This window comes from Beta vulgaris, chromosome 1, assembly GCF_026745355.1.
Source record: "Beta vulgaris subsp. vulgaris cultivar EL10 chromosome 1, EL10.2, whole genome shotgun sequence".
NCBI classification, from domain to species: Eukaryota; Viridiplantae; Streptophyta; class Magnoliopsida; order Caryophyllales; family Amaranthaceae; genus Beta; species Beta vulgaris.
Window position 1 is genome coordinate 2247798 of NC_079202.1, and position 62907 is coordinate 2310704.

Consider the following 62907-nt stretch of genomic DNA (forward strand, 5'->3'; position numbering starts at 1 on the left):
TATTGTCAAACTCCCACCTTCATCACTTTGAAAAATTTAATTTTGCAATTAAATAGATTTTCTACCATCTTTTGAAAAATAAGAAATTGAGAGTGAGCTTCGGATTTGCGACGTAAAGGATAAATCCATGAATATCGCGAAAAATCATCAACAAACACAACATAATAACGATAAAACTAATTGGACAAAATAGGAGATTGCCAAAGATCACTGTGAATTTTATATAATTGATAAGGAGAACAATGTTCAACAGATTCAAAAGGTAATCTATGTATTTTTCCTAACTTACAACCAACCAATCATCATGAAATTTGGAAGTACATGAGATAGACTTATTTAAACATAAATATCCTAAAACTCTAGATGAAGTGTGACCAAGAAGAGCATGCCAAACATCTCCCGACTCCTTAGTAGCTAGCAAAGCAGGAACATAAGACGTAGTGGTGACAAGTTTGGGTTGAATAGGATAGACACCATGCTTACTGGATTCCCGAAGCAGAACCTCTCCCGTTGTCTTGTCCTTAATAGAAACATAGTTTTTATCAAAAAAAAACACACAAAACAATCATTTTCTTGACTCAGCTTGTTGACAGATAATAAAATATGTTTTAGTTTAGGCACATGACAGACTAAAAAAAAATGGGAGGACGACTTGAGTTTTTTAAAGTCAACCATATCCAAGTACAACATAACTTGACCTAGTGTAACGAAGAATAGCAGAAAGCTTACCATCCTGAGGAGTATGTGCGATGCAACTCCCAAATTTGGGTACCAAACTGAGCCATTTGCTTCACCACCAACAAATAGTGCAGCTAAGGCTCGAGTGAAACTATCTGGGGCAGAAGGAACAAAGTTGGAATTGAAACGTTGTGGACAATAAGTAGCTTGATGACCTGGAAACTAACAAAGACCACAAGTATTTGAAGAAGGGGTGGAGCTTAAATTGCCACTTGGCGAAAACCAATCCCTGTCGAGGAAAGATTATAGTAATAGAAATACAATCCAGGAAACGACAAGTCACAATAAGTACTTATGCCATTATGACGTCCCCGATTAGCATTATTTTTGTTATTACCAGAACCTCGTGCATTGGATTGACGACCTTGGCCACGATTTTGATTATTGCGGCCACACTTTTTACCACATTTGTTTTTAGTATTCTTGCCTTTATTGCGACCATCGGAGTTATTCTTAGTAGAGGAAGTACTAGCACTAGATGATTGAACGGTAACGAAGGCATGATGAGAGGAAGAGTCAAACCCCTCCTTAGAGCTTTTGATACGTTGCTCATGAAGCAAAAGCTTGGGACGCAAATCATCAAAACTCAAAGCAAACGGATAATGCAACAAAGCAGTGCCAATATGATCATAATCAGAATCACGATCCAAACCAAACAACGTATACTGTACCAAATCTTGATTGGAGACATGACACTGAACAGCAGCTAAACAATTAGTTATAACCTTATTCTCATGCAAATAATCATCCATAGTATCAGAATCACCCTTTTAATATGTGAAAGACGAACTTTAAGTTCCACATAACGCGCCATACTAGCATGCATAAAGCGAGTTTGCAAACGATTCCAAATTTCCATAGAAGTACATAAGTCACGAACATCAACAAATACATCACGAGATAACGTTGCAACAATCCAAGATTTGATTTGTTGATCAACACGCAAATATTCATAGAATTGAGGATTAGGAACCAAAACACCACTTTCATCAAAAATATGGGAGGGGGAATTGAAGCAGTGTCTTCAACCATACCAAGTAATTAATGGAAAAGAAGCAAACAAGTAATTTGAGTTTCCACAACAAGTAATCCTCAGGAGAAGAAAGAGTAATAGTTACCAAGTTATTGAGGCAGTCGAGACAGCAGAAGACGTGGTGACGGTCATGGTGGACGTGGATGAGAGATCATCCATGGCGTATGACAGTCCAAACGTGGCAGGCGAAGGAATCATGAAGGAAAAAAAAAAGTTTTTTTTAGACCTAAGAAAAAAACCTAAGGATGTGATACCATGTACAGGTGTGGAAAATGATTGTGTTAACCTGAATAGGTTAACCTTAGCATAAATATATATAGGGAGTTTTACAGACCTAATACTAATAGAATTCCTTTCTATCTTGTGTACATACAATATTACTCTAATATTAACGTGTAATATTTGAAATCAAATTCCATGATAAGAAGAGTATGTTCAATTGCTGCCTACCCAGAAAACCATATCCAAACCATACAAGTTATAGAGGTTAATAATAACAAGCTAGATTTCTGAATACAAGGAGATAAAAGCATTCAATTGCACCCATCATATTTAAGCATGGTGTAACCCTTTCCTTCACTTCCAGACAATAACGTTTTCAAGGGGACCATATAGTAGTATTTTTTATATTAATTGTTAGCTAGGGTACTTCATTAATGTTATGACAAAAATGAAAAGGAAATAAAGAGAGAATAATTCTGAAACAAAAACCATGAGAATTAAGGGAATAAATCATGGAAGTCATCAAACACTTTTGCATAAAGCCAACATCCCAAACATTACCTGCAAAAGTTTAAATATCAACTCCATATAAAACCTGCATACTATCTTAAACTTCCTCTATTTTTCTCTCTCAACAATCTTCTGTATGTATTTCTTGGAGTCAAGTCTCTAACTGACAGATATACTTTGGCTACCCTCAATCAATGCACTGTGTTGCATATCATCATCATCATCATCACTGGTATTCTCTCCCAACCAGATAAGCTAATTCAAAAAAAAGAACTCTTGTTGTTCTTCTTCTGTACATCATTATAATTTTCTCCCTAGGTTTCCCTATTATTTACTTTCTCATGGCTTCAACCTTGAGTAAACAAGGCTCTGCAAGGCGACTAGCCGAGCTTCTTGACGAGCAGCAAGAGCCTTTTGTGCTAGAAATGTACCTTCTTGAAAGAGGGTACCGTGTAAGAAAAAGCTTGGAATTAGAAGGCAGCAAAATAATTGGGTGTTGCTCTAATAGTAATCATAATCATAAGAACAAGTCAAACAAGTACTTGCAGAAGACTTGGAGTTTTCATCTTGGAATGAATCCCTTACCAAAGAGAAGTTCTGAACAACTTTCAAACATGGCTAGAGGTTTGCTTAACAAACTCGTTTCGAGGAAGGGAAGGAGGAGGGGGAAAGAGAAAGATAAAGAAGGTGTTAAAGCAGGTAGATGCTCCTCTGTTAGTTGCTCGACGACACTGTCGAATAATACTTGGTCCGAGAGTGATACAGATGTAGAGATGATCAGCATGACATCCCCTGCTAAAAGTGAGACTACCCATTATGATCAGGTAAACACTTTTTCTTTTTGTGTATGATTCAAGTCAGTATTACCTAATTTACGGTACAAGAATGGGGACCAGAAAGCGAATTTCTATTCTTACATCATCCCAAAACTGTATCAATTCGAGCTAATCGAATTACAGTTTGTGGGTGGTTTAGCAAATTGGGTGATTCTGGTTTGAACTGTCCATATTTTGCATATACTTCTTAAGTGTAAAAAGTTATGTAAGCTGAATAGTTCAATGACAGTCAGCTTCAGATAGAGTAAGGACTCAATGGAGATTTGTTGAAGAAAACAAGCAATGCAGCCCAGTTTCTGTCCTTGATGAAATTGATCTTCTTCAGGCAATACCCATCTATAATGGTCAGTTTTTATATCACTGAAAATCTGCTCAATGTTTAATACTTTGTTTAAGTATCTGAACTGAGCAAAACTAGTGTATTAAAAATTATTTCGGGGATGAAACAGTGAAACACCCTTCTGAAGACACAGCTACAGAATCAAGAATAAGATTTCAGAAAAAAGTGTCAGAGAATGCAATTCTGTCAGCCTCATTATGGGGATTGCTCGTGCAGTTTAGGAGTGGAAAACTGAAGCAGAAACCAGGGAGAAAACCGTTTCCTGAGTACATGAATTCAAAGAAAGCATTGCAGCAGAATCGCCAACTGATGTTCGACTGTGTAAGAGATGCAGTCGAAAATGGGAACAGACAGAAGAGCAGCAGCAACAGCAACTGTGAAAAGGGTCTGAAAATGGGCACTGAAGAAATTGGGAAGATCATCTGTAAAAACTTAAAAACATGGGGGAAATTGTCAACTAATGAAACAAATATCAAACAAGTGCTTAAAATGGACTTATTTGCAGCTGATGAATGGGGTGGTTTTGAAGTATGGAGAAGAGATATTGCTGCTGAGGTTGGGAATTATATCATTGATGACATTACAGAAGAGATCATCAAAGACATGATTGATCAGTAACCAAGATAGGAGGCTAGAGCAGTTGGGAAGGCCGGTGGTCGAATGATCGAATCTCGCCAAGCTCATCTTGAGAAGGATTTCATAAACCTTATTCCCCCTTCTGAGAGTCCTGGTTAATCACTAATTCAGTACTTGCAGAAAGGCTAATACAGTTTGATGAGAATACACTTATTGTTAACAAGACTTTCAAAATTTCTCAAGGCATATGAAATTCGATTTTGAAACTTTTGTTCTGTTTTGATTTGGTTGTATACTTGTATAAAATTATTAGTATTTGACAGCACTTTAAAAAGGATAGAATTATTTAAATTTGGAATGTTGAAAAAAGAAGATTACTTTGTGGATGTTGATGCCATTAACTCAACTACCAATAATTAAAGTGATGCAGACGTATTAGATATTGAGAACATTCTTGTCGTTTGCTCATTTACATACTTCTATAAATAATTTTGCAAATTAAGAATCACACGAACAAGAAGATTGTGATTTATGCTACAGCAGATGACATTAGTGAGGCCAAATTTGTATCAGTTAGTTAGAATTAAGGTCTCGTATAGGTGGATATAATGGACATAGCTCATGGAAGGATCCAAATGAATACATCACTATGTTGGAGTTGCTGGTGACTAATTACCTACTTCTATAGCAGAAGCAAGAAAGACATGTATATGTTGTTTATGCCAAATTTCGTCTCAGGATATCATTTGGTTGGGACGTCAACAACAAGATGTAAACCAATGAATATGGTAATGAGTAATGATGCAATATAAATCTGACAATAGTAAATTTTTTTCGTTTGGTAGAGTAGAAGTATATCCTCTAACTGTAAGGTATGATGGTTGAAGATCGACTCGTGTAGTTTGGTGTGTGTGTGTGTTTGCGGTGTGTTGGTGATGCAAGGAGCATAGCAGCCCGCGGGGTTTGGATACGACACTGCTGGTTGAACAGCCAGCACACCTTCCTGCCAGGCCACAGGTCCTGCTCCGCGCCCACAGAATTTGGCGCGCCGAGCCAGCAGGAGTACCTGCCAGCCCGCAGGTTGAGGCCTGCGCCCGCAGGTTTTGCCGCCTGGAGTGTTTCTCCTACTCTTACTTGGTTTTCTTAGGTCCTCTGGGATCATATTTGTTACCCTAGTATAAATATGTTGTCGCCGTTAATTGTGTATTTGGTGTCATGCCAAGCATAAGAGAGACATATTCTTCAATCTAGAAAGACTAGAGAACCTAGAGAATTCTCCTTGTATCACATCTCATATTCCTAGCACAGTGTTCATGGTTTTCTATGTATTCAAGGATTTCCACGTTAAATCTTCGTGTGTTCTTTATTGCTTTATTTCTTAATTCCTTCGTATATTATACTTTATTGTTCGATTTGTTAGCGCCTACGATACATATTCCTAACACTAGTCACCCAAAGATTCACTTGGACAAACCTTCTTGAAAGGACCTTACAAAAGAAACTGATTATATCACAAGTCAATACCCAGACAATAGAAACAACCTAAACTTTACAATTGATCAACCAATGTTTATCCTCTCTACTTACATCCCATACTATAACCTGTACAATTCAACTTCTAATTAGAGTCAATGTCTTCGATCTGATTGTCTTATTACAACTAATTAAATTATGTTCCAAGTGAGCAATGTTCCTAATCTGCTAGACTTTATACGTGAGGGATATCATAGGCTCATAGCAATATTAACAACTCTTTTTCATCCCTCACCAAAAAAAGACCACTCTTTTTTCCAAATTTAGGCTCTTTTTTTCCTGCTCTATAGCATAGTACTAGTATATTGCAAGGTTGAACCTTTTCTCTGTGACTGAACCGAATGAATGCACAGGATCATCTACTGCAGTTTCTGAAACTCTTCCAGTCCTGTTGTTTATGCCAAATTCTGACCAGGCAGAACTTAGCCGAGGATCTACAGCTAATGAAGATGCAGCTATAAACAATAATGGATGCTAGCTACGAAAATGAACAAATGCAGAAAAGAGATAAGGCACCAAGAAATGGTGACGCGGAAAACCCCAAGAAGAAGGGTAAAAACCGCGGGCGGAATTGAGTCCACCAATCCACTATGTATGAGAATTACAACTTATAGCTTGCAGCTTACAGCTTGTACTAAGTACACTTCTGAATATTGTAAAAGTAAAGGAAAGTGTTTTAAATGTAAATGATGTCAAGAACTGCCCTTCCTCAGATACTCCTACTTCTATATATATACTCGTACATTATTTGAACGTTGCTTTTCATTCTACTGTTGTACAACTAACTCCTAATATGGTGTCATGACCTCCTAAAATCGAGGGATATCTCCTCATTCTGCTCAACTACGGCTTTCGCCCTATTTCTTAGGCATAACAATGTTCTTTGACTTGGCCTTAATTAGTATCCAATGCTTTTTTCTGAACTATCTTCTGAGTTTCATAAGTGCTTGTTGTAGCTGCTACCTGATGTTTCCTAGCTGCGTTCCAGATGACAATGGCAATCAACCTACCTGCATTTTCCAGCTTAGGCAAAAATTAGGACATAACACCTGTGAGAACTTTAATCCAAGCCAATTCAAACCCCTTTAAGGCATTGCATCACGGTCCGAGTGTCAAGGTGAATTCTACTCCCTCCGTCCCAATTTAGTTGCTACATTTTGACCGTAGGCACTATTCACGTCATAACTTTGACTATCTTTTACTCCATATACATAAGAAAAAACATAGTCATGTTGGATCTTGTTTGATTCGTCCCAATTTGTATTTTCCAAATATATAATTTTTATAATTTTTTCATATATGTAACTCAAAATATTGGTGTTTGAAGTTGCATCTCGTAAACTGTGAAAAAGCACATGTAGTAACTAAATTGGGACGGAGAGAGTAACACATTGGCTCCTGTATTCGCAACTGCCATACAGCCAAACAGATGTTGATCTTGAATATATGAATATTTGTGCAACCTTTCTTCATAACCTGTCCAGTAATGCTAACCACGAGACAAATCTGTGTTTGTGTCTTTGTTAAGCTCAAGTGCTTTTTTTTCTTCTGAAATAAGTATTCAGATGTGTTTAGGCCCATTTCTTGGACCAGCCCACCTATGGCAAAGTTACTAAAATACCCCTACATCTAGGGAATCAAATCCTCCACCAGCTGGAGCTGACTAAAATATCATCATTCATTGGGGCTCCTCTCCTCTATAAATAGGGTTGTCTCATCAGACAAAGGTACGCAATTCTAAGCTACAAAAACGAGAGCATCTCTCTCTACATTGATCCCTTTCTCTCTCTACCTCAATCATCAACTGACTTGAGCGTCGGAGGGCGATCCCGGGACCACCCCGGGGTAGGCTAACCTTGTTTTGCAAGATTCCGATGTACGGACAACGGAGCTCAGACATACCTTCTTGGGGCCTACATCAAGTCTCTTAGCACACATCAGCATTTATGATCACCCTCAATTTCTTAGCAGAAACAGTTTGGCGCCGTCTGTGGGGAAAGTACAAGAAGTTACTTCGCCACCACTCAGCAAGATTCACCTTGTTGCTACTCAGCAAAACTCACCCTCATTGCTGCTCAGCAATGGCCCCAACCATGAAGACATGCTCCCAAGCCAACCGTTCCTGGAGAGCTCAAGCATCCCTATGCACCTATGGTGCTATCCCTCTATTCGAATGATGAGGATTCCACCCCGATGGAGAATCCACTACGGAGTCGGTCACCCCTCAGCATCAGGTCAGATATGAGTAGCTGACCCAATGCCCATGACGACTGCAACAAACGTCACCTTGATTGCATCTCATCTTCAACAAACTCTCAGCAAAGTCGGATGGGTGTGGTCTCCACTCGTCGTGAGGAGATCATTCGTCCTTCCTGAGATGGTCAGCCTAACCGGCTAGGGCCTAAATAGAGGGAAGGATCGCGTCAACCCTCAAAAGGATAAAACATGTTATCACTCGGAACAAGTTGTATGAAAGAACAGAACCCATGAAGACTAACCTGAGCAAGGGGTGTGGTGACTCAGAACCATAAAACCTCTCCAGAATAAGAAGTGGCACCCTCGAGTTTATGATGTAGTCCAGCCAGAGGGGACTATTCATCAAAGGCACCAACTCATCAACGCTTCAAAGGCACACTATCAAAAGCCTTACATCACCCAGATCAGCCCAGCAAAACTAAGACTATCAAGTCAACAAAGGCGAACAAAAGGAGACTCAAAAGGCGAAAATTTCGCCATGACACCTCCTCAGTCAGGAGGGGGAAATCTCACTAGCATAGCCGAAAATGGCTAAGTACAGCACACCGGAACATTCATGATGTCAAAGTGGCGAGGCTCAAATCGACCCATATCCTCCATATCCGGACCCGCTCGGCCAGTAGGAGACCCCTCCTCCTTTGCCGAGTCACTCATACTTAGCCAAATTCAAGCTAAGTACTTAATTGACGCCCACTCGGACGACATGTGGCTGATAGAAGACTCTCTCCTTTATCGAGGCGCTCAGCTGATAAGAGACCCTCTCTCCTTCGTCGAGCCGCCCTTACACTTAAGCCAAATTTAGGCTAAGTAATTCACTGATACCCGGTCGGCCACTCAGTCCTACACATAACTTGAAGCGAGGCACAATCTCGGCCAAGGGAGCTGCTCGGGCAAACATATACTTTGTAAAAGTTCGAGGATCCCCCAGGAACATGGATCTCTTGTTTTTCGCTGGACGATCGCCTTGGGAAGGAATGATGCTACCCTATCCGATCATCCAGCGTGGGGCTAATTGCTTGAACGCCTCAGCTGGTCAAATGAAATACACTTGATGGAGGTGCGATGATGTTCGTCATCTCCCGAACAAAAACTTCTCCAACGGCACTCAAATATGGAGAAGCCTCCCCCCACTAACTTAGTCGAAAACGGCTAAGTATCAATAATTGGACCTACTCGAGATCTGAGTAGCGTCAGAAGACCTCCTCGGGAAGCATGGATCTCCCTAGCTAGCTTCCCCAAGTCGAGAATCTCCATCATGGGCACCTCCTTAGTCAAAAAAGGAGCGTCCTACTAACTTAGCCGAGAAACGGCTAAGTATTAACAATTGAACCTACTCGGGATCTGAGTAGCGTTAGAAGACCTCCTCGGAAAACATGGAGCTAACAAAGCCCTCCCGGGTCGGGAAGCTCACTCATTGGCACCTCGTCAGTCATAAGAGGAGCGTCCTAACCAACTTAGCCGAAATATAGCCAAGTATCAACGACTGGACCTACTCGGGAGTCGAGTAGCGTCGCAAGACCTCCTCGGCCAAACATGGGGCTCATTAGCCTCCCGAGTCGAGCATATCTCGCGGTACTTCCTCGGATAGACCAGGAGTACCCTACCACTTAGCGAAAATAGCTAAGTAGCTCATGCCGGCAAACAAATTCACCTCCTCGGCAACAATACAGTGGGCTCATTAGCCTCCCGAGTCGAGCGTGCAAACAAATTCACCTCCTCGGACAAACATGGGGCTCATTAGCCTCCCGAGTCGAGCGTGCAAACAAATTCACCTCCTCGGACAAACATGGGGCTCATAAGCCTCCCGAGTCGAGCGTGCAAACAAAATTCACCTCCTCGGCAAACATGGGCTCATTAGCCTCCCGAGTCGAGCGTGCAAACAAATTCACCTCCTCGGCAAACATGGGGCTCATTAGCCTCCCGAGTCAGCGTGCAAACAAATTCCCTCCTCGGCAAACATGGGCTCATAAGCCTCCCGAGTCGAGCGTGCAAACAAATTCACCTCCTCGGCAAACATGGGGCTCATTAGCCTCCCGAGTCGACCGTGCAAACAAATTCACCTCCTCGGCCAAACATGGGGCTCATTAGCCTCCCGAGTCGAGCATATCTCGCGGTACCTCCTCGGCTAGACCAGGAGTACCCTACCACTTAGCGAAAATAGCTAAGTGCAAACAAATTCACCTCCTCGGACAAACATAGGGCTCATTAGCCTCCCGAGTCGAACGTGTATCTCGCAGTACCTCCTCGGCTAGGCCAGGAGTACCCTATCACTTAGCGAAAATAACTAAGTGCAAACAAATCGAGTCCCTCGGCCACTAGGAGACCCTCTCTCCTTTGACGAGTCGCTCTCATACTTAGCCAAATTAAAGCTAAGTACTTCATGGCACCCACTCGGACAACATAGGGCTCATTAGCTCCTCATTCGAGCAGCGTCCGACCCGCTCGGCTTATTGGAGACTCGCTCGGCCACTAGGAGACTCTCTCTCTCCTTTGACGAGTCGCTCTCATACTTAGCCAAATTAAAGCTAAGTACTTCATGGCACCCACTCGGACAGCATGGGGCTCATTAGCTCCTCATTCGAGTAGCGTCCGACTCGCTTAGCACAAGGAGCCGCTCGGCGCAAGGAAGCCCAAAAGGACAAGGAACCAGTCGGCTCAAGGACCTACTCGGCTTGGGCATCCTCCCGACCACTTACATGGGTCCCGGTCAGCCATCCTTACGTACTCGGTCAGCCAGCCACGCGCACCAGCTCCCTCAAGCACTAGCTCGGCCAGCCTCAAGGACCCCCCACCTTGGCTCGACCACGACCTTGAACACCCGATCGGCCAAGGGAGTCGCTCATCAGGGCACCTGGTCGGCCAGGAGAGTCACTTAGTCGGCCAGGAGACTCGCTCGGCCATAGAGCTGGTCGGCCAAGGAGTGGGTCGGTCGGTCATGACGCTCTATCGACCACAACAGCTGGTCGGCCAAGGAGTGGGTCGGTCGGTCGGTCACAAGGCTCCCAAGGAGTGGGTGGGTCGGTCGGTCACAAGGCTCTATCGGCCACGGCAGCTGGTCGGACAAGGAGTGGGTCGATCGGCCAGCAAGGCTCGAGGCACCTGATCGGCCATAAGCATATCTCCTCAGCTCAACCCACTCGGCCTCGGCTATGCCAAAGTACCCAGGTCGGCCCTTCACCAAGGCACCTGGTCGGCCCTTCACCAAGGCACCCAGGTCGGCCCTTCACCAAGGCACCCAGGTCGGCCCTTCACCAAGGCACTTGCTCGGCCCTTCACCAAGGCACCTGGTCGGCCATAAGAGTCACTCCGCTCGGCTCGGCCTACCATCAGTTTCGGCCAGCGAAGCCCGAGGGGGCTGCTCGGCCACTCAGCCAGCTTAGGCTTCGAGATAGTTTCGGGGGCTAATCCTAGCGCCAGAAGATTTCCTCCACTACGATCCGGCATGAAAATTCTTGGATCCCGTTCAACATCGGCAAAAATGCAATCACCTTATTCCGCCAATCAACCGAACTAAAATGGCGATTTCTACTTCGATTACTTGGCGTGGGGCTAATTTTTTGGGCCCATTTCTTGGACCAGCCCACCTATGGCAAAGTTACTAAAATACCCCTACATCTAGGGAATCAAATCCTCCACCAGCTGGAGCTGACTAAAATACCATCATTCATTGGGGCTCCTCTCCTTTATAAATAGGGGTTGTCTCATCAGACAAAGGTACGCAATTCTAAGCTACAAAAAACGAGAGCCTCTCTCTCTACATTGATCCCTTTCTCTCTCTACCTCAATCATCAACTGACTTGAGCGTCGGAGGGGCGATCCCGGGACCACCCCCGGGTAGGCTAACCTTGTTTTGCAGGATTCCGACGTACGGACAACGGAGCTCAGACATACCTTCTTGGGGCCTACATCAAGTCTCTTAGCACACATCAGCATTTATGATCACCCTCAATTTCTTAGCAGAAACAAGATGCTTATAGACCACCTCCTTTCTATATTAAGGTTTGTTGGTAGTTGGTACTGTGAGTTACAACTTATAAATGCCAGTCCACAAAAGGCCCTGCAGATGGAATTAATGTTCTTTACCACCACTTAAGGAGGATTGTTAAACCTCGCCCCAAAATTACTTAAAATCGCCCAGAAACTATTTTATTGGACTGTTTTACCCTTCTCCTTTTTTCACCACCCACCACCCCCACCACCACCACCTCCCACCACCCGCCATCACCTACGTCCTCCTGCCACCCGCCGCCACCACCACCATCCTACTAACAAAATCGAAATTTTTTTGGACCGGGGGTGAACGATTCGCCTGGACGTCCGCCCCATGGCCCGAACGTCGGGCCTGGACGTTCGGGCCATGGGAGGAACGTCCAGGCCGGACGTTCGCCCCATGGCCCGAACGTCCATGCCCGACGTTCGGGCCATGGGGGCGGACGTCCAGGCGAAACATTCGCCCCCGGTCCAAAAAAAATCGAGATTTATCTGGCCATGGTGTTCGAAATATTTGGCCATGGTGCTTGATTGATGTGCGCAAGCCATGGTTAGCGATGGTGGTGAGAGAAAGACTCAGATCTGAATAATCTTGGCAGGAGGTGAGAGAAAGACTCGGCCTTCACTCGCATCTGAATGGTCTTGGCAGGCGAGAGAAAGACTCGACCTTCACTCGCATCTGAATAGTCTTGGCAGGAGGTGAGAGAAGACTCTACTACTTTATACTTTCTCAATTTGATGGTTGTCCATTTTGAGATGGGTTGTTGGGAACGAAGACAAAATTTTGGGGTTGTAAATTGTTTGTGAGATGGGTTTGTTGGGGTGAAGACACAGACTTGGGATGATAAGCATGGATGGAATATTTTGGAAATTTGTGATTGTGTGTTTGGTGGTGGGTGGTGGGTGGTTGTGGCAATGGGAGTGGTGGTGGTAGGATGGTGGTGGAGTGAGGTGGAGGGTGGTGGTTTAAGGAAAAGGAAAGAAAAGGTTATAAAGGTAAATTTTAATTTTTTGGGGCGATTTAAGTAATTGTGGGACGACAAAAAGAAGTTCAATCTCACCCCAGTATGTATGAAGCTCAAGCAACACTGCATTTATCAACTGAACTATTCTTAAGTAAAGGAAATTTTCCTAGACTGCCACAATAAGTTCTAGTAAAGGCCAGACACTTAGCAAGTGATTGTATGTGATAATCAACATGGTGCAAAGTTGTTTTTCCTCAATAAATGATTATTGAAGTTTTATAAGGGCAGACAGCACAAACTTGCTTTGTTTAAAAATAGTTGCACCATTTGTATGGTGTTTACCATTTACATTTTACACTTTGATTGTCTTTGGTGATTTATATTTTAGTAAAAACATAGTCATATCGGATCTTGTTAGATTCATCTCAATATTTATTTCTTTAATATCAATTTTTTATAATTTTGACTTATTGATAATTAAAGATATTAATATTTGAAATCAGACATTGGCAAACATGAAAACATGTTTTGTTTGAGTAGCGGCTCGTTAAGGGCTCATTCTCAACAACATATCTCAATATAGTGTTGGTCTCTATTTGGTGGCCGGAGGTCACTTTGGTATCTATCATAATTCATATATCATAAAATCTATACTAATATATTAAAAGGCGTGCGAAAGAACGTTTATGTGCCACGTGGCACTCTCCTCAAATTTCTAATGCAAATGCTTTATGTTCATGTATACTCCTCACTCTTAAAAAATGTGTAAGCGAAAGGAATCGAACACGTGACTTTTGAAATGAAAAGTAAGCGCTTAACCATCAGTACACTATGACTTTGTTGTTTAATGTTTGAAATAAAATATGATAAAGTCTTGTAATAATTGTAGTTAACTAAAAAGACTTAACAAGTATATACTCCCTCCGTTTTTTTATTGCTACATTTATGCCATGTCACTTTCAAATTGGAGTGTATTTATTGATTCATTTAATGTATAATAATGAGAAAACGTGAAAAGTTGTATTTTGGGTCGAAAAAGAGAAAAACAAATATAAACGTATCAATTATGGTGGCCAAATAAGAAAAATGTCGAAATTTAAAAAAAACAACCATTTAAGGAAAATGTACGAATTAAAAAAAACGAAGAGAGTACATCTTTAACAATCTTATTACGTAACTTCCAAGAGAATTTGATGTCATATTCTCTTACCACAAGTCTTTTTAAGGTATTGTTTTCAAACTCAAAGCTTTTTTTTTTTTTTACTTATCACGTCGTGACATGAATTTTTCAATTTCTTAATGGATAAATTAAAAATTACAAAAAGTAGCAGAATAAAGTATGAAATATAAAATAATAACATATTAGTTTATTGTAACTGACCCGAGGCATCGCCCGGGCAAAAAAACTAGTTATATTTTTATATACATACAGTCATTGGGATGAAGGGAGAGGTGGTAGCTCAGTGGAGAACTACCCTGAATTTTAGGATATTGCCTAGGGTTCGAATTCTCATCTTAACAATATTACCAGCAAGTTTTTTACATCCACAAGTTTTAGATGGAAACTAGTTTTTAGACCCGGGCTATTCTCCGAATAATCATAATTTTCATTTATTAGTATTTTACATGGAAATTATAACAGCAAACATTTATTGGTTTAGTGGTTAAGACTTTAGAATACGAGCTTGAGGTCAAGGATCAAATCTTATTCCATACAGTTTCTAATTTTTTTTATTATATATGAATCATGGGGTACATGAAGTCGCCACTTTAAGGGATAACGCCATATGATATAGTTCCAACAAAAGCCATAAAAATTGCAAAAATTAGGTAAAAGTTAAATATTTGTACAAATTTCTCAAGAAGTGAAATAGTTATAAAAAAAATCAAGAAAAAAAGAAGATTAATATATAAGACAAAAGTCGAGTGGGCTAAATAATATTTGGTCAAACAATATCATTATTACACGTATAATTCTCATTATTCCTCCATCCGTTTTCTTTTGTTCAACCTGTATTTTTTATTGGAAAATTCCAAAAAATTCTTCTTACATTGAATATTTCCATTTGAATAGTTCTTTTTGGACGAAATTACCGTTATTAAAATTAGATGACAACTTTATTCCTCTTTTATACCCTAGTTATTGCCCATACCTCAAAATCCAATCACATTTTTTCCTGTCATTTACCCCATTTACTCTTCACTTCCCTCGGTACCATATAATCCTTTCACCATTATTAAGAAGGAAAATATCCCATCAAAAATAAGAAAAAATTGAGAGAAAAAGCCAAAGGTATATCAGACAAAGAACATGGTGGAGAAGACAAAGCTTACACTCCGATAGTGGGGGTCGACACCCAACCATTCGCTTTACTTTTGGTCAATAACCGCGACTAGTCCAGAGTACATTTTTCGTTGATTTCATCAGCCATCCACAGGTTTCGCGTTACTTGATATATCGCCCGATTATTGCCCCGCAAAACAATGGGCATGTTTTCCTATGGGGCCCCCAAGGTTCACAGTCCATGGGGCATTGTTTGGGTCACCTCATCCGTCGACTCAGACGAGGCTACTTTCCCCTTTAGATCACTTTATCATTCATAACACAATTAATCATTCTTGGAACTCATCCAATAATACTCTTGATTCTTAACATCTTTTGAACATCCAACCACACTAGAAGACTTCACTTTAGAGAACTATACTCATTTATCATAGTACCTTCATACGTATTTCGAGTTCAATATATTTATAAATTTATGTTCAATCCAATTCCAATCATAGAAATTATAACTATAATTATATTCAACAGCATATTCATCACAATGACAAAAGTCACTCAGTTAGGATTAACTAATGAGAGTTACTAAAGCACTTACACTTAACTCATAGTCTTGCATATGGATAGTTTATATTCTTTTACAAACTTTATGATGATCAATCTACATTTACCTCAAGAATGACAATAATCGTTACCAACCACTAATAACCATTACAATTACAATAGGTCTCTCTTATAGAATTAACCAAAGAGAGTTAACTTCCACAACTCCATGTTCATTAATCAAATATTGATTAATGAAAACAACTAATTAAGGTTCATATTATACCATCAGTTGAATTCCAATCAGCATAATAAAAAACTAACCATTAAAGAATCAAGATTATTATTACATAGAACGAGTTGAACCCATATCTACTAGAACACTGCTCCAATAATTGCTCGAGGTATCTTTAAGGCAATGCACAAGCTCATGTTTACTTACGTATTTAAACTCAAGTACTAACTTACTTTTGTGGCATTAATCAACTAATCTAATTTTATTATATTACTTCATTTACAGATGTTAAACTGAAATATCTTTTTAACACGGCTCAATGAGTTAGTCCCTGGTCCATATTGTTGACAATGATTAGTCAATCCTTTTTAAAACAACTTCCAGATCCAACAAACTCACATCCTGTATTTAAGCGTTCAAACCAACTTCATCCTCCAAACTTCATCCTCCAAAAGTAAGCTTTGATTAATTCAACTCCTAATCATTTAATAAAGAAGTGGATAATATCTTACCTTATAACCAAAGTAGGAGTGGTTTACTGAACTACTGGCTTTATTTAGTAAGTATTACTAAAAGAAATAAGCATCTTAATTCTCTTTTAGTAAACTATAGATAATGTTCTAACTTTACTATATTAAGCCGTTTATAGGGTATTTTTTTTATCACGTTAACTCATATATGTTCATAGATGAACCTTGCTAATGGACTTTATGAGTTGTTAACTACTTCTAACAATTCTCATATTATGGACACTTGACTAATTCCTCTCCCTTACTTTAGTTAAGTAAACTGACAAAATCAATTCATTATATATTAGGGTGCAGATAAATATTCCCCCACTAGCAAACTTATATCATATAACTACTTAATTGCAATACTACTTAGCTTGCTTATAATTAACAATGAACTCAAACTACTAATTAATATAATTGATAATGTAAATACTATTTAAGGATTAACAACTTCCTATTAACATTAGAATCAAGAAAGATATATTGTCTCATATTAACTCATAGCATTTCAATTCTTTAATTGTTAACTAATACCAAAGTATTTCTCATCTAGCTTAATTTGTACCCCGAAAATTCTGTCTTTTCCAAAATACCTTTCAATATTAAACTTAGATAATCATCAAAACATTATCGCCCGTGTGATAACATATCGGCTTATTCAGAATTTTGCAGCGATAAACATATAACTAAACTTTTGAATTGGAATATAAAAAATAACGAAATAACTTTAAAACCAAACAACGCTGTTAACTTTAATTTCAAACCAAACTTAAATGTAAAACTATCTACTATAAAACAATAAATAGATCAATCTGTTACACAAGCTCTCAATCCCAAATTTCCATGATGCAACATTTGCACACCTGTAGATGTCAATTCACTAAAGAACCTGCTCACCAAGAATGGGTCATCACATGATCAATACATACAAACAAAACACGTAATCAGCAAAACTAATTACTACATAATAATAAATAAACATTCCTGACATGTGTAATATCCCAAAATTTTAAACATGTTTAATTAAATAATTAAGAAGGTTAAATCGTTCACTTAATAATTGTTTTAGTTAAGTAAGTCTAACTACGAATTATTTTATTTTTGAGTTTTTTTTTAAATAAACTAACTAATTCTATAAAATATTGTAATTTAAGGGTAAGATTACTAATAACACCTAAGTTAGTCACTTTTATTACAACAAAGGAAACCAATCAAGTTTAAGCAAAATAAAAATAAAAATAAAAAAGAAAAAGAAAAAGAGAAAGCATGGTCAAATCCCCCATTAATGGTATCTTCTTCCTCACTCTACCATGTCCATTTGGCACTCATGCAATTACACTTTCTTCTTCTTCTTCAAATCTGTCACCAATCCTCACCATTGCTTCTTCAAGTTAACAAATTCAGATTATTTACTCCAACCTCTCCCTCCCAACCACTGATTTTAGACCCCCAATATCCCTATAAATAGCCATGGATTCAACACCAAGAAACCACCATCAACAACCTTCATCCTCTTTTCTCTCACTAACCTGAATTTTTTGTCATCAAACTTGCCGGAAATTGAATTTGTGACTAAAGGAAACCCACAAGAAAAACCCCATTTTCTTGTTGAAGATTAATCTAGAAAATTCTAGGTGAGTGATGTAAATTCTAAGAAAATATCTAATGTATTCTAGAAAAGTCTTGTTAAAATTCTAAGTTAGATTAAGATGGAAGAATGATGTGGAAAAGTCTAGAGATATCAAATTGTAGAAATATCTAGAGATGTTTGTAGGTAGAAGTATCTAGCATTAGATTCTTATAGAAAATTCTAGAGTTAAGTATGTAACTAGTATAAATATGTAATAGTTGTATGAGATGAAAGATGAGCTCAAATGAGAGTGAGCAAGATGAGCTCAAATGAGGGAGAGCCAAACAAATGAGCTCCACACAAAATATTAGGAAAGGTAGAAACAAAGGGTTCTACCAAGGTTAATGAGAGACATGAGCTCTCACAAACACACTTGTATCATTAATTATCAATGAAAATGCAATTTTTATGATACTATTCGGGTTCATCAAAACTTCCGTGTGCGCCACATATTCTATCATGGTATCAGAGCCGCAACGTGATAACGCCAACATTATTCGAGTAGCAAGAAGAAGATAGAAGATGCAAATTATCAAGTTGAAGGTTGAAGTAAGATAAAAGAAGTTGAGGTAAGTATCAAGTTTCAATCTTTAAGGATGTTTAAAGAATTATGAATAAAAAACTGGTGAAGGGAAAAGTTGAAGATAAAGTGAAAAAAGATTAAAATGGGTTGATGACATGAGCATCAACAAAATGAAGTTAAAATGGTGGGGAAAAAGCTAGAACAAAGAGGAAGCTAATGACAAAGGCATTAGCAGAGTATGTTGGTGACAAGAGCACCAACAGTTGGGAAGAAGTAAATAAATTAAAAAAAAAAAAAAGAAAAAAAGGAGAAAGAGAATATTGGAATTTGCTAATGACATCAGCATTAGCAGTGGTGGGTGGTGACATGAGCACCAAGAAAAAAAAAAAAAAAAAAAAAAAAAAAAAAAAGATTGAAGATTGAAAACATAGGTATCAACATAATGATCAACAAAAAATCAATGAAAAAATGAGTTGTTGGTAACATGAGTACCAATAAAGAAAAGGAGAAAAAGTGATAATTAGGGGGAGCAAGTTGGTAACAAGGGTACCAACACAAAATGTTGAATGTCAACAATATGTGAGGAAAATGAAAGTGAACTTGAAGATGGTTGGTGACATGGACGCCAACGAGACTTGGAAAAATTTCAAGGAACAAAATCGGAATCTTGATTGGGATCGTTGATGACAAGTGCGTCAACAAAAGAATATTGAATAACAAGAATTTTCAAGATTAAGGGGGAGTGTTGAAGATTAATCTAGAAAATTCTAGGTGAGTGATGTAAATTCTAAGAAAATATCTAATGTATTCTAGAAAAGTCTTGTTAAAATTCTAAGTTAGATTAAGATGGAAGAATGATGTGGAAAAGTCTAGAGATATCAAATTGTAGAAATATCTAGAGATGTTTGTAGGTAGAAGTATCTAGCATTAGATTCTTATAGAAAATTCTAGAGTTAAGTATGTAACTAGTATAAATATGTAATAGTTGTATGAGATGAAAGATGAGCTCAAATGAGAGTGAGCAAGATGAGCTCAAATGAGGGAGAGCCAAACAAATGAGCTCCACACAAAATATTAGGAAAGGTAGAAACAAAGGGTTCTACCAAGGTTAATGAGAGACATGAGCTCTCACAAACACACTTGTATCATTAATTATCAATGAAAATGCAATTTTTATGATACTATTCGGGTTCATCAAAACTTCCGTGTGCGCCACATATTCTATCATTTCTCTCTCTCTCTCCTCTGTTTCACCCCTCAACAACCGACCGCCGGTCGTGCGACGCTTGTCTCGCGCCGCCCTCAGTCACGTCTTCACCTCGCTGTCGTTCGCCGACCCCCTCGCAACTCGCCGGAGATCCGCGCCAGCCAGCACGCACGTTCGTTCTCTCTCTCTCCTCCTCGCGCAGCTCGTTCTTGCTCTCTCCTTCGTCGCGACAGCAGCACTTGCACAGCATCGCGCGCCACCACCTCGCCGCCTCACTGTCGCCGTTCGCCGGAGACGATGTTCGCCGGAGCTCGCAGCTCCCTCAGCCCACTCGTGGTCTCCCTGCTCCTAGTAGCAGAGGTGATACTCTCCTCCTTTTAATTTTCTGATTTCCTTAGTTTACTAATGCAAGCCCAAGTTATAACCTTTAACCTTACTAATTTGTTTGGGCCTAGGACCTTAAACTCATAAGTAAGCTTAAGTTTTCAATCTGAATTTTATAATGTTGGGCTATAAACTTGTTGCATATACATAAATTGGGCTCAAATCTGACTTTTTATAGTATTAGCTAAGCTACTTAACATTAGATTGGCTAATTGAGTTAAACTAAAGCTGATTTAGTATTTTATTAAGTTATATTAGTTAAATCATAATGTTGGGCTTATAATCTGATTTACTTAGTTAAGTCATTAAGTTTAGTAACTACTAATTAGGAGGTTAATGCTAATATTTTAGATAACTAGAATAATGTTGATAACTAACCTAGTGTAGTAATCATGCGAAAATTTATGGTTGTTCATGGATGAGTAATTTGATGAGCTTTTATAATTGGTTTTAGTTCTAAAGCATATTAGGAGTTAGAATTATGTTATATTAGTGTTCATCAGAGTAATGATATTAATAATTATAGTTTAGAAACAACCATACCTAAGCTTATAAATTAGTAACTCGAAGGTCCAAAAATATTATGGGTAATCTCACGCCTAATGAAAGAATGTTTAAGAAAAACGCAACGCCTAATTAAATAGTAATAAATTTCATTATTCAATTCTTTATTAGATTAAAGGAAGGAATATTACAAGCCTCCCCCGGCTCTCAAGAAAACGTAACTACGGTTAGGGGTGTAAGTTCGGTTTTTGGTTTGTTTTGGTTTGGATTTTGAAAGATAAAAAAAATCCGGTTTGGTTTGGTTTGGTTTGGTTTTTGATTTCATATTTTGGTTTGGTTTGGTTTGGATTGAGTCGAATTTCGGTTTGGATTTGGTTTGGAAATTTCAAAACCGAATTTATTTTGGTTTGGTTTGGTTTTGACCTTAAACCAAACCAAAATAAATTCGGTTTTGAAATTTCCAAACCAAATCCAAACCGAAATTCGACTCAATCCAAACCAAACCAAACCAAAATATGAAATCAAAAACCAAACCAAACCAAACCAAACCGGATTTTTTTTATCTTTCAAAATCCAAACCAAAACAAACCAATTTTTTTCATATTCCAAAATCCAAACCAAACCGAAATGAAATTAAATCAAACCAAGATAAATACCAAACTGAATTTAAACCAAATTTTTTGATAATTTGTATTTCAAGTGACAATATTTTTGTATTTTCGTAATTAATATTAAAAAAAAGAAACACAAAAAAATATTAGACAAAATTCGTATGTTAAGTGACAATAATTCGCTTTTTTCGGTTTTTTCGGTTTTCCAAAACCAAAACCAATCCAAACCGAAAAACCGAAAAAATAATTTTTTTGAATCCAAACCAAACCGAATTTCAAAAAAAACCAAACCAAATTACTAATTCGGTTTGGTTTGGTTTGGTTTGGTTTTCGGTTTTTAACCAAATAACTTACACCCCTAACTACGGTACCAAGTAACGTCTACTGCTAACACCCACAATCCTTTTCGAATGATGTTTTATGGTATTTCGCACTATGTTGTTGATTTATGGATTGTGGGATATGAAAGGTTTTACGAATATGATGATTTTCGATGAAATGAAATGACTTCGATGTTTATGAAAATATGAGTATGATAACGCTATGGTTTTAATTTCATGATTATGATTATAATGATGTAATGTAATTATGATATTTGAAACATGATAAAGTAAAGTGAAATATGGTTCTTGGCAAGTATGTGGGCATAGAAAATGTCACCTATGATGTGACCGCCTTTCTGGCAATATTTGGACACCGAGAGTGTCATCCATTTGTGGCCGCCTTTCTGGCAATATTTGGACACCGAGAGTGTCATCCATTTGTGGCCGCCTTTCTGGCAATATGTGTTTAGGGATACGTCCCTATATGTGATATGTGATATGTGATATGCGATATTTGCCAAGTTACCAATGTAATAAAGTAAGATGAAAAGATAATGGTGAAGATTATGATATATTTATGAAATGGTTTTATTATTTTCTCTCCTCCCTGTTTGCTAACAAAATGAGTTGAAATGTTTTACGATGTTAGAGTAGTATGTTACTGAGTCTCGGCTCACGACGTTTTGTTTTATGTTTTAGGTACCGATGGTGACAATGGGATGGCGTAGCAGTGAGGATTTATTTAATATCTAGATTATATAGACTCTCATGGTTTTAATTTAGGTTTATGTCAAAACTCTAACCAGTAACTAAGTTTCTATTAATCAAGACTAATGTTGGATCTATGTTATGCTTCATGTTATAAAATGTTTAAGTTTATGTTTTTATGTCGCCTTGTATTTTCCTTATGGAAAGTACGGCGGTAACGCGCCGACTATCTAGGTTCCGCTGCTAATAATCGATTAATTAACTTAACAACGATGATTAGAGGTCGGGGCGTTACAACATGATACCAATAAATATAAGCATGGATAAATAATAACATAACAATCTGCAGATAACTTTTACTGAACTAAACTTTAACAATTTTTTTATTACTTTAATGGAATAGTTATTGGATCGAGTTGTCTCATCTAAAACCAGTTTTCCCTTTAGAAGACGAAATACGGGCGCGACTCCATATTCCTTAATAACCTACGATATCAAGGAACCTTTTAATAAAAATAGGAACGGTGATCAATCCAATTCCTAGAAAAAGCCATGGCACGACCACCACCATGAACCCCAACTCCTGATTGTCCGACTTCAGACTTGCACCAGTCTAAAATTTATTAGTATTCAAGTTTCACTTTACATGATTTACCAATTATTACTTGTTATGACACACAAGCAATACAATTAACATATAATCAAACATTCACAACTTTATTCCTTTTTATCTTAGGATTAAATAAGTGATCATACAACTTACAACCCAAGATTAATTCCTTCTTCATTTCAATCCTTCTTATTTGTTGAACCTGGCCAACAACCAACTTATCTTTCAAAGGTAGAAATTGTCAACTTACCAAATAAGGCCCACAGTCTCATAGAGTAGTGAAAATAATAATATAACGGAACACATGATTCGATCATGATCCAACTAATAAATATATTAATTTTCCCATGTGAATTAATAAATAAAGTTCTCAACCAACATGCTTGCATCAATATTCCATACAAACATGATATGAATCTCATAATTAAATTTCATACTTAACATGTTCGCACACAGGCATAAAACATGTACAAGTCAATCATAATAGAAATCATATATGAACTCACAAAGTTCCTATACATGATACTCCCTCCGTTTCCTAAAGATCTTCGCTCTTTCCATTTAAGTGTGTTTCCAAAAGATCTTTCTTCTTTTACTTTATTCCTTATTTGGATTTTTCCCCCTTTTACCTTCTCATGTCCCTATCATATGGTCCACCATTGCATTATTAATTCAATTTTACTCCATTTCTCTCTCCTACTTTAACCTCTTTTTATTTGTTTATTTATCTTAACCCCTTTCTCTCTCCTACTTTACCCACCCCACACCGCACACAAATTAATTCTCATTGGTATATGTAGTAACAGTAACAAAGAAGATCTTTAGGAAACGAAAGTAGTACTACATAACTTTTCCTTCCTAAAATCATGATACTACATCAAACAACATATAGGTATGCACGTATCTTGTGTAGACAAATTGATAGGCCACTTTTAACACTTTAGAAGTTGCCTACAGAGTAATCTCCATCTAAAACAACTAATAGAATTTATAATCAATACTCCAAATAAATTCCAGCAACTTTAGAATGCTTTAAATTCCCTTTAAAAATATTTAAAAGTTGGTTTTATCATTAAAACTTCAATTACTCATATTCACTAGCATAGTACTATTATATTAGTCATGAAAACCCATGAAACTCCATTAATAACAACCTTTCTAAAATTTCAACAACTTATAATTTATTAAACTTCCCTTTAAACATACTTAAACATGCTTAAATTCATAAGTTAAATCAATTTCATAGTTTATAACATGCTACTATGATTTTCCAATCTTTTACACCCTAAACATTCATGCTTTGATAATTAAAAATCTAATTTAAACATAATAATCAAATCTGAATTTTTATTCTTTCAATACATAATTGATATAATCATATATTCATCATTAAAATAGAAATTAAAGCTTCTAATCATAAGTAATACTAAAACACAACAATAAACATAATCTTTAAGTCCTTCTAAACAGTTAGGATTGGTGTCTTGGCCTCTTAAAGAGCGAGAACTGAAAAATGCACAGTCGTGCTCAAATGAACAAATTAAAGAGTCGGTCATTTCTTTCGATAGTTCAAACTCGGATTTCAAGAATCAACTTGAACATTGATACGGTTAACATTGGATGTTACCATATTTTCAAGTTGGACATTATGTGACTTAAGAACTTTGAAGATTACACACTTGTTCTCAAATAAGTGGGAGATTGTCTTTGATCAAGTATAAGAATCTAGGTATATTTGGACAAGTTTTTAGAGATAATATATTCAATAATATTAGGTGACCGTAACGTTTTGCTAGAAGTAAATTACGGTTTGTTGGATTAATAAGATTGGTCCGACTACTAATATTGATTGGGTCATATAAGGTCACACATTGTAACAAAGATTAGATAATTACCCAAATCCATTTTGAAAATGGTTTTATGGTCATGTGGATGGTAGGAGAAGAGTTATAACTTTTGTTGTTAAATGATTTATAATGGGTGGCTTTATATGCCTAATTAAGCCTGTTAAGGCATGACATCATGTGGCCAATTAAGCTTTATGAAACCACCAGTGTAACAACTCTATATATTGATATAGAGGTTACAAATGAATTTAATAATCATCTTTTTGCTAAAAATTCTGATTTTCGGTGAACATTTAAACTCCTCTTCTTCCTCCCTTTTGGCCTAACACCATACAAAGTAAGGAGTGAAAATTTTCCTCTTTCAACGGTAGCATATGTGGTGATCTAACCCTTGTTCGTGGACCAACATTAGAGGAATGACACTTGACATTCTCATAAGATCTCACTTGAAAGTAAGTACCTTTGAGGATTCAAGCATTAAAGGTATATAATATTTTATATTATTTGATTCATGTTAGTCTATGCAATTTGTTCTTGGGTTAGATGTTTGGATATATGAGACTTTTTTTCCGCATGAAGCATCTACAATCCTACAGATGATTGATGAAGCAGTTGGGGTTGCTTTGGGGTATGAGGCTTCGAGTTTTTTCAGATGACTACGACCCATTGAGATTCGTGGTTTCTCTCTCTAGAAAACTTCTCTCTCATCTTTTTTAATAGGGATTGCTTTTAACGCCATTAGTCATTAAGGGTATTTCAATAATTTTTTCAAACCACAGGAACACGTGGTGAATTTTGGAAAACAAGAGGGTATCAGGTGAATATTGAGAAATCTGAGGGTGTTTGGGCCCATTAAACCTAGGTAAGAGTCGCTGGCCCACTAAACCCAGTTAAGAGTCCCACACCAGCTAGCGCCGCCGCGCAAGCATTGCGGGTCCCACTCGCCATGACATGGCCAGCAGCCTCTTGACTCCCAAGGGGCCCACAGGAATCATTTCCAGAAAAAGCAACTTCACCAATCCCTAAGAGGCCCATCCTCTTAGAAAGGTCCCTTCATAGGAATTCCCACTGTTATAAATACCCCTTGCCTCATCAATGAAAATGTATTGAATTCTCACCTAACTAACCAGAGCTTCTCACTCTAGACTCTCTCTCTCTCTACCTCAATCATCAACTGACTTGAGTATCGGAGGGGCGATCCCGGAACAACCCCGGGTTAGTCTAACGTGTTTTGCAGGATTCCGGTGAACAGATAACCAGCTCAGGAATCACCTTCTTGGATTAGGGACCTGCTCAGCACCGATCATTAACCTTAATTTCTAGACAGAAACAGAGGGTACTTGGTGAAAAAAAAATTACAAATGACATTAAACAAATTTATAAAAAAATGATACAAGTATATTCGTCAATAATGACAGAAAAATAAGTAATAATGATATGAAAACTCATATTAAGTTATGTAAAATACAATAAATTATGGTATAATATGTTACACCTAAATTTTAATATTGCTCTCGAAAACTCATCAAGGTTAGTGGTTTCATGAAAGGAAAAGTCAGAGTTAGAGCCTGGAGGTCGGCATAAACTGCTAGGAGGTTTTGAATATTAAGAAATCTCAGGGCCCGTAATAACAAAAATACATACGGATAAGAGGTTTTGACTGTCCGAAACAACTCTTATTCCCTTCTAACTTCTTTTGATTGGTGATCAACGTATTGAGAGTGACCTACTAATTCTAGATATCAAAGCTGTGTAATATATTCAGCCGTACAAATCCCTCAAAAATTTAAGTCTTGTTTGTTAGAGTAAAAACAAAAATAACCTAATATTCAAAAAATGAGTACGAGGAGAAAATAATTATGTGGCTGGTAAAATTGGCAATATAATGTCAATATGGAATCTCAAATACCCCTTCAAGAAAAATCTAGAGTCTGAAGTATGTGCCAGATTTACCAAGTCAGCATCTACTCAGCAATTCTAGATTTTTAGAGGAGGTAGTTTTCATGCTCATCTGCCTCTTTAATGTCCACAAAATGAAGTATTAAGATAAAACAAGCAAGTGATTTAAAGGTTGCTAATCGAACTAGCCTAGTAACTTGCAACTATTGTTAGAATTTCAGTAAATGCAAAATAATTGTGGATAGTATATATGCTGTGGACATATATTATTTTTTTGACCATATTAATTTAATTTGTCTTACTTTATTTTTTTTTTATTGATTGCAACATATATTATATATTTTAGTTAGTTTCATATTCATAACAACAGTGAGGGAGAGCGGTGGTAACTCAGTTGTGTATCACCTCAAATTTCAACGCATTGCCAACGGTTCAAATCCTCATCCCAACAATATGTTGGGGGCATTTACTTTTGGGTTGTTTAGCCTTTATACCCATTCTCTGAACTGGTGTGCTTTGCACGCTAGTAGCCTAGTAAAGGTTGATATTTTGACCAATTATCTCTCCTAATAAAAAAAAAGGGAAAATTCCTCAGGTACCCCGAGGTTTAGCGTAATTTCTAAATTACCCCTCACATTTGGGGAATTCCTCATATACCCCTGAGGTTTGTGTTTGGGCTCAAGATACCCTTATTATGGATGGAACCCTAACGCTGTTAGGTTTTCCCTCTCTCTCTCCTCAATTTTTTCTCTCCTCCCATTCCCCCACCCACTGCCAACCCCCCTCCCCCAGCCGGCGGCAACAGCCGGCGACCACCACCCACTTCGGCGTCGGCGACCCTACCCTCTTCCCTTCGCCGGCCAGAACAGCAGCACCCCAAGCGACCCCACCCTCTTCCCTTCGCCGACCAGAACAGCAGCACCCCCCAACGACCCCACCCTCTCCCTTTCCCCCACGCTCGACACCCCACCCTAGCCCTCCCTTTCCCCATTCTCGATTCCCCCACCCCGACACCACCCCCTCCCCCCTTTCCCCTATCGAAAATGGCCCCCCTTTCGTGTCTCCCATCGTGAGTCAACCCCCTCCCCTTCCCCACCACAGACACGCCGCCGCAAACCCTTTAACCCGCCCTCAAAACCACCCTAGGCACCAGCCTAGGTTGTTGTTCTGCTATTCTGACCGGCGCCAACGTCGAGGATAAGGGAATCGGGAATGGGGAAGGGAGGGAGTAGGGTCGCCGGCGCCAGAGTGAGGGAGGGGGTTTGCAGTAGGTGGCGGAATGGGAGGAGAGAGAAAATTGGGGGGAGAAAGAGGGAAAACCTAACGGCGTTAGGGTTCCGTCTATAATAAGGGTATCTTGAGCCCAAACACAAACCTCAGGGGTATCTGAGGAATTCCCCAAATGTTGGGGTAATTTGGGAATTACGCCAAACCTCAGGGATATCTGAGGAATTTTTCCAAAAAAAAATCATAACAATAGTTTTCTGTTCCCTTTTTGGCAATAAAAATTACTTAAATAGACCGAATAACCCTTCCTAAATCTAACTAAAAGTTTTAACAATTATTCATCCACATGGGTACTTTTGTCTCTCCTTATGTTGTCAATTACAATTAATAAAGACCGGAAAAATATAATACTTTAATTTCATATTAATTATAACCATTCCTAAATTTGACTAGCTTTTATACTAACAATCAACTTTCTTGAGTTAATATCAATATAAAAGGAAAATCGCCAAAATAAGCTAACATTTGACCGACAACTAAGCCAACATTTTGAAAATTCAGAAATAAGTCAACCTTACCATCATTTAAGCTGAATTTAAGTTCGATAACCTGTAACTTGTTTTACAGAGTGCAAAATTTTACTACCCAGAATTGAAACCATTTGCAATCGGGTCCTCGGATTTGGACCCAGACCCGATTCCAGCATGACCAGTTTCAGTTTTGGACCCAGTTATGGGTTATTTGGAGCCGGGTACCCTGTTTTTCTGCTCACCCCTACCAGTAATACTAGCTGATTGAAGCTGACGATGTAGAATTTATGCACACAGGATAAAAAATATATGGAGGAACTGGATCTCCTTGACGAATATTCATAATAGGAAGAAAAACATCTCCAGGTATACCATTTAATACTGAAAAAGAAACCGTTGTAATGCATTATTTTAACCGATTAATCCATTTTTTTACAAAAACCTAATTTTTCAAAGGTAGCAAATATAAAGTTCTATTACAATCTATCACAAGTTTTTCCCATATCTAACTTGATGTCAAACTAACCTTGACGACCCTTTTTATTTTTAGGGCCATAGTCTTATTGTTACTTCCTTCATTTTTTTATATGTTACACTTTGACATTTTACATTATTTACAAACTGTACTTTGATCATCGTTTGTGATTCATACGTGAATAAAAATATAGTCATGTGAGATTTTGTTGGATTTGTCTTAATATGTATTTTTAAAGATTTTTTTTGTCCTAAACTACCTTTAATTTTCAAGTTTTTGTGAGAAACTAACTTATAAAAAAATTATTGTCCCAAACTACCTTACTTTTACCATTTTGTTGTTGACAACTACCTTATGTCAATTTTTATCGTTGACTTTTGTTTTTTCAGTTCAACATTGTGGGAAAAACAAGATTACCCTTGTGGAAATTGATTGAGATTCGAGGATACTGAGAAGGTGATTGAAAAGGATGATTGTTTTAATTTTAGTTTAAGTAAAATAGGAATTTAGTGGTGGATGGGTGGTACAAAGTGTCACATAGATATGTGTGTGTGTGAGAGAGTGAGAAAGAGAGAGAGAGAGCGTACACACAAGGAAATGAGGAAATTAGGGTGGAGAAAATGAGAAAAGAGTTTGAGGAAGTCATGTGATATAACGTGACATTAGAAAATTAGAAAAAACAAAAGTTAACGCTGGAAGCCAGAATAAGGTAGTTGTCAACAACAAAATGGCAAAAGAAGGTAGTTTGGGACAACTATTCTTTAATAAGGTAGTTTCTCACAAAAACTTAAAGTGAAAGGTGGTTTGGGACTACAAATTAAATATATATAGTCAAAGTATTATATTAGCATGCATAAGAAGTTAAAAGTGTAATATGTAAAAAAACAAAGGAAATGTTATTATTAATCATAAACATCTCCTAGAAATTACTTAAAATCGCCCCAAAACTATTTTATTGGACTGTTTTACCCTTCTTCTTTTTTCACCACCCACCACCCCCACCACCTCCCATCACCTGCGTCCTCCTGCCACCCGCCACCTCCACCACCACCAACTTACTAACAATTTCGAAAAAAAATTGGACCATGGAAGGCGACCGTCGGGCCTGGACGTTCGCCCCATGGCCCGAACGTCGGGCCTGGACGTTCGAGCCATGGGGCTAACGTCTCGCCTGAACGTTCGCCCCATGGGTCGACGTTCGGGCCATGGGGCGAACGTCCAGGCGAGGCGTTCGCCTTCCATGGTCCAAAAAATTTTCGAAATTTATCTGGCCATGGTGTTTAATTGATGTGCACTTTGAAAGAACTGGCTATGGTAGGCGATGGTGGTGAGAGAAAGACTCGCAATAAAATTTCGAATTTATTTGGCCATGGTGTTCGAAACCTACTGTCATTCGAAACCTCCTGCCATGGTTGGTGATGGAGGTGAGAGAAAGAGTCGAAAAAAACATCGAAATTTAGCTGGTCATGGTTGGCGATGGAGGTGAGAGAAAGACTTGAATAAAAAATTCGAAATTTATCTGGCCATGGTGTTCGAAAATCGAAACCTTCTGCCATGGTGTTTGATTGATGCGCAAAATAATTTGAGGTGAGAGAGGGGGGCTGCTGGTGGGGGTGGTGGAGTCTGCGGTCTGGCAGAAGGTGGATATTGGTGATGGCAGCCTTGACAGGAGGTGGGTGGTGGTGGTGACAGCCGGGCAAGAGTGAGTGGTGGTGATTTAAGAAAAAAAAAGAGAAGGTCATAAATGTAATTTCAATTTTTTTTTGGGCGATTTTAAAAAATTGTTGGGCGATGTTTAGAAGTTCAGCGTGCGAGTTTTGCTGGTTCGTGAGAAACGTGTGGGTAACCGGATAAATGAATAAAATTATTGGGACTGACATGGATCAAATTTTGGTAGGTGATGCGAGAAACATGTGGGAATCAGATAAATCAATAAAATTATTGGTACTGACGTGGATCATTTATTTAAAGATCCAAATAACAACCACTTTTGGTACACACTGGCATAATGGCATTAGTGGGAATGCGGGATATGTGATGCAGAATTTTCCACCTCATACTTGTCAATTTTGTGATTGGCTTAGGAGTTAGGGGTAGGTTGGGGTTGGGATTGAATTATGTTGCCCGATTAAATTTAGGTTAAGATTATTTTTGGTCCAAGTTTCATCTAGATTAATAACTAGTTATTAGGTTCGGATTATGCTCCGGATAAGAAAAAATTTCATTTATTAATATAATATTTTATGGTAATAACATTGTATACAACTTAGTCCAAGGGTTAAGACTTTAGTATATGTACTTGAGGTCATGAACTCCCTAGAGACTAGAGAGAGCGCCACGTGGCACAGTTTCTTGTTTATGCATGTTTTTTAATATATCTATATAGATACTCCATTTTTGAATAAAATAGTGTTTGTTTGTTTTTTTAGGTTAAATTTTAAAATCTTTTACCAAATATTCTCATTTGTATATATAGAAAAACATATTTATGTGGGAATTAGGATCTTGTTAGATTCACCTCAAGGAGTAGTTTCAGAATATTAACTTTTAATATTTTTATTAATAAGGAATAGAAGGTATTGAAGGTCAAATGTTTATTTGGAGACCGTGTAAAAAAGAAACAAGCGCTATATTATGGGATGGGGGGTATTTTGTAATAAGGTGAATAAAACTGGCCTAAAATTGCTCATATTATGACTAAACTTCAACTATGTTTAATATAACATTCATATTTTATTACACAATATTATAGTTTTGTATACAACATTTGACATTTATTATACTCCGACACAAATATTTTAGGAAAACATGTAACAATCTTTTTCTTTTTTATCTTTTTTTTAGTAAAAAAAAATAATTTATTTACAATATTTTATCCATAAGAGAATTTAGGCATTTCTTGCGGGTATAAAGATCCCAAAAATAAAACAATATAAAAAAACTCGTATGAACTCAGTGTACACCCTAATTACTGTTCTACTATTTTGTCTTTCTCTCTTTCCAAATTTCCTTGCATTTTCAATTTCTCTCTTATAACTGCTTTGTTTGCTCTCTTTTCAACTTTTTACTCTATTTTTCAGTTTTTGTGATAGTTGATTATACAATTGAACATGTTATATAATATTAGGATTATATTGTCACTTTCGATATAGTGTGTTTTTGTATAGTATCGTGTGTTTCTTTGTGCTATAGTATGTTTATTTGTGATAGTGTATTTATTTGTGATATAATGTATTTTTATCTTATACTTCCTTCGTTTCTAAATAAGTGCAATATTTGCATAGTGTTTACTATTCACAGTTTAAACTTTAATTATCTTTGGTGATTTACATTTCAGGAAAAACATAGTCATGTGGGATCTTGTTAGATTCGTCTGAATGTGAATTATTTTAATATTAACTTTTTATAATTTTTACTTATTGATAATTGAAGATATTGATGGTTAAAATAATGCATTGGCAAACGTGAAAACAAAAGTGTTGCACTTATTTAGAAACGGATGAAGTATAATATATTTGTCTATGATATAGTGAGTTTATGTGTATCATAGTAGTGAGTTTCCTTATTCATGTAGATGAGAATTTTTTTTTTTTTTTTTGACGGGAAACATGTAGATGAGAATAGTGCACACTAATTTTACTGTAAACCATGTCTAAGTTGAAGATAATGTATTCTCAACTATCACCAATATTATTTCAGGTCAAATTGATAGCTAACACACAAAAACTTGCACAAGACAAGATCATAAGATTCTCCTCCCCATATTTGCGTGGTAACCAAAAAATCCACAAAATAATAAAAACTCCAAAACCAAAGAATCTCTTGAAATTTTTTTTTAAAAAAACCATTTAAATCCACCCTTCTCAAATTTCTTTCCTTTGAGTTTGGAGAAAGAAAACAAAGTCGATTTCTTCTGTTTTCCATCCCACTCCAGTCTCCAATGGCTTCCTCTTCCATCCACCCAATCCCCCCTCAAACTCTCTCTCCTTTGACCAAACCCTTAAAAGTCAAACCCCCCACTCACCTGACCTTCACCACCACCACTCTCCGCCGCCACTCTTTCGCCATCTCCGCCGTGAGAGACCCTGATGTGCTGCCAGTGAAGAGCACCGACATCACCGACCAGCCAGGTGGATCAATGATGATCATGACCATTCAGAATGAGACAGATGGCAGCATCAACGGTGGTGTTGGTGGTGGTGCGCTTGTTGGTGGGTTTGATGGGCAGCAGCTGTCTCTTGAAGGTATTGGTGGTGGCACAAGTGGTGGTGGTGGTGGAAATGATGGTGGTGGACGAGGAAATGATGGTGGTGGTAATGATTTGGAAAAGTTGATTGATAGAGGAATTAATGTTTCCTTTGTTCTTGCTGCTGGGACTTTTGCTATTACTAAGTTGCTCACTGTTGATCATGATTATTGGCATGTAAGTTATAGTCTTTAATTAATTTTTGCTAATTTTTTTAAAATTCAGCTGCTTTTGATCTGTTGATTAGTTTTTAAATTTGTGAATTGGGTTTTAATTGTGGTGAAGGTGATAAAATTTAGCTGCTTTTGTTTGGTTTTGTGACATGGGTTTTTTGTGTTACTTGATTAATTGATCTGTTTTTTGATTCTTTGACATGTAGTATGTAGTTTATGAATTGGGTTTTGGTTGTAGGTGATAAATTAAGCTGCTCTTGTTTAAATTTGTGACATGGGTTTTTGTGTTACTTGATAAATTAATCTGTTTTTGATTCTTTGAAATGTAGTATGTATTCAGTTTTGTGGATTGGGTTTGAGTTGTAGGTGCGAAATTAAGCTGCTTTTGTTTAAATTTTGGACATGGGTTTTTTTTTGTTACTTGGTTAATAAATCTGCTTTTTGATACTTTGACATGTAGTATTCAGTTTCGTGAATTGAGTTTTAGTTGTAGGTGATAAATTAAGCTATGGGTTTTTGTTTTACTTGGTTAATAAATCTGCTTTTTGATACTTTGACATGTAGTATATATTCAGTTTTGTGAATTGGGTTTTAGACTTTTAGTTTTAGGTGATAAATTAAGCTGCTTTTTGTTTAATTTTGTGAAATGGGGTTTTGTTTTACTTGCATAAGTAATGTGCTTATTTGTTTTTTTTGACATGTAGTATTCAGTTTTTTGAAATGGATATTTGCTCCTTGATTCAGCTGTTTTTGATTCATTTTCTCTAATTTCATTTTTTTTTGTTTTGCATTTCTGAATTGGGTTCTTTTGTTCTTCGATAAATTAAGTTGCTCTAGGTGTTTATTGTGCTTTTATTTGGTGAGCTTAGAATTCTTAGTGGCTGACTGGATGGTTTTGTATGTTGGCTTTTGAGAGCTTACCAAAGATCTATTTTTTCAATTACTAGCTTATGGATGTTGTTCTTGAGCTGACAAAAAGTGTCTTTTGATTGCTATAAATGTTTCCTTGACTTTGCTTGGGAGTATATGGACTATATATGTGAAGTAATTACTAATAGTAGTATAACCTTGCTTTTGGCGTTGTAATTATTTTTACCTTTTCTGTGATGCTTGATATTACTTGCTTGTTCTAGTCTTCTGTAATATGTGCTCGTCTGGACTTATTTACTCAGTTGGTTCTCTTAAACCATAAGCGAAATTTTATTGTACTTATATTTAGTGAGGTTTATGGATTTTGTTCTTAGCTTACCATAATTCTAGGTCGATTGTTAATGTTGAATTTATGAGTGAGTTTGTTACCTTGAGATTCTAATTTGGGAGCAGCTAGCTGGATTATCGGTTGAAAATCAAATGGAACCTGAAGTTCAATTCTTGTTTTTTGTTTCCATTAAGAATTAAAATCAAAAGCCAATCTAATTAATGCCTATGGTTTTCAGCTGAACTGGATGAGGCTTGTTTTGTGTTGTCAATGATGTGGATCTTAAAGCATTAAGTTCATATTATATGTTTGTCATGATGCGGGAAGAGTAATAATTTACGTGCGCATTTATGATAATATTTCTGTTGGATGTGTATTTTGTTTGGACAACCTGCAACATCGCTTTTATGTTTTCCTTAAAACAAGGTTTTGATGATGAAGATGCTTAGATGTATGAAAACTGTCAATAAAGAGATATATTAGAAGTATGTGATTTATTTTGTTTACCTTTTGATTTCAGGGTTGGACAGTCTATGAAATATTGAGATACGCACCACTACATAACTGGAATGCATATGAGGAGATACTTAAAACCAATCCTTTATTTGTAAAAATGGTTATTAGTGGAGTTGTTTATTCCCTGGGAGATTTGGTTGCACAGGTTTGTTGTTGAAATTTATCATTCTTAATGCTAAGTTTAGGCTGGATGATTCACCATTCTAATTTTGCTTTTGTTTTGATTTACAGTGCTATGAAGGGAAACCTCTATATGATTTTGATCGTGCCCGAATGTTGAGATCTGGAATCACTGGATTCGCTTTACATGGTTCTATGTCCCATTTCTATTATGATTTTTGTGAGGTATGTTGATAACTTGTTGCACTAGTAGGTCTAATACAATTAGTCTACTTAAGTTCTCAAAAGTCTTTTAATCTATGGCAAATCTTTTGACAAATTAATCTCTTTCAGGCAGTATTTCCTGTCAAAGGTTGGTGGACGATTCCACTAAAAGCTGGCTTTGATCAAACTATATGGACAGGAATTTGGAATTGTATTTACTTTATAGCATTGGGGCTTATGCGGTTTGAATCACCTGCCACCATTTTCAAGGAATTGAAGGCAACATTTTGGCCTTTGCTGAGAGTACGTTTTTCTGTCTCCTGAAAATTTTCTTGTTCATTCCCTCTCATCCCTTTCTTGTTTACTTGTTTGCATCATATGATTGAGGTCGCATCCCATAATGTATATCAGTGAAAAAGGTGATCCTCCAAACCTTTCATGATCAAATTTTCAATTTCAAAAATACTCTTTCCTTTCACTATGAAGAACTTTGTTAAGACATGGTCAACAGTGAAAGAATTCAAAGCATATTTAAGGCAAGGTTAAATTACGATACATTGGAAGGTTGTTTAGGCTTGCCCTTGACAAAGAAACAACCTCCAATTGAATGATCTCTTCTTGTTCTTAAATATCTTAGCTTGGCAGCCTTGTTGATAGTTTGAGAAAGCCTCCCTTTGCATGCATTACGTCTGATGGTACACATACTGGCTTGTTTTGCAGGCAGGCTGGAAGCTGTGGCCTTTTGCACACATTGTGACTTATGGTGTCATTCCCGTGGAACAAAGGCTGCTGTGGGTTGATTGTGTGGAGCTCATTTGGGTGACTATACTTTCGACGTAAGTTGATACATTTTGACTCACCATTTTCTTGCAAGGCCTTAATTCTGGCACTTTTTTCACCGTTCCGCAGCTAGCGACTTTTTACCCCTTAAATTTTATGGTTCGCAGCAAACACACATGTTTCTGTCTTCAATTAGTGATCAATTATTGTTCTCCTATATCCTGTCGCATGTATGTTATTGTAAACTATTTGAAGTCATAATTTTTCTACTTTTAAATGGCACCCTACTTGTACATCATGCCATTAGGGTATTATCTTGGCACTATGAGAATGTCTCACCGAAATTGGGCTTGAATGTCATTTGATGCTAATCTTGCCTTCTCAGTGACTGAAAATTTGTGCATGAGTAACTCCTGCATACATTGTCTCCTATGTGCGTAACCCTTTCTTTAGTGAAAGATAAGAAGCTGTTATTATTGTTGGATAATACCAGCTGACAATGATGATCTGGTTTGAAAATTATGATCCTAGAAGATCTTGTGAATGCTAGAAATCAAATATAATTGCTTTGTTTCCTCTGTTATCAACGAATTGTGCCTAATGATGGTATTGATCACGAAGAAAAGAGGAGATTATACATGATGCAGTTAAATGTATGAATTTTTCTTGATTTTACTGCCATTGATTGGATTGAGTCTTGTTGGAGGAATTCACATGGTTGAAATTGTGAGTTTTGTGTCCCCTGCTGGATATCATGTTCTCCATGTCAAATTATCCATGTATTATGTTTGATCAACATTTTGGATGCTTTTGACATTCCCATGTTAGGAGTGCTTTTCCTCCTCCTTTCCCCTTTCTGGTTCTGCTTTATTGCATATTTTTCTGGGCGTAGAAAATAGAAATAGTATTGTCTATAATTAATAATACTACATCTGTTTTGATCATGACAATTTCTAATTGTTTTTCCTCCCTTATCTCTAGGTATTCAAATGAGAAATCTGAAGCCAGAATCTCAGAGGCGTCTGCTGAGGCTACAAGTTCAGATCCTTCACAGGTAAAACTTATTGCTTGTTAGGAATTAATTTCTCGTAAGGATCTGATGTCGGCAACCAACATCAGCCATTCCCTTGTTAATATGCTATCATTTTCAGGAGTAACGAGGACGCGTCAATGTGAAGTGTGAACAACAACAATGTGAAAATTCGTCTCACTACTAGTGATTCTCAAGAGAAACTCTTTATGTGGTGGACTTTGGCTTTGAGTATATGTGGCTTGACTGATGGAATCTAGCTGGAAAGGATGATTGTGGTCACATATCTTCTACCCTAAGATGTACACAAAGGATATATCAATGATTCTGTATGTAGAATTCTAACTAATTTTTATAGATAAATATTGTATATTTTGATGTAATTTTGTTGAACTAAATTCATTTTAATGAGGTATATCCTCTGCTAGATATATTGTATAAATTTAGACATAAATATATAGTACTTCGTACTTGAGGAGAAAGCTTATAGGATGTTACTTCCCACTCTGATTAGATGGTCTATTCTCTTCTTCTTCTTTTTTTTCATAGAAGTGTTTGTAGAATAATGAAATTTTCCTGGTTAAACTAAGAATGCATGAATGAGCACCTCCCCTGTTTATATGATTTCCATGCTTACTATTGTCTACTTTCTGATTTCAGAACTGTGTTCCTAGTATATGGGAATAATAAATAGCAACTTTCTGATTAATGTTAATGAAAAATCTCAATATATACACACGCAAGTCTTTCCTGACTACATGATTTTGAGAGAACATTTGCTAAGTTTCATGGTGTAGACATCATCGAAAGGCGACTAGGTGTGGGCCGAAAGTTCCTCCACCGCAAGGTGAGCCGCTTAGGGGGCGGCGATAAGGCTCTCCTTATCAGAATCTCCATCATCTGCTGCTTTCTCATTTTATCATCACATAAATCTTGAATACCATGCAACACTAATGCCAAACCTTTGAAAGCATCACTGCCTCCTGCTGGAACCTCCCTCTTCGTGATCATGCTCCTGTGACGGTATATCTTCATCTGCGCTCTTCCTCCGGCAGCTCTTGGCTTCGCTAATAGTTGACGCTTGTTTTCAATCTTGTATATCATACTCTTAACGACTTCTCTTAGGTGCTCTCCTTTCTGTTTTTCCCTTGTTGCTGGTCTTCTGATATTGTTGAGCTACCTTTTATATGGGAATAAATTTCTTTTCTATTCTTCTTCGGATAATAAAAAGAGATGTTTGTTATATGAATTGACTAAGTCATATAGGAAGACTTGTAAACGGGTTGATTAAAAACAGTGGGTTTGAAGAGCCTTGTCTGTTCAGTAAGTGGTAAAAGGTACACGGGCTAATTTAATTGAAATTTCCTGTACCTAATTAAAGAAGCAGCCACTGGATTTGACTAAAGAAAATGAAGTATGGTACGGTGGTTTCGTGCATTTTGGTCACAACTCACAACTAGTGATTTATCTACTTTGCGTAAAATAGTTGTTAGTCTTAAATGGTTATCAGAGACTAAGAACAGCTTTACCAAGCTGGTTTTTGATAATTCTAGATGGAAATGTAGATTTAGTTGTACCTAGATTTAGGCCTCATTCGATCGTTATTGATTAAGGTTTGACGTATTCATCGGAATTCCAATCTACTCATCAGCAAGGTCTTTGCTTCCAATCCACTTTCCAATAGTCCTACACTTGTCACTCTCCGTTCCTTAAAAAGTCAAAGCTCTTGGGGTGCACGGGGTCTACATCAAGCCGAAAAGGTTCTTCTAGACAATAATGCTTGGAAAGTTGGGTCAATTTGGCCCTCCTTGCTGGTCAACATAGATGGGTTAATGGAGCGGTTCCGATCTTCCGCGATAATGTCACACTCCGTACAGCGGCTACCGTAACTGTAGGTTCCCTCCTGTTGCCTCATCACCAAGGCTGGAATGTCCCACGCCTCCATTCTCTCTTTACTCCAGAGACATTGCTCGCTATTCGGGGTATGGAGACTCCGAGGCTCACTACTCCTTCCGACACTCCTATTTGGCCTCTTACAACCTCTGGTCAATATACAACAAAATCTGGGTACTATCTTCTTTCTCGGAAAACTGAAATCTGTAGCATGACCTTCCCCCCTCTAGTTTCGAAATTTTTTTGCATTCTATGGGGACTGCGCATCATGCCTAAATGGAAACTTTTCCTTTGGAAACTTTGGCACAAAGTTTAGCAACGGCCTCTAATCTTTCGTCTCGTGGCATGTCTGTTTCGGAAGTATGTCCGTGCTGCGATATGGCACCTGAGACTTGCCAACATCTTTTCGGGATTTGTCCACTTGCCACTGTTGCTTGGCGGACAAGCCAGTTGGGTATTATCTCCAACTCGGCCCCTTATGTGACCTTCAAAGATTGGCTCATTGCATGGGTCATTTACTTTTACCGACAGGATGGGTGCACTAGGGATCGTCTACCTCTTTTTGTTGCCACCTTATGGGCTATCTGGCAGTGTCGGAATAGCCAGATTTTCAACAGTATAACACCGGATCTTGAACTCGTTCGCTCTCTTGCGCAGTAAGTCATTCAGCAACATGTCACGTTTCTTGCAAGTCCCTCTCCCTGCACTCGATTCCTGAGAGAGGCTCCAGGGCCCCCAGGGTTTCTAATGGCACATTTTGGGTCTTCATTTTGCAGTGTCCCCCAGATTCATATACAAGTGGATGGTTCATGGGCGGATACCTCTTCATTGGCTGGTATTGCCTAGGTGGTTGTCCATGTCAGCACTAAGACTAGGGAGGGGCAGGGTAGATGCATTCCTGCCCAATCAGCACTACTAGCTGAAGCTCAGGCATGTCTGGGGGTCTTGGTTTGGGCAAATGAGCAAGGCTATCATCAAATAGCGGTTAGTATTGATTATGAGCTTGTGGTGCGGAGTTTACTTAACCAGGTGACACAGGCAATTTCGATCACATGGACCATCAATGACATTTGTTCACTCGGACAACAATTTCAATGGTGTCGGATCACAAAGGTTAATCGTTCGCAGGTTCAGCTGGCCCATGATCTTGCTACTCATGTCCGGCGGGGGCAAATTCCGATTGTTAAACTTTAGTTAATTAGTTGTTTGTTAATTATTGTAAGTTTTCGCGATGTCCAAAAAAAAAAAAAGATTTAGGCCTCAGTTACTAGGAGATAATGTTACACAGAAGCACCAAGAGAATCCCAGATTAAAACACACACCCAAAAAGAATAACGAAACGTGTATATGGATATAAAACTGACACAAACATTAAGTCAAAAATTATAAAGCCTTTAACTTTTAATGAGGGGGATAAGATGGCATTTACGTAATACGTAATGTTCTTTTACTTAACATATTACGTAAATGACATTTCCGGTAATATTTAGTTAGTTACACTTGATTAGGGATAAGATGTCATTTACGTAATACGTAATGGGGTTGGGGTTGGGTGGGGGAGGTGGTGGGTTGGGTTAGGGTTAATTAGGGTTTTAGGGTTAAATAGAGTTAATTAGGATTAATTAGAGTTTAATAAGGGTTAATTAGAGTTAATATGAATGATTTGAGCGAAAACCTAACGAAGTTGACGGAAACTTAACGGCAGGGGCATTTCAAGAATTTTTATCAAACCTCAAGGGTACCTGGTGAAAATTGGAAAACGCGAGGGTACCTGGTGAATATTAAGAAATCTCAGGGGTACATGGTGAAAAAACCAAAAATATAATGTTTGAAGTTAAGATGCAATATGTAATGTTCTTTTATGCACGATGTAATGTTTAAAGTTAAGATGCAATATGTAATGTTCTTTTACGTACGATGTAATGTTTAAAGTTAAGATATAATGTGCATTTAGATTGACACTATAATAATAACTATTACAACATACTTTTTTCGTAAGATTTAATGATAAAAGACTCCAAGAACCTGATTGAGGGACTCAAAGAGAACAAGAATACCCCTTCTAATATACGGAATATCATTAAGGATATCCTGCTTATAGCAGATGACTTCTCTTCCATTAGAATAGTTAAAGTTGCTAGAGGGAAAGTAGAAAAGGCACATTGTCTAGCTTGAAGGATTTTGTCCTCGATCAAATGTAACAAACTAAATATATATGGACAAGTTTATAGAGATAATATATTCAATAATATTAGGGACTATAATTTGCTACATGAGAGCTAAATTATGGTTTGTTGGATTAATTATGAGATTGGTCCGACTACTAATATTGATTGGGTCCTATGAGGTCACACATTGTAACAAAGGTTAAATAATTACTCAAATCCATTTTGGAAATGATTTGATGGTCATGTGGATGGTAGGAGAAGAGTTGTAACTCTTGTTGTTAAATGATCTATAATGGATGGCTTTATATGCCTAATTAAGCCTCGTAATGTATGACATTATGTAGCCAATTAAGCCTTATGAAACCACCATTGTAATAACTCTATATATTGATATAGAGGTAACAAATGAATCAAAATCATCTTTTTGCTAAAAATTCTGATTTTTGGTAAAGTTTAGACTCCTCCTCTTCCTCCCTTTTTGGCATAACACCATACAAAGTAAGGAGTGAAAAGGTTCCTCTTTCCGTACTAGCATACGTGGTGATCTAACCTTTGTTCGTGGACCAACACTAGAGGAACGACATTTGACGTTCTCATAAGATCTCACTTGGAAGTTAATACATACCTTTGAGGATTCACGCATCTAAGGTATATTATGTTATATATTATTTGATTCATGTTAGTTTATGCAATTTGTTCTTGGATTAGATATTTGAGTATATGATACTCTTTTTCCGCATTAAGCATCTAAAGTCCTACATAGATACCCAAGTTAGAAAGATGGGCCAGATTTTGTAATTTATTTTCTAAACTATATATCCCACTGTCAACAAAAAATATATGATAAAAGACTAAGACTATGTTCAGTTCACCTTATTTTTGCTTATTTCAGATCAGAAAAAATAAGTTCAGATCAGATCAGATCAGATCAGTTCAGATCAGATCAATTCATATCAGATCAGTCCAGATCAGATCATGCTTATATTTAAAAATTATTATTACTATTAAATATCTTTCATTACATATTAGTAAAAATTATAATAATTGAATTTTTTTTTTTTGATTAGGTATAATAATTGAATATTAATAAAGTACTCATTGAGACAAATCAAACAAGAGACCCACATAACTATATTTTTTCTTATATATTGAGAAAAATATAAAGATAAGATCTTGTAAATCAGATCATGTCAGATCAGATTAGATCAGATAAGAAAAAATAAGTTTAAATCTGATTAGATAAGTTCAGATCAAAAAATTCGTGAACTGAAATAGCCTAAGATCAAATACTACCTAACTCGTCGGCGGCTAGGGTTAGGGTTGAATAGGAGTCCCCCTCAGCTTCCAACAGCTCTTCTATATTAAACCCACTAAGCCTCTTCCAACTTTCCAGCAATCTCACCAATCAACAGCTGCTGCTCAACATCCCATCTTTTCTTCTCTAATTTCACTATATCTAATTTCTTCCTCTCTCTTGATTCTCTTTTATTTTCTGCAATTGCATTTTATGTGGAGATTAATTTGTTAACAAGTATGGTAAAGTTGCGATGATTGTAAAACAATTCCTCGTACTGAAATGCTATTTTCATGGCATGATAGACTCATCTATACACCCATAGAATATGAGCTCTTTACCAAATTTTTTTCCTTCCACACTTTTTCGTTATTTTGATTTTCAAATTCACTTTCAATGGTTTTTCTTATAGATATTTAGTAAAGAAACTTAGATCTAAATAATTGCTTGAATTCATGGAAATTGATTTTGGTGGCAATGATTATATTGAATATAATGCAATACTGAATGCTTACTTTAGCATGGAAGACTTCTCAATAGCTGGATAGTATCTGAGCTGCACCATTCTTTTTCTGATTCTAAATTATAATCTAATTTTTGACGTTTATTTATGTTGAGTTTTAGTAGTAATTGCTAAATAATTTTTACATTATTTGGTGGTTATTGTTTTTGTTTTCATTTTGGAAAATTTGGATGAAGGAGCTAGCTTAATTAGTTGTGTTGCATCTTGATTATGTGGATGTTTACATGGGTTTAGCACTCCTAAAATTGATAAATGTGGTGTTTAAAGCCCTACTCTTTTGAAATGGGGGTTACGCACACCTCTACATAAATTAATACAATATGCTAATTGTTGTGTTATGATATACTATATTCCATGTGATTTTATCCTCTTTTAGGAAAAATGAAAGTGCTCTGACTGTCTTGTATTTGGACATATTGACCTTATTTCTTGTTGCCGTTATTTAGGAACGGAAGTTTGTATTTTGGAAGGGTTATGAACATCTAAATGTCAAGTTGTGAACCGAATTGAATTATCTGATTCTGATTGAGATTGGAATGGAATTCGAACTATGCAAGTGAATTGACCTAAATTGAAATGGACTAAGCACCTCACAAATTAATATGACAATAATTGTTTTACGAAAATGAAATTTCCATCAAACTTTAAATGATGGACCCAATTTTGAAATTTGAAACTAATGAAAACCAAAATTTGACGACCTTCTTGAATTATAGTGGGTTTAAATGGGTTGAAGTTGAATTATGCTTAAAACAAGATGTAGGGCTTGTTCTCCTCAGCTTATTTTCAGTTCAATTCAGTTCAGATCAGTTTAGATCAGTCCAGTTCAGCTCTTGACAATACTTTTACTCTCACATATCATTATTCAGTTCAGTTCAGCTGTTTTATGCCAAAGAGAACAGATCGGCAATCTTAATAAAGATCAGTTAAGAATTAAGTTGATTTGAAAAGTATACACTGATGATGACTTTTTGAGAAAATGGTATTGCTTTGATCGTTTGATGCTCATTTCTTCGGTCATGGAAGTGCTAGAGTAAAAAAGAGGTCGTGTAAATGATCTTTGTCGCATCAATGGCGGTGGAGGTGAAGAAACATTAACTCACACTCTAAGAGATTAAACAGCTACTGAAATCAAATGGTTAAATTTGATGAATTCTCACATTGCAGCAACTTCCCTCAAGTAATTTAGGCATAATTGCATAAAGCAGAGTACTCAGTTATTTGCTTTGCCGCAGCCTGCAAGCAGTGTAGTGGGCTATATATACAAAGTTGCTGCACTTGGCCTAATCCGAATACTGAAACTTTTGATGCAAAGAGAATAATACTACTACCCAATTCTTCTACTACGTCCATAGAAACAAGAATAGATGCGAAATGAGTTGCTGAACTTGGTCTAATCCGAATACTGAATACTTAGCAATTAGCATGCTCGTCACTTTGGGTGGCTCACACTAAATACTGATGGTGCAGCAAGGGAATGTTGAGGTTCAATATGAGGTGATGCATCCTTGATGACCACATGGGTGGTTTCGAATTAACCTTCTCTACATACTTTGAAATATGGACAACAATTCGAGCTGAATTCGTGTCTCTTGCCCGAGGTCTTGACTTAGAGGGGGAGTGTTTGCAGTTCCTGAACTAGTGTTGAAAAATGATTGCTGACAAAGGTGGAATTATCCCTATCCAGTATCCAGCACTGTAAGGCGGATGCTCGAAACTAACAAAATTCAGTCTTGCAAGGACTCTCTTCGGACTTAGCTCAGATTGCTAGGGGAAATAATCAGTAGGCATGTGCTTCCATTAGAAGAAAGAATCAAAAAGGAAGCTTGCAGAAGGCAAAATGAGAAGAGTAAGCTGTATTGAATGCTCTTTGTGGGGAGACTGTTATAGACTATTTACAACATTTGGGTTTAATGGAACTTACTGCAGTTACAACTTACAAGGATATCATGTTAATTGTTGTTGCTAGCGGTTAGAGCTGGCCACGGGCCGTGCTGGGCCTGACCACGGGCCAGGCCCGCGGGCTGAAGTGGAATACGGGCCGGGCCGGGCCCGTGGCCCATCAAACTCGTGCCGTGCCGGGCCGGGCTGAAATTATGGGAAACTTGTCCATGGCCGGCCCGGCCCACGGGCCTAGCGGGCCGGGCTCGTGCTCACCGCGGGCTTGGTCCAAAAATCACAGTTTTTGAAAAAAAAAAATTGCAACCCACGGGCTCGTGCCGGGCCCGGGCCGAAATCTAAAATCACCAAACGTGCAAGGCCCACGGCCCATGTTATGGCCAGCGGGCCGGGCCGGGCCCATAGCGGGCTCGGGCCGGGCCGGGCCGAAAACGGGCCGGGCTCGGGCAGCCCACGGGCCAGCCCGGCCCATGGCCACCTTTACTAGCGGTGAAAGTTATTCTAATAAAATTCAAAATCCAATCCAATCCAAAATTAGTAATTTGGATCGGATTCGAATTGTGTTCGAATTGGATTCAGATTGAGATTTTTTGAAATTTTGGATTTTTGGATCGGATTGGATTGACGATAATTGGATCCAAAAATCCAATATAACCGGATAACAATATGTCTTGTATTATGTATCTAGATCGGGATTAAGTACATAACTAATTTTTTTAAAAAATAACTCCATAGCCCAATAGGCGTTTCACTTCAATCCTTCCCCTAAAATCCTAACAACACTTAATTCCTCATTTCCTAAATCTACTAGGTTGTTGTTGTGCTTAATTTATTTCATCGAAAAACTAGAGTTTTAAAATATCGGATTTTCGGATCAAATCAGATCCAATCTAGAGTATGAAAATTCGGATTGGATTCGATCGGAGTAAAATAAAAAAACTCTCATCGGTTTTGGATTTGGATTAAAAAATTGAAATCAAAATTTTGTTCGGATTGGATTTGATTAGATCATATTCCAAACCATACGCCGAACTTTCACCCGTATTGCCCTCTTTTGCAGAAGAAGTGATCTCTTTTTCAATGTTACGTTTTATTTTTATTGACATCGTTAGTCTTATCTAAACAAGCTCAAATTAGTTGAATTGAGGTGAAACTAACACACATGTGTTTGGTATTATGTGCAATGCCAATCTAAATAGAACAATAATATGAATCTTGCATCAGAGAAATGTCATAAACTAGTTTAGATGAATATTCTATCAAACAATATGTGGATTTTCTAAGGATACCCTAAAAGGTTTAAAATTTTATATTACATAAATTGTGTTTTGGAGGGTTTTCGTAACTAACCCTTTGCACCTTTTCTTCTAATATCCCCTAACTTCTAAGTAAACTTAGATAGTATTTGAAAACCCGAATTTCATTTTGATTTTAATATTTCAATTGTAGAAATTGAAATCATACATTTGAATTCCAATATCAATTCCTCAAACTCGTTTGGAAAACATGGGAATTGAATTCCAAATAAAATTCCTCAAACTCGTTTTGAAAACATGGAATTGAATTTCAATTTGGGAGGGGGGTCGCCGGCGGAGGGGGAGGGAATAATGGGGAACTTAGAGGAGAGTTAAAATAGAACGGGAGAGAAATTGAAATGACAGGGAAGGGGTGTGATTTATATTGTATTTGATTTGGGATTATATTGTATTTGATCCAATTTTAATTCCAATTTCATTGAGTACCCAAACAAGTAAATTGGAACAATTTCATCATTTTAAAGTTCTCAAATAGGCCCTAAAGATAAAATACAATATATATATCCCAAAATTTCTTTTATAACCTGAATGATCAGTTTGGTGTCAACTGTCACTCTCAATAAGAATAGAAATCCAAAATTTTAGCATGACGACCAATCATAAGATTCGACCAATTTTCTAATTGTGAGGAGAGAAATAACCGTAACAAAAGACTTGAATCTTTTTTGAACCACATCTCATTGCGCTTTATTAATAATTACACTAATTCAATTAGCATATTTGACAATCATAGCTTTAATTATCAAAATATATCATTATTAATAAGTAAAAATTATGAAAAGTGATATTATTGAAAATATATATTGAATTAAATTTTAGAACATCTTATGTACCAACATTTTTTATATAGTTTTAAAATTACGGTCAAAATGAGGTTTAAAGTGAAAATGAAATAAAGATTGATTAGGGCTGGTCAGGTCTGATGGGGATGGTTTAGTTCAATCAAGGCCCACGGATAAACGTAAGATCAAATAAAGATTGATCAAGTGAAATCAAGTCTATTTATTATGATTTAGATAAGTTCATCTAACAGCCAAAAATGAACATAACTTAAAAACCCAAGTTCAACCTACTATAGTATTATGATAGATAACTGATCTTAACCAATACCCGGTTTGACCTAATTGCTTCATATTATTTTATTTGGCATAGTAAACAAGTAAATTGGTAATAGACCTGAACTATCATTACGCAAAAATCGATTTGAAATTGATATGACCAATAACTAAGTGGTGCTTGAAACAATAGCCAAATTGATGACCCATAACTAATCCGACATCATATTAACCAATAAAATATTTGATCCGGTTACTCTATGATCTAACTCAATAATTATTTGACCCAAATTTGACACAACCCAACATTACCTAGCATAAACCCCTACTATTCTTGAATTCAAATACTTGAAATAGATCAAACCAATGCCCTCTCTAAATTAGAAAAAAAACAAGGAACTCGACCATACATAACTCAACCTGACCCCAAACCAAACCCAATCAGAGGAGCATGTTGACCTGACATACTTCGATCTTAATATGTAACCATAAATTCAAGATTCCGTAATTATATTCATACCCAAGTTTTCAAATTAACATCTTTAAAGTATCCAGTTTTTTCAACTTATTTGCTCATTTGAGCTTATTATACCTTATTGGTCCTAGTATCAGAAGTCGGAACCTAACAGAACTTTTTTTATAAAGATTGAAAATAAGGTCCTAAATTCAATTAGGAGAACACACCCTTAACCTAATAGGTGACATTTTAGTCTTTGCACTACACACCCCAAATCCATGGTATAGACGCATCAACAAATGCTGATTAACACAAACTTCACCAAGTAGTACTTGGTCTAGTAGTTTGGTTTGTATCTCACAACCTTGAGATTGTGGGATCAAACTTACCATTTCTCCCTCCCAAGAGATCTTGCATACAAACCTGAATCGGATTGACCTGAGCGAAATTTCAGTCCAATTAGAACGTCTTCTCCCCATTTTTTTTTTTAAAAAAAACACACGCTTAGGCAGGTAGGTAGTTTGATGTTTCCTTAGCCCAAAATAAAACCAAATACATCATCATATTTCATACTTGGGCCGTATCTATAAAACTATAAACTTACTAAATTATACCCCTTTATAAAAAGCAATTGAAAAAACAAAATTGTTGGTGACTTCTCACTTGTGTGTTGTCGAGCGGATGTGAGAGAGAGAAAGCGCGAGTGTTTCCTCTTTCCACTGAAAGGGATAGGCAGAGTTTTTAGGGTTCCTCCCTTTTGTTTTGGATCTCAATTAACTGTCATCAATGGCGGATTCCGATGTCGGAAAATTATTCGTCGGTGGAATTTCTCGTGATACTACCGACGTTACTCTTAGAGATCACTTCACTAAATACGGCGACGTTTCTTCTTCTATTATTGCTAAAGATCGTCTCTCTGGTGGGCCCAGAGGTTTTGGTTTCGTCACTTTTTCTGACGCTTCTTCTGTCGATCAAGCTCTTCGTGATCATCATGTTATTGCTGGTAGAGCGGTCAGTTTTCTTTTTTCTATAATGTGTTTGATTATTTTCACCTAGTTTTATTTATTCCAATGTAGTGCATGAACCCTAGTTTTTTTTTGTTTTTTATTTTAAAGTTTTTGTTTTTGTTTCTATTTTGAAGATTGTATTGTTTATAATTTAATCGAGATCGCGTTTGCGAATGTGTGCTAATTTAGTCTTTATATTATTGTGAGATCATCTTCTATATTTAAATAATTAGGTACGATTCTGACAATGTGCGTTAATTTGATATTGTGAGTTGTTAAAATTATTGATTTTTTTTCCGAGATTTGAATAATTGAGTTTTTAATTGTGAAAGTCTTGAGTTTTTATATAAATTTGATGAATGTTGTGTATTGCGTATGTTGGAGTCTATTTTGGCACTTTGAGCTATGGGAGAAATCTGGAGAAAACTCGTTTAATTTTGGCAATGAGTTAGTTATTTTGTTTTTGTGGGTGATTTGATTTTGCTTGAATTTCCTGGGCTTGCGGATCGTTTAATTCTGTAGGTAGAAGTGAAAAAGGCTATACCGAGGAATGAACAACAGACCAATACATCTCAACAACAACAACAACAACAACAACAACAACCACAACAACGACAACAGTCGCAACACTTGCATACGAGTAAAGGATCTCTTAGGAATATAAATGGTAGTTATGGAGGTAGCAACAATGATCAATACTTAAGAGCTAAGAAGATTTTTGTAGGGGGTTTATCGGCTAATCTAACTGAGGAGGAGTTTAAGAATTATTTTGAAAAGTTTGGTAGGATTACAGATGTAGTTGTGATGCATGACAACAATACTAACAGGCCCAGAGGATTTGGGTTTATAACTTTTGACTCTGAAGAGGTAGTTGAGAAACTTATGCAAAAGAGCCACCATGAGCTGGGTGGTAAGCGGGTGGAGGTTAAGAGGGCTGTTCCTAGGGATGCAACTAAGAATTTTAACAATGGAAATAACTCTAGATTCGGTGGTGGGAGATTCCCCCCTGCTGCTGCTTACACAGAGGATAACAGTTGGCCGAGAGGTCCTGCCACAGTCATGAATTATCCTGGTCATTTTCCCCTTTCGACCTATCCTGGTTATTACTACGGTGGGGTCTATGGTGGTGGATATCCTGTTAGTGGTTATGGTGTGTTTGGTTATGGGATGCCTATGGTTCCTCCTAGGGTCCCTTGGAATGGTGTTGGAATGATGGAGGCTCAACCTTTCCACTATGGCACTGGGTTTTATCCCACCGGAGTCAATGGGGGAGTTGCTTTAATGGGAATGATTAATGGCTATAATGGCATGGTAGATGCTGGAGGTAATGTGAAACCAGATCAGGATGTTAGTGGCAATACTCAGTTGCCTGCAAATGATTCCCCTCGCCAAATGAATGGAGCAAGGTCTGATGTTGGGAACTCGAGTTCAAAGATGGGACAAGGGGTTGTGAATGGCAAGAAGAATTCAAGAAGTGTCGATGTGCAAGTGCAATCTAAGGTATCTCCTGTGAGTGAGTCCAGCTGACCAAGTTCCACTTGTATCCACGAAATGTCACAATGTTGATGATTCATACACTGAAGGAGGTTGAGGCTGTTTTGCAGTCTCTGTACAATAGTACTTTTGCTATCTCCTTCCTATCTCTGTCCATTTAACTCCTTATATATATATCGATCGTTTCTTTATCTCTTTATTTCATTCAATAATTTTTCAGTACAGGATTTGGGTTTCTGTAATATAGTAGTTTATAACTGCAGAAATTTCTGTCATATGCTGCCTGGTATATTGTTATTTTTCTTTGTATGAAACTTATAGCTCCCCCCTCCCCAATTTAGATAGTGTACTTGAGCCAAGTAATGAGGGATTGAAGGAGTGACGTTATATTTTTTGACTATTGGATTCAGGGAGGTTGGTTGCATATGTCCTTTTCTAATGCCTGTGGGGGGATTTACAAACATATGTAGCTCCTTGCTCGAAAACGGAAAGCATTAGAGACTTTGAGCAGCTCGAATTAATGATGAATGTAACTGATATAGAATTTGCTTTTTTGCACTAAGATCTGAGTACAAAAGATGTATGTAAAATATGCAGGGTTCTTGAACGAAATGTTGTGACCTATTACTGAATCTATATGAACCTGAAAATTTTGACTGGCCAGAAGCTTCAGTAGAAGAGCAAAAACTAGAAGAAGAGCGAGTAAACCAAGGCCTGTTAAATGCAGGTTCTAGCTCCCTCATCGGACTCCTTTCCACTTTTATAGAATGATAGAGATCGGACTCCTTTAGCAAAGGTTTGCTTTTGCGCCCTTTACGGCTTTTCCTGGAAGGACGTATGAAAGTTTGTTTGGAACTGATATGACTTGTCAAAAAACATAAAAGCAAGACACTAATTTAATATGGACAAACTTAAGGATTTTGTTAGAGCTGTCAAAAAATGACCTAATTTGAGAATTCAACTTGAACCTGTTGAAATTTTGGTAAAACAAGTCACAATAACATGACCTAAACTCGACCTGATAATCTATGACCTGAACATGAATCGACACTCACCTAAACAAGACGATAACTGAAGTGATCTTATTTGACAACCATTCGAACCTGTTTCGACACTTGCCTGATTAGGATATGAAACCGATTATAGCTCGAGGTAACTTGTGTATTGTCTAACATGGTTGTGGCCCGCTACCTAATTCACTAGACTTATTAAGACCTAATATATAGTTTTACTTGTCTTGTTGCTACATCTTATCCGATTTTACCCGAATGTTTGATTGTTGTAACTTGATTTGTCATTGACTTCACCACGTAGTAACATAAATCATAAACTAATTACAAAAGGCCTATAACTAAATGAATTGTTCAAGCATTAATATTCAATGAAATCTTAAATAATGAAATAAATTTGCAGTAGCGCCACACAAGCTTCATTACTCGTTCTGCACTCGAAGCGACTCAAAATCAAGTATGGCACAACCCAATTATAGCACAACCCCATAACTACCGACCTGATTTTGACTCAATTTTGACTCAAACCGCTATTGTCCTGACCTGATAAGTATCCTGAACTTGAAAGCACTCGCTACAATCCTGTAATAAATCTAACCAGACACCACATGACCACGAATGATGACATGTCCCGAAATTGACTATGTCGAACCCGACTGAACATGACAGGAGAAATAAAATCGAGGCAGGCCTGTTTGAATTACGACCGTTCCCGACTTGCACCCGACCTGTTTAATTTAATGACCTGACAGTACTGACACAACTTAACCAAACATAAACTAAAACATGAGATGACCCAACTGGGACCGAGTCGAGTGATTGAATAGACAACTCTAGATTGAGTTAGGACCACATAAAAGTATTGAAGGGCAAAAGTAAGGGACACACTAAAGTGATAGATTTAGCAATTATTTTCATTAGTTCAACAATTATAGCATTGACAATATACGATAGCTAAACAAATGTTCCTAAGGCTATTTAATTTCACGAATTAACAAGCTAGTTAAATGTTCAAACACCACCTTTTTTTCATAAAAAGCACTCGTACGCCCAAGTTATTCCCAATATGACAAGACTCTCCAACAAGTAATTGATAAATCATGCAAATTATTGTGCAAACCACAAAAAAGCACTCTTACCAGTTTAGCAACAACAATCTAAGTAAAAATCCTAAGTTATTCACAAACCTACAAAACTAGTGTAGGGTTCGCAAAAAGTTGACAATCTTTATCCAACTCGATAATCAGGCTTGAGCTTGATTCCCTTAAGAGAAATCCAAATATATTTGGTACGATGCAATAACTACTTGGATAATACTTATAGATATTGTCCGTTGCGATAATAAAATTCTTCACTCTCCCATGGAGTCTGTATACAAAGTAAGGTGTTTATTTGCAATGGTCTTGGGGAGTAAGATCAGTGAAAGTAGTGCAAGGCATAAATGAAGCATGCTATGTTGCACAAATATAGGAACATGAGATGGGAATGAAAAGGAACGAAAATGAAAAACAGACGCTTATTATGATATTATACCCATGAATAAGTATTTAGGAGCTTTTGGAGGAGCAAAAATTTTGTTTTTGAAACCAATAAGCAACTTGCATGAAATTTCGTGCAATTTAGGATGCATGAGAGACAATGCTAGATATACAGGTTTAAGAGTTTAGGATTGGTGAGAAAATTAAAATAGGGGTAATATCTTTTTCCATAATTTCTTTTACCAATATCCATTACCCATTAAAAAGTGGGGAGTTCAAGCTACTATTCCTTAGTAACAGTGAATGGTCAATTCTGCCCTCCTAACTTCCTCTAATTACTGTCTGCCCATTAACCCACACGTGGCTGCTTTGTCACCTGGAAGTTCCACGCCAACTTCACCAGCTCCATTTCCATTCCTCTGTTTCCTTCTGCCTTCACCATCTCCATTCCCCTTCTCTAACTTCTTGGTGCCTGCGATTCACCATCGTCACCTGCCAAAAATCGCCGGCTAATCACCCTTACCATCATTCGCACTTATTCCCTCTGTCAAACCACAAAAAGGGCTCCAGCTTTTCCTTTTTATCTCTTCTCTCTCATGTTTCTTTGACTCTCTCTCTCCTTTTTTGCCATTACAGGATCAGACGCCATTGTTGCCGGCGAAAAGAAAGAAAAAGAAGGGTTGAGTTTGTGCGAAAGAGCGATTTTTAGAGTCCGGATCTCTAGAGCGATTCAACTGATCGTCCTGCTCATGTCTTCCTTCGTCGCGGCTTCTTCTTTGCTCATCGGTCTTTTTCACTCTCCTCTTTCTCTTTTTTTTGTTTGTTGTTGTTGTTCGATTTTACTGTTGAATTTTCTGATTTTTGGGTGTGTTGAATTTTGTAGTGATTTGAGTGAGTTACTTTTCAAACCCAGAAGAAATTCAACCCCTCAAAAATTTTCGATGATCTGCCGGCCCATCTCCCTCCTTTTCAGCAGCAGCGGCTTTCGATTATTGGCTTTATATTTCAAGGGTTAGTCAATTTTATCTCTAATCTTTAATTTTCCATGAAATTTCAATTCTTATAGTTAGATTATGGGTTTATTTGCTATTTGTTTTAGATCTTGTGATATTTTTTCGAATTTGCTAGAATTAAGATCTAATTTCTCATGGATTTTTTAGGGTTTCGCGTTTTTTCCCAAGATCTGGTTACTTATATATAGTTCGAATTTTGGAGTTTCATCATTATCTGCGCATAGAAAACGAAAGCATAAATTCATTTAGGGATGGTAAATAATTTTCGTTTCTTTGTTTTGTGTTTGTGTATTGAAGTTCTTCTCTTTTTACGTTTTTCTTTTTTCTCTCTCAAGTTTAGCTTATTTTCCATTGATTTCATTCTTTCCTTTCTTCAGTTTTAGGTTATTTTGATTTTAATCTCTAGAATCAGGTAAATACTTCCTCTTTGAAAGTACCCTTCAATTTTCGTTTCTTGGAACATGTTAAAACGAGTAATTGCTTTGAGGGTTAACTATTCTTTTGGTTTGTAGATCATCTATTATTTTAGTTCTAGGGTTACTTTATATGGATCTTCAAGTGTTTATTTCATGTATCTTTCAAATAGTAACAGTAAACATTTTTTGGCACCTTACCTTGTCTGTTCTACGTTTTCAAGGTTCATCTTTTGGTACTGTTTGACATTATGCTACCTGTTTGCCTCATGCAAAAACAACTTTCCAGTGATTTCATATCTGATTTTCAGTTCGCTCATGAAACTACCTTACCTTGTTAAATTTTAGGAGGTAATATACTTCTCCCTAATCGCACAAAAGGTTGTTACTTTATGCTTTTTGGTCATCATTGTGCTAATATATGTAAACATTCGAGATGCATGTACACCTAATGGTATGTCAGTCTGTGGTTTGAGAAGGACCATATCACTTACAATTTCTTGTCGCTTTCCATAAATTTACAACTTCTCTTCCATCTTTAACTTCTGCTGCTAATATAATGTATGTCATTGTTGCTAACTCCAACAGTTGCTTTTGTAGGCTTGATCTTGATCTCTTGAAGGAGGTTTGAAGCTGAAGAAATCTGTTTTGTTATGCTGATATTTAGGATGGGTTTGTATTTTATGGATGGGACCAGACACCAAAGATTAGTATGGTGTTTCACTCCCTAGAATCAGACATTGCCCTCTCTTGTGCTTGCTCGAGCATCTCAACTCTCTCAAGACTGGCTAAAGTTTTCTTCATACAAAGAACAAGCGGTGGGGTTTAGTCTTAGTCTAATATCAACAAGCAATCATGAAATGCTATACAATTTGACATGTCACACCTTGACAGATCCATCACAAATGGCGGGCAAATCAGTAATGAGACAGCTCGGACATAGCTTATTGTCCTCGTTGAAGTACACATTTAAAGTTGATAAGAGGAATACACCTTTGAGGCCTACTCAGGGATATGCTTATAGTTTTACAACGCTATTAGCTGACCTTAATCCTGATAGTCGGAGCAGGTGAGGCTTTTTTCCATAGATGCATGAATTGTTTTTTGTTTGTGTTTAAGTTGATTATAATTATATGAGCAGTTTGTTTGTCTGTTCTCCGATGATTTACTTTTAACCTGGCTGGCTCGCTCCACATTAGGAGCTGCTTCCTATGTTTTATTCCTCCCGCCCTATCAAATCCTTTTTTTCTCTTTCTGGAATGTTGGGAATGTCACTTTTGTGAATGAAAATTTATGTGAATAGGTCATGACAGCTTTATAGAGTATGACCAGTTTATGTGAGTCTTGAATAATGAAGGTATGTTAATATGTTTATTATTACATATTGGGTAGTATAAGAAGATGAAGTCTACTTTTGGAGGGAGCTCTTTCTACTTTTTATTCTAGAATTTGTGGTTAAAAGCCAATAAAAACTTTGCTACATTAGCTGCAAAGTGATGTGGAATTTGTATGGTATTGGTATTACAACATTGGGTAGTATGGTATTTGTATCTATACCCATTAAAAAGTGGGGAGTTCAGCTACTGTTCCTTAGTAACAGTGCTTTGACGTCCATGCCCTTTACACCCCACATAACCACTTCCCTGCCCTCCCTTTACCACGTTCTTTTTTCCCCCTCCGGTTTTTCCTCTGAACCCTCCATCTTCATCCTCCTCAATCCTCCTTAACCTAGATAATTCCCCTTCATTTTCAACCAACGCCTCCTACTCTCCTCTCCATTCTCACTTTTTCAATCTTCTCTGTCTTTCTCCTCACCATTTTTTCTATCTCTTCTTTTTCCTTTTAGGCTTTGGTGCAAGAACAATTCAAGTGGTGGGACTAGGAGCCATGAAATCAGTGAGCAAATGAAGATCTTCGAATGAAGCAATTCATCTTCGACTAGCGCCTCCTGCTGTCCATGTTCAGACATTCGACAGTAAGACAGGTACCAATGAATTTAGTTTTCTTTTCTATTTTGCAATTGATCAAGAAATTTCCTTTTCCCTGCTTTAATATTCATTGATCTGCTATTTTGCCATTGTTGCTCTTTGCATTTATGCTCTTGTTGAGTATTTGCACTTACTATATAGCATTTTACTTGAACCCAGTTCATAATCGACCATGAAATTGAAGAATTTGAAGCAAAATTAGCACCTTTTCTTCTTAAAAAATCAGGACCGGGTACAAAAGTTCAAGGTTTGTCTACAATGATTTACGAACATTTTCTTCTTGTTGTTGAACCTCCTGATCCTTAGCTAACTCGTGATGAAATTATTGATGGTTGTGTCAAAACCCTAGCTCAAGTTATCGGAAGTTGATCTATTCTTCTTCTTCTTTCTCTCGTAATTTGTTGAATTTTACGTTAATTTCTGGGAAATTATCTGAATTTTACGTTAATTTCTGGGAAATTATCTGAATTTTACAAAAATTGAGTTTGTGATACGAAGAAGAAGCTAAAATGAAGATTTATTCTGTTTCTACACGCCATTACTTTGCTTTGAGTGCTTTAATGTCCGACGAGCTCGGTTACAAGCTCGAAGGTATATGAAATTATAGTTTTTGCTTTGATAATTCTTGAATTTGTTTTATCTTTGTATAATTGTATATAAATATGTGGGTTTAATTCATAATTTTATGTACAGTTGTTTTACATGCTGATTTTGAAGGCAATTCATGAATTCAATGAAATACACACCTTCTTTCTTTCTCTGTCCTCTTTTAATTGCTATGAAATCGACATCATCGTTGAAACATCATGATGATGCTATTGCTAAAGGCGATGCTTCTTTTGTCGCCAAGCTTCAAAGTGCCATCAAATTCACGGAGGTCTGCTTCTCTCTCTCCTCTTCAATCACGCAAGTCTATTCTTCTTAGCTTTATCGTTATTATTCTAGGATCTAAGGAGAAGGCGTTGCTAATCCTACGATCATAATCTGCTAAATATTCTAATTATTCTGCATTTCTATTAAATCCAAATCCTCGGTTCAATATACTTGTAAAGTGAGAATTTTTTCCATGTAGATTGTGATTGTAGAGTGCTGCAATCTTTTCTACAATCAATGAATACAATGAAATCTGTAAATTCGGCTCAGGAAGTGCACTGGTTGTGGTACCGCATTTAGGCAGAACGACGTTCGGTTTGTAAAGATATGAAATAAACCTGCTCATAAGCCTCACTTTGTTTAATTTGGTTGCTAATAACTTAATTTGGTTGATTCATGGTCCTATGTTTTCTTTACTTTTTTATTTCTTTTCCTTATCTCTAATCATTGTCCTTCCAAGATCTTTGAAGCTCAATTGAAATTCCACGTTATTAGAATACCCAGATAGAAATTCCGACAATTTACACTGATTTTGAAGCTCAATTGATGGATCAAAGCTTGGATTTTTTTAGTTAGGGTACCGTAATTTTGAGGTACAATTGCTAATTTTTGTATATTGCTGCATTTTTCGTAGTTCTGGGTATTACCCTCTTCGTTATTTGAGCAATTTTGCTGTTTACAGAAGTTTATTGAAGGTTTAAGTTTAATTTATTTTCTAATAATTGATTATCTTGGTTTAGTATTAAGCAGAATTACAATGAAGTTTCTGACTTTTTAACTATTTCTTTGAGAATTGAGCACACTGCTCTCTGAATTGTACAATAATTATGTTTCTTTTATGTTCAAACTTCGTGGACTTGTGATGTGCATATTCTATTCTCGTGTCTTTGGCTAAATTAATTATGTTTTTGTTAGTTTGGTTTGTGATTTTATTTATGTAGTATTATCTTGGATGCTTGGTGTTTTCTCTGATCTCTTATCTCGTAAATTATATCCCCGAGCATGCTACCCATTAAAGAATTTGATGTTGTGTGATAGTTTGGTTACAGAAATTCTGAATTAGATGGTACATCTTGTTTCAGTGTTTGTTGATGCCACTTGTGAATGCTGGCTGGACATTGTTTCACCAAAAAAATTGTGATTATCTTAACTATGAAATGTCTCTATATCATGCTCCCAATAAATAATTTCCTCTTGCTATATTCTTTAAGTCAATTGCCTTGTGTTACATATATCTTTGAGAAGCGAACTCTCATCTTTGCTTATGGTTCATCCTTGATCATACCTGAAACCTTTTCTTCCTTTAACCAAGGGGGTGGCTTTGCCAGCTTGCTAACTCATGTCATGTTCCTTTTACTTGAAGACTCCTATATTTGTTAGCCCTCAACTCCACTTGAACTTCTATTAGCATTAGAATGAATTTATTTCACCATCTTTGGATTGAACTTATCTTTCAGCTCTGAATTGAAATTCTATGTTTTCTCCATTTTTGCAGGAAATGGTATATTGTCAAGGCCACACATTGATTATTCCTCAAATTTATCAAGAAACCTCGAATTTCATTTGGTAATTCATTAAATTAACTTTATGGGTTTTCAATTTCTGCAAATTCTGGTTCATAATTTTGTCAATTTTGAACCTTAATTTATTTATGAAATTAAACATAGATTATTATGAATTGTAGTATTGTGTGACACATCTTCTTCTCGCATCATCTTCTTTCTTTCTTCTGTATAATTCTGATTTCTCTCTCTAATTGAAGAGAGAGATTTGGCGAAACAATGGAGAAATCAAGGGCCACGTTAATGAGTCATTCAATAGCCACGTCTTTACCCTCTTCTTATATGATTCCACGTTTCTGCCCTTAGTGTCCTCCAACCTTGCTTGAACATGTTTCCCCTTGCTTCAATTCACAGTTCAGACCTTCTCTTTCTTCCTGGTTACCCTCCAAGCCATTCTTCTTCCCTTCTTCCAGGACTAGCAGCATCGACAAGACAACAACAGCAACGACAAACACAACTTTTTTTTTTGCTGATCTAATATACTTTTGCAACTATTCTCTCTTCCAACTCTTTGATATTTCCCTCTCTTTTTCATTCATTTATGTGGTAAGCTTTCATCATTAATGCCGTTTATAATTTCGAGTTTCAGTTTTTTTTTCCCGTTACAAATTCTTCCTCTCATGCCGTTTATGTCGATTCTCATTTTTTATTTCAAGTTTTAGGGTTTTAGCTTGATGAAGTGAGATTGATTGTCAAAGAGGATATTCTTTTGCCGCTTTTTTCATCACCCAACTATTTCGTCGACTAATTTCTAAGGTTAGGGTTTGCTGTTAGCTTTTTCCGATCATCAAATGTGGCGGCAGAAAAGTTACGGAATTTGAGTCAGCCTATTGATGCTCCTCTGCTTGACGCTACTGTTGCCGCTTTCCATTTATCTATATGTCAATAATGTATTCCTGATTTCTCCATCCAAGTCTTCAAAGATATTCCAGATCCACAAAACAAGGCTATCGGTTTCTACATTTGTTTTCCCTATGGTTATCGCAATCTGTGTATGATTTATGGTGATTAATGTATTTTCGTCTGCATTTGGCAGTCTTCAGTTGTTTGCAATTATTGAAGAAGTTTTCTCCAAAGCCTTTTCTCCAAAGAAGGTCTCTACATTTTCTTAGCTTATGTTGTTTAACTTAAAATGATATATGATTGTATTTGATATGGGCTTGACATGAACCCTCAGAGTTCCTGGTTTTTTTCTTAGAAATAGAGTCTAAGTAAATGTTTATGGCATAAACCCTGATTGCTTGTTTTTACAATTTTTAAGGGGACATAATATGAAGATGTTGGCTGGGATCTAACTATGTTAAGAGCTATGTTACCTGTACTCATCAATTTACCTCAAGTACCGATATATGATGTTGGAGTTCCAGGTGTGGATATTCAGAGTTTAGACACATCATTTGGGCCATTATCTAAATTTCTTGTATAACGCCGAGAAGACGAGTCGGACGCATAACATGGGTTTAGGTAACATAGGTTAGGAGAATATAGTTGAGAAGAGTGTTCTTGTAATTATAAGTAGTATGCCAATATATAGTACTCCATCTATCCTTAAATAATAGGCGACATGTTCAAGGCCTTAGGGAAATTTTTCAAGGTTTCACTAATTTAACTTTTATCGATCCATTTGTTTAATTTAACTTTCTAATTCTAGGAAGTGGTAAGGTTTGGTATAGTCTAAAATTATTATATGCCTTACTTGGAGATCGATCTGTATTGATCTTGATTCCAGTGCAAAATAATCTCCATAGTACTCTTTAGATGAAGCAATGCTTTATGCTTTATGTAGTCACTGTGCTATTTATTCTGTTTCAGGTGCCCGTGGTGTTGCTACCTTGTTACATGAGATGAAATGCCATGGTAAAGACTGTCCGTTTTGGAGTTATACTCATGAGTATAGGTATCGACTCTTCTCATTTCCCTGCTTGTTGAAAGCATACTTGTAAACACACTCACTGATAGATGTATATCATAATTGATGTTATCAATTCACCCGCAACTTTAGGCACTGGTATGGGAGCTGCAGTTGTTTTTGAGAGGGGGGATGTTGCAGATGACCAATGAAATGCAGGTATCGTTAGGTCACCAAAGATGCTAAGTGATATTCTGGAACAGCAAGCAATCGGTGAAAAGGTCTCAAGGAGGATAAAAATCATTGTTGATCATTGAAGAAGTATACAACTACATTTATATCCCTAAGTCTGCTCTGTTACCGGCTGGTTTACCCTAGAATAGAGGAAGTTATTAGTTATATATCTGAGTCGGTTTTGCTGTTCAGATGCTGAATGTATTGCATGTATTGCAGTTAATTTAGTATTGGTCATTTAGATATTATTCATATATTTTCAGAATAAAAGTTGCAATAAATACACTATTTGTATCTGTTTAGCGAGTGCTTTTTGAATGTGCTTTAAGATTGCAACGGCGAGGAGAAATTAGTGAGATAAAATGAGGAGAGATTACATGCAGAACTAGACTATGTGAGAACTGGGAATCAGGTACTGTATTCGCCTATTTGGGCTTAAGATTAAGTACTAATGAGAGAAATTAGTGTGAGAGTGAAACTTATTGAAAAATGTGATTTATTTAGGTAGGGAGGTTGATGTCTTTCGTCAAGTTGCATATTAAGGGATTGTTTGGTTCACATAAAAATTTATGAGAGTAACTTTATAGAAAGTAAGATAAGGTGAAGTTGTGGTTAACAAAAATGTAGGAGGTTGTTTTTCTTAGGGAGTTTTACTTCCCACAAAATGGAGAAAGTTACTTATTTAGGTATCTTAGGTAAGTAGAACTTTCTATGATCAGCCAAACAACTTTTGCACTTGTGGTATAAAACTTGCAGAAAAGTAAAACTCCCTTGGAAAATGCTAATTCCTACTTCCAACTAAATAAGCTCTTAAACACAATTAGCAACAGAATTGGCTTCTTCATAGATATGCAAGGCATAATATCTCAAAGTAAGGCTAAACATGATTCTAATGCGAAAAAATTGTCGGGTTGGAGGATTTTTTGGATTGATTTTTAAAAGATTATTTTCTAAAGGAATTGAGTTTTTAAGAATATATCGAATAAGGGAAAATTGAAGTTTATAACTCCAAAACACTCTCCTACAAGCAAAACTAAAACATGATCTGGAATCTAAATAAGCCCTTAAACACAATCATCGACACAATAGGCTTCTTGATAAATATGCTAGGCATGATAGTTTAAAGTAAGGCTAAGCATGATTGTGATGCAGAAAACTTGTTAGGTTGAATTATTTTCTCGATTGATTTTTTAAAGATTATTTTATGAGGGGATTGAGTTTTTGAAGATGTATCGAATAATGGGAAATTGAAGTTTATAACTCCAAAACGCTCTCCTAAAGCAAAACCAAAACACGACGGAGAAATGAGAAGTATCAAATAAAAACTATATGAAAAATAAAAATAAAAATAAGAGTAACTAAAAGGAAATAAGTAGAAAATAAATTATGAAAATTTGATCAATATGACTAAAACAAAATAGCTTACGGAACTAAGAGCTAAAAACTAAAAGAAAGAACTAATTACTCTAATTAAGCCACAAAATAGTAAAAGAAGGATAATAAAGAATAAAAATATGAAAAATAAAATAAAACAACTATAATCACGCACAAGTTTTTACCATATAAGTGACATAAATATCACTCATCAACAATTTTAGTGAATTATGTTGGATACTCTCATATATGTGGATTTGTTTCTTAAAGTTGGATTAGCTGCTACTTTCGTGTCTTTGATGCAAACTCAGTCACCTCTTTTGTGATTATTTAGATATTATTGGTATGGTTATCTAAGTCGAAGAACATGCGCAAATCATTGTGACATGTTATCTACACAATAAGGGCGTTTTAGAGCTAATGCAATCTATGTAGCTTATGTTCTTATTAACTACCAAGTTTAGATGCCTTTGTTTTTCTGAAATGATTATGCTAATGATGAACATTCAGTTGTCCGCAATTATTATTGCTATTTTGGGGGGCCGCGCGCGATAGCGCGCGGTCCAACAACTAGTATGGAGAAAGACCTCAACTTGTCCAGTTGAAAAACCTCCCCTAATTACTTCATTTAGCACCACCATAACTCTATTCACTCAATCTGATTTGAACTAATTTTATTTTTACAAAATTGA

General features: G+C 36.9%; 3 protein-coding genes, 2 long non-coding RNA genes and 1 other non-coding gene across 7 annotated transcripts; all 6 read left to right on the forward strand.

The window, feature by feature from the left end:
• The first annotated feature begins 2415 nt into the window (after positions 1–2415).
• LOC104901752 (hypothetical protein) lies at positions 2416–5083 on the forward strand. Its single transcript, XM_010689359.4, has 3 exons — positions 2416–3327; positions 3569–3683; positions 3789–5083. The coding sequence occupies exons 1-3, from the start codon at positions 2845–2847 to the stop codon at positions 4295–4297; spliced, it is 1107 nt and encodes a 368-aa protein (XP_010687661.1). The 5' UTR covers positions 2416–2844; the 3' UTR covers positions 4298–5083.
• Positions 5084–19225: 14142 nt separating this feature from the next.
• LOC130590920 (uncharacterized) lies at positions 19226–22639 on the forward strand. Its single transcript, XR_008968803.1, has 2 exons — positions 19226–20290; positions 22452–22639. It is a non-coding gene; the product is annotated as an uncharacterized LOC130590920 (long non-coding RNA).
• A 10202-nt stretch (positions 22640–32841) lies between these two features.
• On the forward strand, positions 32842–37939 carry LOC104901742 (hypothetical protein). Its single transcript, XM_010689347.4, has 7 exons — positions 32842–33471; positions 35186–35326; positions 35413–35526; positions 35635–35808; positions 36226–36341; positions 37267–37339; positions 37437–37939. Exons 1-7 carry the CDS (start codon positions 32989–32991, stop codon positions 37440–37442), a joined length of 1107 nt encoding a protein of 368 aa, XP_010687649.1. The 5' UTR covers positions 32842–32988; the 3' UTR covers positions 37443–37939.
• A 4975-nt stretch (positions 37940–42914) lies between these two features.
• Positions 42915–43007, forward strand: LOC125494571 (small nucleolar RNA snoR8a). The gene has a single exon (XR_007270810.1). It is a non-coding gene; the product is annotated as a small nucleolar RNA snoR8a (small nucleolar RNA).
• A 5535-nt stretch (positions 43008–48542) lies between these two features.
• Positions 48543–50696, forward strand: LOC104901733 (RNA-binding protein 1). Its single transcript, XM_010689336.4, has 2 exons — positions 48543–48931; positions 49450–50696. Exons 1-2 carry the CDS (start codon positions 48707–48709, stop codon positions 50452–50454), a joined length of 1230 nt encoding a protein of 409 aa, XP_010687638.1. The 5' UTR covers positions 48543–48706; the 3' UTR covers positions 50455–50696.
• Positions 50697–53302: 2606 nt separating this feature from the next.
• Positions 53303–55840, forward strand: LOC104901728 (uncharacterized). 2 transcript variants are annotated; one of them, XR_791264.4, is made up of 4 exons: positions 53303–53695; positions 53793–53920; positions 54936–55153; positions 55230–55840. It is a non-coding gene; the product is annotated as an uncharacterized LOC104901728 (long non-coding RNA). The 2 variants fall into 2 exon arrangements; XR_008968827.1 differs by having other exon boundaries at positions 53313–53695; positions 54936–55840.
• Positions 55841–62907: the final 7067 nt, after the last annotated feature.

What these genes read in the sequence shown, in the direction of transcription:
- LOC104901752 (XM_010689359.4), top strand. Translation starts at nt 2,845, where the DNA reads ATGGCTTCAACCTTGAGTAAACAAGGCTCTGCAAGGCGACTAGCCGAG. An exon ending in AGACTACCCATTATGATCAG is followed by an intron (nt 3,328 to 3,568) that starts GTAAACACTTTT and finishes GTTCAATGACAG; the next exon opens with TCAGCTTCAGATAGAGTAAG. An exon ending in GGCAATACCCATCTATAATG is followed by an intron (nt 3,684 to 3,788) that starts GTCAGTTTTTAT and finishes GGGATGAAACAG; the next exon opens with TGAAACACCCTTCTGAAGAC.
- LOC104901742 (XM_010689347.4), top strand. Translation starts at nt 32,989, where the DNA reads ATGGCTTCCTCTTCCATCCACCCAATCCCCCCTCAAACTCTCTCTCCT. An exon ending in TTGATCATGATTATTGGCAT is followed by an intron (nt 33,472 to 35,185) that starts GTAAGTTATAGT and finishes TTTTGATTTCAG; the next exon opens with GGTTGGACAGTCTATGAAAT. An exon ending in CATTTTGGCCTTTGCTGAGA is followed by an intron (nt 35,809 to 36,225) that starts GTACGTTTTTCT and finishes CTTGTTTTGCAG; the next exon opens with GCAGGCTGGAAGCTGTGGCC.
- LOC104901733 (XM_010689336.4), top strand. Translation starts at nt 48,707, where the DNA reads ATGGCGGATTCCGATGTCGGAAAATTATTCGTCGGTGGAATTTCTCGT. An exon ending in ATGTTATTGCTGGTAGAGCG is followed by an intron (nt 48,932 to 49,449) that starts GTCAGTTTTCTT and finishes TTAATTCTGTAG; the next exon opens with GTAGAAGTGAAAAAGGCTAT.